The sequence below is a fragment of the Physella acuta genome, unplaced genomic scaffold (assembly GCF_028476545.2).
Source record: "Physella acuta isolate Inbredline_101_S28 unplaced genomic scaffold, ASM2847654v3 ptg000389l, whole genome shotgun sequence".
NCBI lineage: Eukaryota > Metazoa > Mollusca > Gastropoda > Physidae > Physella > Physella acuta.
Window position 1 is genome coordinate 103,281 of NW_026731908.1, and position 72,089 is coordinate 175,369.

The 72,089-nt window shown below is 34.0% G+C and overlaps 2 protein-coding genes across 2 annotated transcripts in view; both read left to right on the top strand.

Moving 5' to 3' along the window:
• The first annotated feature begins 29,173 nt into the window (after positions 1–29,173).
• LOC131942126 (ATP-binding cassette sub-family C member 4) lies at positions 29,174–57,705 on the top strand. Its single transcript, XM_059301855.1, has 30 exons — positions 29,174–29,194; positions 33,229–33,405; positions 33,646–33,756; positions 34,055–34,172; positions 34,526–34,744; positions 35,005–35,094; positions 35,202–35,365; positions 35,519–35,644; positions 37,585–37,837; positions 40,730–40,942; positions 41,280–41,333; positions 41,540–41,581; positions 41,797–42,083; positions 42,754–42,840; positions 43,072–43,168; positions 43,390–43,530; positions 43,933–44,091; positions 44,392–44,429; positions 44,738–45,033; positions 45,298–45,377; positions 45,568–45,718; positions 46,136–46,366; positions 46,658–46,758; positions 47,115–47,306; positions 47,964–48,209; positions 48,815–48,987; positions 49,729–49,834; positions 50,101–50,220; positions 50,585–50,752; positions 51,519–57,705. Exons 2-30 carry the CDS (start codon positions 33,338–33,340, stop codon positions 52,098–52,100), a joined length of 4,713 nt encoding a protein of 1,570 aa, XP_059157838.1. The 5' UTR covers positions 29,174–29,194; positions 33,229–33,337; the 3' UTR covers positions 52,101–57,705.
• Positions 57,706–71,757: 14,052 nt separating this feature from the next.
• The window catches only part of LOC131942127 (vesicular glutamate transporter 2-like), an 8,924-nt gene continuing 8,592 nt past the window's right edge, over positions 71,758–72,089 (top strand). Inside the window, exon 1 of the mRNA XM_059301856.1 lies at positions 71,758–71,948. Within this exon, the coding sequence (XP_059157839.1) occupies positions 71,769–71,948 (180 nt within the window). The 5' untranslated portion in view covers positions 71,758–71,768. The remainder of the gene's footprint in view (positions 71,949–72,089) is intronic.

The following is a 72,089-nucleotide window of genomic DNA, read 5'->3' on the forward strand; positions in this document are numbered from 1 at the left end:
GATATGACAGTCGTAACACATGATAATACATGATATGAAAGTCGTAACACATGTTGACACATGAAATGAAAGCCGTAACACATGTTAACACCAATGATATTAAAGCCGTAACACATGTTAACACATGATATGAAAGTCGAAACACACGTTAACACATGATGTGAGAGCCGTACCACATGTTAACACAAGATATGACAGCCGGAACACATGGTAACACATCATATGACAGTCGTAACTCATGTTAACACATGATATGAAAGCCTTAACAAATAATAACAAATTGTACGACAGCCGTAACACATGTTAACACATGATATGAAAGTCGTAACTCAAAATAACACATGATATGAAAGTCATATCTCATGTTAACACATAATATGAGAGCCGTAACACATGTTAACACATTCTATGACAGACTTAGCACATGTTAACACATCATATGACAGTCGTAACACATGATAACACATGATATAAAAGTTGTAACACATGTTTACACATGATATGAGAGCCGTTACACATGTCAACACATAATATGATAGCCGTAACACATAATAACACATTGTATGAGAGCCGTAACACATGTTAACACATCATATGACAGTCGCAACACATGTTAACACATGATATGAAAGCCGTAACACATGTTAACACATTCTATGACAGCCGTAATACATGTTAACACATTGTATGAGAGTCGTAACACATGTTAACACATCATATGACAGTCGAAACACATGTTAACACATCATTATGAGAGCCGTAACCCATGATAACACATTCTATGACAGCCGTAACACATGTTAACACATCATATGACAGTCGAAACACATGTTAACACATCATATGACAGTCGTAACACATGATAACACATGATAACACATGATATGAAAGTCGTAACATATGTTAACAAAAATATGAGAGCCGTAACACATGTTAACACATGATATGAAAGCCATAACACATGTTAACACCTTGTATGACAGCCGTAACACATGATAACACATGATATGAAAGTCGAAACACATGTTAACAAATTATATCACAGTCTTAACACATGTTAACTCGTCATATGACAGTCGTAACACATGATAACACATTATATGAAAGTCGTAACACATGTTAACACAAAATATGAGAGCCGTAACACATGTTAACACATTATATAACAGTCTTAACCCATGTCAACACATTGTATGACAGCCGTTACATATGTTAACACAACATATGACAGTCGTACAACATGTTAACACTTTATATGAAAGACGAAACACATGTTTACACATGATATGAGAGCCGCAACACATGTTAACACATGATATCACAGCCGGAACACATGTTAACACATAATATGACAGTCGCAACACATGATAACACATGAAATGAAAGCCGTCACAGATGTTAACACATTCCATGACAGCCGTAAAACATGTTAACACATGATATGAAAGTCGAAACACAAGTTAACACATGAAATGAAAGCCGTACACATGTTTACACATTGTAGGACAGCCGTAACACATGTTAACACATCATATGACAGCCGTAACACATGTTTACACATGAGATGAAAGCCGTAACTTATGTTAACACATCATATGGCAGCCGTGACACATGTTAACACATAATATAACATTCGTAACACATGTTAACCTATGATATGAAAGCCGTAACACATGTTAACACATTATATGACAGTCGAAACACATGTTGCCACATAATATGACAGTCGTAACACATGATAACACATGATACGAAAGTCGTAACACATGTTGACACAGGATATGAGAGCCGTAACACATGTTAACACATTATATGAAAGTCGTAACACATGTTAACACATATGATATAAAACCGTAACACATGTTAACACATGATATGAAAGTCGAAACACATGTTAACACATGATATGAGAGCCGTATCACATGTTAACACAAGATATGAGAGCCCGAACACATGTTAACACATCATATAACAGTCGTAACACATGTTAACACATGATATGAAAGCCTAAACAAATGATAACAAATTATACGACAGCCGTAACACATGTTAACACATGATATGACAGTCTGTACACATGTCAACACATCATATGACAGCCGTAACATATGTTTACACATCATATGACAGTCGAAACACATGTTAACACATCATATGACAGTCGTAACTCATGATAACACATGATATGAAAGTCGTAACACATGTTAACACATGATATGAGAGCAGTAACACATGTTAACACATAATATGAAAGCCGTAACACATGTTTACACATTGTATGACAGTCGTAACACATGTTAACTTATCATATGAAAGCCGTAACACATGATAATACATAATTTGAGAGTAGTAACACATGTTAACACATGATATGAAAGCCGTAACACATTTTTACACATGATATGAAAGTCGAAAGACATGTTAACCCAAGATATGACAGCCGTAACACATGTTAACACATGATATGACAGCCGTAACACATCTTAACACATGATATGACAGTCGTAACACATGAAAGCCGTTACGAATTGTTAACACATCATAAGTCAGCCGCAACACATGTTAACAAATGATATGACAGCCGTAACACATGTTAACACATGATATGAAAGTCGAAACACATTTCAACACATTGCATGACAGTCGTCACATATGTTAACACATCATATGACAGTCGTAACACATGTTAACACATGATATGAAAGCCGTAACACATTTTTACACATGATATCAAAGTCGAAACACATGTTAACACAAGATATGACAGCCGTAAAACATGATAACACATAATATGAGAGCCGTAACACATGTTAACACATGATATGAAAGCCGTAACACATTTTTACACATGATATAAAAGACGAAACACATGTTAACACATTGTATTACAGCCGTAACACATGTTAACACATGATATGTAAGCCTTAACACTTGTTAACACATGATATGACAGCCCGAACACATGTTAACACATCATATGACAGTCGCAACACATGTTAACACATGATATGAAAGCCGTAACACATGTTAACACATTCTATGACAGCCGCAACACATGTTAACACATTCTATGACAGCCGTAACACATGTTAACACATTCTATGACAGCCATAATACATGTTAACACATTGTATGAGAGTCGTAACACATGTTAACACATCATATGACAGTCGAAACACATGTTAACACATCATATGAGAGCCGTAACACATGATACCACATTCTATGACAGCCGTAACACATGTTAACACATCATATGACAGTCGAAACACATGTTAACACATCATATGACAGTCGTAACACATGATAACACATGATAACACATGATATGAAAGTCGTAACATATGTTAACAAAAATATGAGAGCCGTAACACATGTTAACACATGATATGAAAGCCGTAACACATGTTAACACCTTGTATGACAGCCGTAACACATGATAACACATGATATGAAAGTCGAAACACATGTTAACACATGATATGAGAGCCGTATCACATGTTAACACAAGATATGAGAGCCCGAACACATGTTAACACATCATATAACAGTCGTAACACATGTTAACACATGATATGAAAGCCTAAACAAATGATAACAAATTATACGACAGCCGTAACACATGTTAACACATGATATGACAGTCTGTACACATGTCAACACATCATATGACAGCCGTAACATATGTTTACACATCATATGACAGTCGAAACACATGTTAACACATCATATGACAGTCGTAACTCATGATAACACATGATATGAAAGTCGTAACACATGTTAACACATGATATGAGAGCAGTAACACATGTTAACACATGATATGACAGGCGGAACACATGTTAACATATTCTATGACAGCCTTAACACATGATAATACATCATATGGCAGTCGAAAAACATGTTAACACATCATATGACTGTCGTAACACATGATAACACATGATATGAAAGTCGTAACACAGGTTAATTCATTATATAAGAGCCGCAACACATGTTAACACATGATATGACAATCGTAACACATGATAACACATGATATGAAAGTCGTAACACATGTTAACACATGATATGAGAGCAGTAACACATGTTAACACATAATATGAAAGCCGTAACACATATTTACACATTGTATGACAGTCGTAACACATGTTAACTTATCATTATAACACAAAATAACACATGACATGAAAGTCATATTTCATGTTAACACATAATATGAGAGCCGTAACACATGTTAACACATGATATGAAAGCCGAAACACATGTTAACATATTCTATGACAGCCTTAACACATGTTAACACATCATATGACAGTCGTAACACATGATAACACATGATATGAGAGCCGTAACACTTGTTAACACATGATATGACAGCCGTAACACATGTTAACACATCATATGACAGTCGCAACACATGTTAACACATGATATGAAAGCCGTAACACATGTTAACACATTCTATGACAGCCGTAACACATGTTAACACATGATATGAAAGCCGTAACACATGTTAACACATCATATGACAGTCGTAACTCAAAATAACACATGATATGAAAGTCATATCTCATGTTAACACATAATATGAGAGCCGTAACACATGTTACCACATGATATGAAAGCCGTAACACATGTTAACATATTCTATGACAGCCTTAACACATGATAATACATCATATGGCAGTCGAAAAACATGTTAACACATCATATGACTGTCGTAACACATGATAACACATGATATGAAAGTCGTAACACAGGTTAATTCATTATATGAGAGCCGCAACACATGTTAACACATGATATGAAAGTCGAAACACATGTTAACAAATTATATCACAGTCTTAACACATGTTAACTCGTCATATGACAGTCGTAACACATGATAACACATTATATGAAAGTCGTAACACATGTTAACACAAAATATGAGAGCCGTAACACATGTTAACACATTATATAACAGTCTTAACACATGTCAACACATTGTATGACAGCCGTTACATATGTTAACACAACATATGACAGTCGTACAACATGTTAACACTTTATATGAAAGACGTAACACATGTTTACACATGATATGAGAGCCGCAACACATGTTAACACATGATATCACAGCCGGAACACATGTTAACACATAATATGACAGTCGCAACACATGATAACACATGAAATGAAAGCCGTCACAGATGTTAACACATTCCATGACAGCCGTAAAACATGTTAACACATGATATGAAAGTCGAAACACAAGTTAACACATGAAATGAAAGCCGTACACATGTTTACACATTGTAGGACAGCCGTAACACATGTTAACACATCATATGACAGCCGTAACACATGTTTACACATGAGATGAAAGCCGTAACTTATGTTAACACATCATATGGCAGCCGTGACACATGTTAACACATAATATAACATTCGTAACACATGTTAACCTATGATATGAAAGCCGTAACACATGTTAACACATTATATGACAGTCGAAACACATGTTGCCACATAATATGACAGTCGTAACACATGATAACACATGATACGAAAGTCGTAACACATGTTGACACAGGATATGAGAGCCGTAACACATGTTAACACATTATATGAAAGTCGTAACACATGTTAACACATATGATATAAAACCGTAACACATGTTAACACATGATATGAAAGTCGAAACACATGTTAACACAAGATATGAGAGCCCGAACACATGTTAACACATCATATAACAGTCGTAACACATGTTAACACATGATATGAAAGCCTAAACAAATGATAACAAATTATACGACAGCCGTAACACATGTTAACACATGATATGACAGTCTGTACACATGTCAACACATCATATGACAGCCGTAACATATGTTTACACATCATATGACAGTCGAAACACATGTTAACACATCATATGACAGTCGTAACTCATGATAACACATGATATGAAAGTCGTAACACATGTTAACACATGATATGAGAGCAGTAACACATGTTAACACATGATATGACAGGCGGAACACATGTTAACATATTCTATGACAGCCTTAACACATGATAATACATCATATGGCAGTCGAAAAACATGTTAACACATCATATGACTGTCGTAACACATGATAACACATGATATGAAAGTCGTAACACAGGTTAATTCATTATATGAGAGCCGCAACACATGTTAACACATGATATGACAATCGTAACACATGATAACACATGATATGAAAGTCGTAACACATGTTAACACATGATATGAGAGCAGTAACACATGTTAACACATAATATGAAAGCCGTAACACATATTTACACATTGTATGACAGTCGTAACACATGTTAACTTATCATTATAACACAAAATAACACATGACATGAAAGTCATATTTCATGTTAACACATAATATGAGAGCCGTAACACATGTTAACACATGATATGAAAGCCGAAACACATGTTAACATATTCTATGACAGCCTTAACACATGTTAACACATCATATGACAGTCGTAACACATGATAACACATGATATGAGAGCCGTAACACTTGTTAACACATGATATGACAGCCGTAACACATGTTAACACATCATATGACAGTCGCAACACATGTAAACACATGATATGAAAGCCGTAACACATGTTAACACATTCTATGACAGCCGTAACACATGTTAACACATGATATGAAAGCCGTAACACATGTTAACACATCATATGACAGTCGTAACTCAAAATAACACATGATATGAAAGTCATATCTCATGTTAACACATAATATGAGAGCCGTAACACATGTTACCACATGATATGAAAGCCGTAACACATGTTAACATATTCTATGACAGCCTTAACACATGATAATACATCATATGGCAGTCGAAAAACATGTTAACACATCATATGACTGTCGTAACACATGATAACACATGATATGAAAGTCGTAACACAGGTTAATTCATTATATGAGAGCCGCAACACATGTTAACACATGATATGACAATCGTAACACATGATAACACATGATATGAAAGTCGTAACACATGTTAACACATGATATGAGAGCAGTAACACATGTTAACACATAATATGAAAGCCGTAACACATATTTACACATTGTATGACAGTCGTAACACATGTTAACTTATCATATGAAAGCCGTAACACATGATAACACATAATATGAGAGCCGTAACACATGTTAACACATGATTTGAAAGCCGTAACACATTTTTACACATGATATGAAAGTCGAAAGACATGTTAACACATGATGTGACAGTCGAAACACATGTTAACACATCATATTACAGTCGTCACACATGATAACACATAACACGAGAGCCGTAACACATGTTAACACATGATATGAAAGTCGTAACACATTATTACACATGATATGAAAGTCGAAACATATGTTAACACAAGATATGACAGCCGTAACACATGATAACACATAATATGAGAGCCGTAACACAGGTTAACACATCATATGACTGTCGTAACACATGATAACACATGATATGAAAGTCGTAACACAGGTTAATTCATTATATGAGAGCCGCAACACATGTTAACACATGATATGACAATCGTAACACATGATAACACATTTTTTGAAAGTCGTAACACATGTTAACACATGATATGAGAGCAGTAACACATGTTAACACATAATATGAAAGCCGTAACACATATTTACACATTGTATGACAGTCGTAACACATGTTAACTTATCATTATAACACAAAATAACACATGACATGAAAGTCATATTTCATGTTAACACATAATATGAGAGCCGTAACACATGTTAACACATGATATGAAAGCCGAAACACATGTTAACATATTCTATGACAGCCTTAACACATGTTAACACATCATATGACAGTCGTAACACATGATAACACATGATATGAGAGCCGTAACACTTGTTAACACATGATATGACAGCCGTAACACATGTTAACACATCATATGACAGTCGCAACACATGTTAACACATGATATGAAAGCCGTAACACATGTTAACACATTCTATGACAGCCGTAACACATGTTAACACATGATATGAAAGCCGTAACACATGTTAACACATCATATGACAGTCGTAACTCAAAATAACACATGATATGAAAGTCATATCTCATGTTAACACATAATATGAGAGCCGTAACACATGTTACCACATGATATGAAAGCCGTAACACATGTTAACATATTCTATGACAGCCTTAACACATGATAATACATCATATGGCAGTCGAAAAACATGTTAACACATCATATGACTGTCGTAACACATGATAACACATGATATGAAAGTCGTAACACAGGTTAATTCATTATATGAGAGCCGCAACACATGTTAACACATGATATGACAATCGTAACACATGATAACACATGATATGAAAGTCGTAACACATGTTAACACATGATATGAGAGCAGTAACACATGTTAACACATAATATGAAAGCCGTAACACATATTTACACATTGTATGACAGTCGTAACACATGTTAACTTATCATATGAAAGCCGTAACACATGATAACACATAATATGAGAGCCGTAACACATGTTAACACATGATTTGAAAGCCGTAACACATTTTTACACATGATATGAAAGTCGAAAGACATGTTAACACATGATGTGACAGTCGAAACACATGTTAACACATCATATTACAGTCGTCACACATGATAACACATAACACGAGAGCCGTAACACATGTTAACACATGATATGAAAGTCGTAACACATTATTACACATGATATGAAAGTCGAAACATATGTTAACACAAGATATGACAGCCGTAACACATGATAACACATAATATGAGAGCCGTAACACAGGTTAACACTTGATATGAAAGCCGTAACACATTTTTACACATGATATGAAAGTCGAAACACATGTTAACACATTGTATTACAGCCGTAACACATTTTTACACATGATATGAAAGTCGAAACACATGTTAACCCATTGTATTAAGGCCGTAACACTTGTTAACACATGATATGACAGCCGGAACACATGTTAACACATCATATGACAGTCGCAACACATGTTAACACATGATATGAAAGCCGTAACACATGTTAACATATTCTATGACAGTCGTAACACATGATAACATATAATATAAAAGTTGTAACACATGTTAACACATGATATGAGAGCCGTTACACATGTAAACACATAATATGAGAGCCGTGACACATGTTAACACATGATATGAAAGCCGTAACACATGTTAACATATTCTATGACAGTCGTAACACAAAATAACACATCATATGACATATGTTAACACATGATATGAAAGCCGTAACACATGTTAACACATTCTATGACAGCCGTAACACATGTTAACACATGCTATGAGAGCCTTAACACATGTTAACACATCATATGACAGTCGTAACTCAAGATAACACATGATATGAAAGTCATATCTCATGTTAACACATAATATGAGAGACGTAACACATGTTAACACATGATATGACAGTCGGAACACATTTTAACACATCTTATGACAGTCGTAACACATGTTAACACATGATATGAAAGCCGTATCACATGTTAACACATTGTATGACAGCCGTAACACATGTGAACATATTGTATGACAATCGTAACACATGATAACACATGATATGAAAGTCTTAACACATGTTAACACATGACATGAGAGCCGTAACACATGTTAACACATGATATGAAAGCCGCAACACATGTTAACACATCATATGACAGTCGCAACACATGTTAACACATGACATGAAAGCCGTAACACATGTTAACACATTCTATGACAGCCGTAATACATGTTAACACATCATATGAAAGACGTAACACATGTTAACACATGATATGAAAGCCGTAACACATGTTAACACATTGTATGATAGCCGTAACACATGTTAACGCATCATATGACAGTCGAACCACATGTTAACACATCATATGAAAGACGTAACACATGTTAACACATGATATGAAAGCAGTAACACATGTATTAACATGTCTTACGGCTGACAAAATTGTGTTCACATCTGTTACGGCTATCATATCATGTGTTAACATGTGTTACGGCTGTTATATAATATGTTAGTATGTGATAAATCTGTCATATCATGTGTTAACATGTGTTACGGCTGTCTTACAATGTGTTAACTTGTTTTACGGCTGTCATATCATATGTTAACATGTGTTACGGCTGTCATTTGATGTCTTAACGTGTGCTACGACTTTCATATCATGTGTTTAAATGTGTTACGGCTGTCATACAATGTGTTAACATGTGTAACGGCTTTCATATCATGTGTTATCATGTGCTATGACTGTCATATGATGTGTTAACGTGTGTTACGGCTGTCATACAATGTGTTAACATGTTTTTCGGCTGTCAAATGATGTGTTAACATGTGTTACGGCTCTTATATCATGTATTAACATGAGTAAAGACGTTCATATCATGTGTTATCTTTTTAACGACTGTCCTATGATGTGTAATCATGTGAAACGGCTGTTGTACCATGTGTTAACATGTGTTAAGTATGATATAAAATATGTTAACATGTGTTTCGAATTTCATATAATCTGTTAACATGTGATGCGGCTTTCATACCACGTGTTAACATGTGTAACGACTGTCATATGATGTGTTAGCATGTGTTCCGGCTGTTATATCATGTATTAACATGTGTTACTGCTGTCATATCACGTATTAACATGTGGTACTACTGTCTTACAATGTGTTAACATGTGTTACGGCTTTCATAGCATGAGTTAACATGTGTTAAGGCTGTCATATTATGTGCTAACATGTGTTACGGCTCTCATATCATGTGTTAACATGAGATAAGACTTTCATATCATGTGTTATCTTGAGTTAGGACTGTCATATGATGTGTTAACATGTGTTACGGCTCTCATACAATGTGTTAAGACTTTTATATAATGTGTGAACATGCGTTTCGACTGTCATATGATGTGTTAACATGTGTTAAGACTGTCATATAATGTGTTAACATGTGTTACGGCTGTCATACAAGGTGTTAACATGTGTTACGGCTGATATATCATATGTAAACATGTGTAACGACTGTCATATGATGTGTTAACATGTGTTACGACTGATATATCATGTGTTAACATGTGTAACGGCTGTCATATGATGTGTAAACATGTGTTACCGCTCTCATATCATATGTTAACATGTGTTAAGACTGTCATATAATGTGCTAACATGTGTTTCGACCGTCATATCATATGTTAACATGTGTGACGGCTATCATACAATGTGTTAAAATGTGTTACGGCTCATATATTATGTGTTAACATGTGTGACGGCTGTCATATTGTGTTAACATGTGTTACGGCTGTCATATCATGAGTTAACATGTGTTACGCTTTCATGTAATGTGTCAAAATGTGTTACGGCTGTCATATCATGAGTTTACATGTGTTAAGGCTTTCATATGATGTGTTAACTTGTGTTACGGCTTTCAATTGATGTTTTAACAAGTGTTTCGACTGGGTATGATGTGTTAACATGTGTTACGGCTATTATATCATGTGTTAACAAGTGTTACGACTGTCATGTGATGTTTTAATATGTGTTACGAATGTCATATAATTTGTTTACATGTCTTGCGGCTGTCATAACATGTGTTTACATGTGTTACGACTGTCATACAATGTGTTAACATGTGTTACGGCTTTCATATCATGTGTTAACATATGTTACGGCTCTCATATCATGTATTAACATGAGTAAAGACTTTCATATCATGTGTTATCTTTTTTACGATTGTCATATGATATTATAACATGTGTTACGGCTCTTATATCATGTGTTAACATGAGTTATGACTTTCATATCATGTGTTATCTTGTTTCAAGACTGTAATATGATGTATTAACATGTGTAACGGCTATCGTACAGTGTGTTAACATGTGTTAAGTCTGTTACATAATGTGTTAACATTTGTTTCGAATTTCATATAATTTGTTAACATGTGATACGGCTTTCATATAATGTGTTAACATGTGTAACGACTGTCATATGATGTGTTAGCATGTTTTCCGGCTGTCATATCATGTGTTAACATATGTTACTGCTGTCATATCATGTTTTAACATGTGGTACGACTGTCATACGATGAGTTAACATGTGTTACGGCTTTCATAGCATGTGTTAACATGTGTTACGGCTGTCATATAATGTGCTAACATGTGTTACGGCTCTCATGTCATGTTTAACATGAGTTAAGACTTTCATATCATGTGTTATCTTGAGTTACGACTGTCATATGATAAGTTAACATGTGTTACGGATCTCATACAATGTGGTAAGACTGTCATATAATGTGTGAACATGCGTTTCGACTGTCATATGATGTGTTAACATGTGTTAAGACTGTCATATAATGTGTTAACATGTGTTACGGCTGTCATACAAGGTATTAACATGTGTTACGGCTAATTTATCATATGTTAAAATGTGTAACGACTGTCATATGATGTGTTAACATGTGTTACGGCTCATATATTATGTGTTAACATGTGTGACGGCTGTCATAATGTGTTAGCATGTGTTACGGCTGTCATATCATGAGTTAACATGTGTTACGCTTTCATGTAGTGTGTTAACATGTGTTACGGCTGTCATATCATGAGTTTACATGTGTTACGGCTTTCATATGATGTGTTAACTTGTGTTACGGCTTTCAATTGATGTTTTAACAAGTGTTTCGATTGGGTATGATGTGTTAACATGTGAATCGGCTATTATATCATGTGTTAACAAGTGTTACGACTGTCATGTGATGTTTTAATATGTGTTACGAATGTCATATAATTTGTTTACATGTCTTGCGGCTGTCATAACATGTGTTTACATGTGTTACGACTGTCATACAATGTGTTAACATGTGTTACGGCTTTCATATCATGTGTTAACATGTGTTACGGCTCTCATATCATGTATTAACATGAGTAAAGACTTTCGTATCATGTGTTATCTTTTTTACGACTGTCATATGATATTATAACATGTGTTACGGCTCTTATATCATGTGTTAACATGAGTTATGACTTTCATATCATGTGTTATCTTGTGTTAAGACTGTAATATGATGTATTAACATGTGTAACGGCTATCGTACCGTGTTTTAACATGTGCTAAATCTGTTACATAATGTGTTAATATTTGTTTCGAATTATACATAATCTGTTAACTTGTGATACGGCTTTCATATCATGTGTTAGCATGTGATACGGCTTTCATACCATGTGTTAACATGTGTTGCGTCTGTTATATGATGTGTTAGCATGTGTTCCGGCTGTCATATCATGTGTTAACATATGTTACTGCTGTCATATCATGTTTTAACATGTGGTACGACTGTCATACGATGAGTTAACATGTGTTACGGCTTTCATAGCATGTGTTAACATGTGTTACGGCTGTCATATAATGTGCTAACATGTGTTATGGCTCTCTTGTCTGTGTTAACATGAGTTAAGACTTTCATATCATGTGTTATCTTGAGTTACGACTGTCATATAATAAGTTAACATGTGTTACAGCTCTCATACAATGTGTTAAGACTGTCATATAATGTGTGAACATGCGTTTCGACTGTCATATGATGTGTTAACATGTGTTAAGGCTGTCATATAATGTGTTAACATGTGTTACGGCTGTCATACAAGGTGTTAACATGTGTTACGGCTGATGTATCATATGTTAAAATGTGTAACGACTGTCTTATGATGTGTTAACATGTGTTTCGACTGATATATCATGTGTTAACATGTGTAACGGCTCTCATTTGAGGTGTTAACATGTGTTACGGCTGTCATACAATATGTAAACATGTGTACCGACTGTCATACAATGTGTTAACATGTGTTACGGCTTTCATATCATGTGTTAACATGTGTTACGGCTCTTATATCATGTGTTAACATGAGTTATGACTTTCATATCATGTGTTATCTTGTTTTAAGACTGTCATATGATGTATTAACATGTGTAACGGCTGTCGTACCATGTGTTAACATGTGTTAAGTCTGTTATATAATGTGTAAACATGTGTTTCGAATTTCATATAATCCGTTAACATGTGATACGACTTTCATACCACGTGTTAACATGTGTAACGACTGTCATATGATGTGTTAGCATGTGTTCCGGCTTTCATAGCATGTGTTAACATGTGTTACGGCTGTCATATGATGTGCTAACATGTGTTACGGCTCTCATATCATGTGTTAACATGAGTTAAGACTTGCATATCATGTGTTATCTTGAGTTACGACTGTCATATGATGTGTTAACATGTGTTTCGACTGTCATATGACGTGTAAACATATGTTACGGCTGTCATATGATGTGTTGACATGTGTACAGACTGTCATATAATGTGTTTTCGACTTTCATATCATGTGTTAACATGTGTTACGGCTGTCGTACAATTTGTTATTATTTGTTTAGGCTTTCATATCATGTGTTATGACTGTTATATGATGTGTTAACATTTGTTACGGCTGTCATATTATGTGTTAACAAGTTTTACGACTGTCATATGATGGTTTAACATATTTTATGACTGTCATATGATGTGTTTACATGTTTAAAACTGTCATATCATGTTAACATGTGTTAGGGCTGTCATATAATATGTTTACCTATGTTAGGAATGTTGTATAATGTGCTATTATTCTCTAGGGCTGTCATATAATGTGTTATCATTAACTAAATTTTAACAGGTTACCCGATGTTCGTCTGAGTATGAGTGCATTTTAGTGTTGGTGTTCGTATGAGGATGAATGTAAGCAGTGGCGTCGCTAGGTCGGGCGCCACCCGATGCGGTACCTCATGGTGTCACCCCTCTCCCTTAAATTTATCTGTAGATTTTACAGTTGTTGTCACCCCCCCCCCCCCCCTTCCTACTGGTAAAAGCTTTGAAGTATTCTCATTAAGAGGATATGCGCGGCAAAAAATTTCTTCTTTTTTGTCATGATGGGTTTCTTGCACTTTTGGATACTTTGTCCATTTTTGTATTGAGAAAATAATAATTTTGAAGACCCTTTACACTTTTTATGACCCTATTAATTACTAAAAAATAATCAATTATTCTCATGACTTCCAAAATTGTTTTCAACTTTTTTTGCCTCGCGACTCCCCTGCGTGTAAGTGTGAGTGAAAATGTAGGTTTGAGTTCGTTAGTCTGAGTTTGAGAGTAAACGTAAGCGTAAGTGTAAGTGCTAGTGAACGTTTTTTCGTTTAGTGTTTAAGCTAAAGCAATACAAGGTCAAGTTATGCTTTTGGTTTTATGTAAGGTTTTGAAAACTACTCATCGAGGTCAAAACTGCGAAAACTTGGGTCAAAACGTATTTATTTAATCCTAGAAAGTTCACGGCGCTCCGAGATGATTGTTTTCATGTCATGTCAAGAGTGTGGAGAACTTGGGTCAAATCATATTCATCTAAGCCAAGACAGGTCACCGTGGTCCGAGATTGTTGTTGTTTGTTTTGAAAACTACTCATCTGGGTCAAGACTGTGGTTAACTTGGGTCAAATCCTATTCATCTAAGCCAAGACAGGTCACCGTGGTCCGAGATTGTTGTTGTTTGTTTTGAAAACTACTCATCTGGGTCAAGACTGTGGTTAACTTGGGTCAAATCCTATTCATCTAAGCCAAGACAGGTCACCGTGGTCCGAGATTGTTGTTGTTTGTTTTAAAAACTACTCATCTGGGTCAAGACTGTGGTTAACTTGGGTCAAATCCTATTCATTTAAGCCAAGACAGGTCACCGTGGTCTGAGATTGTTGTTGTTTGTTTTGAAAACTACTCATCTGGGTCAAGACTGTGGTTAACTTGGGTCAAATCCTATTCATTTAAGCCAAGACAGGTCACCGTGGTCCGAGATTGTTGTTGTTTGTTTTGAAAACTACTCATCTGGGTCAAGACTGTGGTTAACTTGGGTCAAATCCTATTCATTTAAGCCAAGACAGGTCACCGTGGTCCGAGATTGTTGTTGTTTGTTTTGAAAACTACTCATCTGGGTCAAGACTGTGGTTAACTTGGGTCAAATCATATTCATTTAAGCCAAGATATGTGACCGTGGTCCGAGCTTGTTGTCGGTTTCATGTCATGTATTAAAACAACTCACCAGGGTTAAAACAGTGGTACACTGGGGTCAAATCCTGGCCATTTAAGCTACGATAGGTCAAAGTGGCCGAAGATTGTTACAATTTGTCATCGTGTTCTTACATAATACAATTTCACTTGGAATAAACCGTACCAAAAGAGAACATATGGCTGGTTGTTAAGAATGTATTTTCTCAAAGTTTAATCAAAGCTTGAAGGGTGTGGAAGGGCCAAATTTGAGGTTTTGGAGAGTGTGCAATGGTGATTAGTCAAACTGTGGAAGTACGAGATGAGGGGAGCACTGAGGTGACACGTGTTGAAGGAAAGTGTGGAGAGGTGGTATAGTCAAGTGTGAGCTGGCTAAATAAAAGGTGTGACTGAGTGAGGGAAGAGTGTGGAAGGAAAACTTGGCACGAATTGTATCAAATGATAGTGTTAGCGTAAATGTTTGTTATCGTGTTAGTTTTAGTTTCAGTGCGAGTCTGAGTGCGAGTAAGAGTGCCAGTGTGTTAGTGTTTATGTTAATATTAGTGTCAGTAAATGTCAGTGTTAGTGTTCGTGTAAGCGTTAGTAAGAGATTATAATGGCATTTATAATGTTAATGAAAATGTGAGTGTGAGCATGTGAGTGTCAGTGTCAGTGTCAAGGTCGGTGTCGATGCCAGTTTTAGTATTAGTGTCAATTTCAATGTTAGTGTGAGTTTTTCAGTGTGAGTGAAAATGATAGTGTAAGTGAGAGTGTGAAGTGTTATTTTTTTAAAATACTATTTTGAGTGTAAGTGGTTGTGTATGAAGGATATGGTGTGGGTAATAAATGAGCTTGAATGTTCGTGTTCGCGTGCGAATGTAAATGCGAATGTGAAAGTGGATGTTAGTGTGAGCATGTTAGTGTTGGTGTGAGTGTGAGTATGGTCGTAAGTTTGAGCGTAAGAGTAAGTGTTAGTGCTAGTGTTAGTTTTAATGTGTTAGAGTGTGAGTGTAATTTTTAAATATGAGTGTAAAGTTTAGTTTGATTGTGAGTGTGAGTTTGAATGTGAATGCTAGTGTGAGTGTTAGTGATAGCTTTAGTGTTACTGTAAGTTCTAGTGTTAGTGTTTTGTTTTGATGTATTAATCCCTCTAATCCGCTTATTAGCAATTTGCATATGGGTGCCAGATTAATTTTAATTTTTTTTTCGTTTTAACCCAACATGAACGGATTAAAAGTTATTTTCCCTTATTTCCAATAGGTTTACGTGCACTTAATGCAAGGTCAAGTAATGTTGTTGGTTTGATGTCAGGTTTTGAAAACTACTCATCGAGGTCAAGACTGCGGAGAACTTGGGTCAAATCTTATTTATTGAATCCGAGAAAGGTCACAGCGGTCCAAGATTGTTGTTGTTGGTTTCACGGTCATTTATTCAAAACTACTCATTTGGGTCAAGACTGTGGTGAACTTGGGTGAAATCCTATTCATTTAAGCCGAGATAGGTCACCGCGTTCCGAGCTTGTTGTTGTCGGTTTCATGTCATGAATTAAAACAACTCACCGGGGTCAAAACTGTGGTAAACTAGGGTCAAATCCTGGTCATTTAAGCTACGATAGGTCAAAGTGGCCGAAGATTGTTACAATTTGTCATCGTGCTCTTACATAAATCAATTCACTTGGGCAAAGACTATTGTCAAAAAGTTGATTAGGTAAACTAAATCGTACAAAAAGACCACCTATGGATGGTTGGTAAGAATGTATTTTCTCAAAGTTTTGAAGAGTGACGTGTATGCAAAATGTTAAAGTACAAAGGGAGGTATTGGGGAGCACTGAGTTGACATGTGTTGGAGAAAAGTGTGTTAATGTTAGTGTTTGCCAGTGTTAGTTTTCTTGTTGGCGTGGTATTGGTATTTGTAATGTTTATGTAAGTGTAAGTGAGAGTGGTAATGTTAGTGTAAGTGTGAGGGTTAGGGTGAGGGTAAAATGAATATGAGCATGAGTTTGTTTCTGAAGGTTGAGATTGAGATTCGGGGTGAGTGTGATCAATAACGCCCCCATATCTTTATTCTCTAATAACAATAAACAATTGTTATTTGGCATGATTTAAACAATCATGATTTTATATAATTCTATTATTTGATTTAAGTTGTCTAATTTAAAAATAAGTAAATAAAAAATAAATAGTCATTCGATATATCTTTCTTTGAGCTACCTTAAAATATAATTTTAGCAGGTTTTACTTCGCCCAATGATAAAAACATTTTTGGCAACTTATCGATTGAAAAAAAATATATTACATTTGCAATTAAAAGAAAATAACTGTTAAAATATTTTATTAACTAGTTTTAAAAGAGTAAAGCCGCTTTCTTCCGAAGATTGACTGGAAAGACAGACAGCTGAATAATTTTAGTTATATTTTATTATATATATATATATATATATATATATATATATATATATATATAAATATATATATATATATATATATATATATATATATATATATATATATATATATATATATATATATATATATATATATATATATATATATATATATATATATATATATAAATATATAGGTATATACATACATATTTTTAAAAAAGCTTATTTAATAAATAAATTAGCTTTTTAAAGATATTTAAAAAATAACCAATCGACAAACTTTCTCCATCTTTGTAAAGTTATGTCCACTCTTAAGCATCTGAATTTTTTTTTTCTTTCAAAAATAAAACTCGTTAGAAAATACTATAATTTTCAGATGATTGAGATGAAATTTTAAAAATGACTTTCTTTTTTAGTTTTTTTTAGGTCCGCACCCCTGCCCCCTCCCCTTACGCCCCTGATGCGATAATATACCTTTCAAAAACAAATTTAGAAATAGAATCCCTTAGTGCAACTTCTCAATTTAAAAAAAAAATTACATTTGTGATTGAAAGGGAAATAACCGTTAAAATATTTTATTCACTGGCTTTAAAAGAGTTAAGCAGCTTTCTTTCGAAGATTGACTGGAAAGACAGACAGTTGTATAATTTTAGTTAAATATTATAGCTATATATATTTAAATATATATATATATATATATATATATATATATATATATATATATATATATATATATATATATATATGTAATCATGTGTTAACATGTGTTACGACTGTCATATGATGTGTTAACATGTGTTACGGCTGTCATATGATGTGTTAACATGTGTTACGGCTGTCATATGATGTGTTAACTTGTGCTAGGACTTTTATATCTTGTGTTAACATTTGTTTCGGCTTTTAAATAACGTCTTAACATGTATTACTGGTGTAATATCAAGTGTTAACATGTGTTAAGACTTTCATATCATGTGTTAGCATGTGTTATGACAGTCATATCAAGTTTTAATATGTATTACGACTTTCATATCATGTGTTAACATGTGTTAACTTGTGCTAGGACTTTTATATCATGTGTTAACAATTGTTACGGCTTTTAAATAACGTCTTAACATGTATTACTGGTGTATTATCATGTGTTAACATGTGTTATGGCATTCATATCATGCGTTATCATGTCTTACGGTTGTCATATCATGTGTTAACATCGGTTACGGCTGTCATATAATATGTTAACATGTGTTACGACTGTCATATAATGTGTTAACATGTGTTACGACTTGCATATCATGTGTTAACATGTGTTACGACTTGCATATCATGTGTTAACATGTGTTACGACTTGTCATATAATGCGTTAATTTGTGTAACGGCTCTCATATAATGTGTTAACATGTGTTTCGACTGTCATATGATGTGTTAACATGTGTTAAGACTGGCATACAATGTGTTAACATGTGTTTCGACTTTCATATAGTGTATTAACATGTGTTACGGCTTTCATACAATATGTTAACCTGTGTTTCGGCTTTCATATCATGTGTTAACATGTGGTACGACTGTTATATGATGTGTTAACTTATGTTTCGACTGTCATATGATGTGTTAACATGTGTTAGTACTGTCATATAATGTGTAACATGTGTTACGGCTTTCATATCAAGTGTTAACATGTGTTACGACTGTCATATAATGTATTAACATGTGTTACGACTGTCATATCATGTGTTAACATGTGTTTCGACTGTCATACAATGTGTTAACATGTGTTTCGACTTTCATATAATGTATTAACATGTGTTACGGCTGTCATATCATGTGTTAACTTGTGTTACGGCTGTCAAACAATGTAATAAAATGTGTTAAGGCTGTCATATCATATGTTAACATGTGTTACGACTGTCATATGGTGTGTTAACATGTGTTCCGGCTGTCATATCTTGTATTAACATGTGTTACGGCTTTCATATCATGTGTTAATATGTGTTTCGACTGTTGTATGATGTTTTAACATGGGTTAAGAATGTCATATAATGTGTTAACATGTGTTTCGCCTTTCATATCATGTGTTAACATGTATTTCGACTTTCATACAATGTGTTAACATGTGTAACCGCTTTCATATCATGTGTTAACATGTGTTACGACTGTAATATGATGTGTTAACATGTATTACGACTGTCATATGATGTGTTAACTTGTGTTTCGACTGTCATATGATGAGTTAACATGTGTTACGGCTTTCAATTGATATGTTAACATGTGGTACGACTTTCATATCCAGTGTTAACATGTGTTACGGCTGTCAAATAATGTGTTAATATGTGTTACGGCTGACATATCAAGTGTTAACATGTGTTACAGCTTACATATCATGTGTTATCATATGTTACGGCTTTCATATCATGTGTTAACATGTGTTACGTCTGTCACATGATGTGTTAACATGTGTTACGGCTTTCATATCATGTGTTAACATGTGTTACTACTGTCATATCATATGCTAACATGTGTTATGACTTATGTTAACATGTGTTACGGCTGTCATATTATGTGTTAACATGTGTTACAGCTTTCGTATCATATGTTAACAAGTGTTACGTCTGTCATATCACGTGTTAATATGTGTTAAGCTGCTAAAACAATCCCAAAGCCAACAATTAAACAATTCAGACTAACTAACAGTAGCAGAATAATTTGTCAACCAAACTTTCACCCTTTAGCTCATTACTATATAGGCATTCAGCTCAACAAATTTACAAAAATCAATAACACAACTCCACAATATTACATAGGCCAAAAAACAGTCCCTTTTACACAGAATGCTTACAAATATTAATAAACCGGGAGTGATCTCCTCTAAACTTTCTCGAATATTCTTATATAAAACAACAGAGGATGGGAACTCGGGATATAGACATGATTTTTAATCCATTTTAAATACTTAAACTTTTTAAAATAGAATAAAATCTCGTGGAAAAACAAATATTTACATGCGTTTTTTTGAGAAATTGGAAATAGCGTAAATTACTACTTCCGGTCAACGGAAATTACTAAAAATTTGATAGAAGGTAGAAAATTAGATCATTTACTTACATTTGAAATTTTATTTATCTATCTGAAAAATTCAGAGTAAAAAAGTACCACTTCCGTTTATCGGAAATCGCTCAAAAGTTGATAAGGATCTACGATTTTTGATAAAATACTTATATATGAAATTTCATCAACCTAGCTGTAACGGTACTCAAGTTATCGTGCTTACACACACACACACACATACACACACTTACAGAGACATACGGACAAGATTGCAAAACTATGTTTTTCCGACTCAGGGAGGTGTAATACGTCGAGATTTGCAAAAATCTCGATTTTTTTTTTTGCACGATTACAATACTTTCTCTATACTTCGTATATACGAGAAAGTAAAAAAACAACGAAAAACTTGTAAACGAAAAATCACAAAACATTTACAAAAAGTTAGTGCAAAAACTCTTAACCCCATTATACAACAGAATCCAATTATGTAGGAAATACGCTCTAACAGACACAAAAGACACCTTCAGGAACCTTCACCTCAAAACCATCACACCCAAAGCCAGGGAAATAACATACAGACTTATTTACAATTTAACACCCCTAGCAAAACAACAGAAACCCTATTGCCCACTATGCAGACAAAACACACAGAAACCGAAACGCACATCTATTTAGAATGCCCCACCAGACAAAACATGAAAAAGACGCTAGAAACCAAAATAACAAGAAAAGAGACCTTCAACATGGGTAAAGTTATTACGCTAAACAAAGAGACTGGACGGACCTAGAGCAAAAAGCAAGGACGGTAGCTATCTATAGACAGAATATTTGGAACAGTAGAATAAGAGCAAAACACGACAAGGTACCGTTCATGGGGCACGTACTAGACTTGATTTATTGTAGACGACTCGACAATGACAGCACTCAAACACATATACCATAATTAGCAACACCACAAAGTAAAGAACATATGACACTTCTTTAACCACCCGGCCCGCCCAATCCTAACCGACACATCCCTTTCATCACACCCTCCCCGCCACCCGCCCCTAAACCCCTGGATTCCCATATCATATTGCCCCCATAACTGCATCCCCTTCGTCCCCCATGACCCAACCCCTATGTTGAAATACCATGTTAAATACTGAGGATAATGTATTATCAAAATAAATTTCTAACAACATTAAATTTGATTCCCATCCCCACAACCCCCATGTCCCCACCGTGTTTCGCATCTGTTATTATTTGTCATTAAGGTTCCTTTTGTTGCTTATTTGTGTATTGTTTTATTTACACAGCGTACAAATAAAATTGTAAAGACATTATTTGACACTATTTTACTATTATTATATGTATGTACGGTACTTTGGTCCACAACGTACAAAATGACCCCAATGACCCCTCATCCTTTTATATGTATTCATTTTATTATCTGTAAATTAATACTTACAAGTGTTTTTTTAACTTTAATAATATAAAAAAAAATTGTAAAAAACATTCTCAACAAAACTGTAAAAACATATAAGCCTATCATAGTAAAAATACCTTTTTTGTATTTCTTTTATTCTAATTACCTTCATTTGAATTGTTGATCGACAAATCCTTTTTAGTAATGTTCACCATTTTGTTCATGTAATGATAATTTTTGTAAATATTTGAACTATGTGTATATGCTGATTTTGCTGATGTAATTATTTCTATTTGAAAATAAAAGTATTTAAAAAAATCAAAACAGACTAATGCACTCACACACATAGTATGTTGTTGTAATTTGTTTTAATTGAAAAAAAAAACAATGACATTTTTTTTCAATACCCGATCAGGCCTGAAATGAGTATCCTATGTTCCTATTTATTGTTTATATATATATATATATATATATATATATATATATATATATATATATATATATATATATATATATATATATATATATATATATATTGACATCTTCAATAGTCAGGTGAGTGTGTTTACTTTTATTTATTCAATTTTAGTCAAATTGTCTTTGTATTAGATGAATGTTTACACGAGGACTTGTGAGTACCGTCAAGGCACATGGTCATGTTTTTAGGATTTCTTGAAAATAAAAGATTTTCAATCTGGAGTAACATACTAATTATTTTGATAACCAATTATCAGAGTTTACTTTAAAAAGGATATTTATACATATTTAGAAGATGTTTAGCATATGCTTTAACTAACAAACATTGTAATTAAATTTTTTGTAAAAGAATAACAAGAATGAAGATAGCAGTTGCAGACTAGTTTACTAGGTTTAGTAAAGTTAACTTGTATGTGTAATGGATTGACGATAGAAGCATGCGGTTGTATATAAAACCTTTATTGGCCTCCAACTACATGATGATAACGAGAGAGGGCGGAAGTGACGAGAGACAAAGATATATATACATGTAAGGGACATCACTCAAGATAACAGTATAAATATAATACTAATACAAGAAGAGTGAGTTCCCTTGACTTCACAAGTCTCACTATATTACATCCCTTTACCCTTAGTAAACACAACACATCTCTCAATAGAACAATTTGCAGTATCCTAAAATCACCAATTATATTGTAACATGAACACTATGGTAGATTACATCCTTACAAACAATGCACAATATGTTACAACATAATTAAAATACAAAACAATGATGTCAAAGTCCTTTTGACCTTTAAAATCATAGGTCTAACTTATTTGGGACTTTGATTGTCCTGCTTGACCTTCTCAGTGGCTTTTGATTTGGTGACTCAAGATTCTGACCATCTGGATTCTCTATCTCAGGAGGTCTAGGATCAAAATCATTAATTCCAGAATTTACATTTTCTGACTCCAGACTACTTGGTTCACTCATATCAACAGAACTTGGTTGTGGAACAAACTGAGTTGGTGTGAACTGTTCAGATTTGGTGGGATTGACAGATTCGCACTTATTATCTGCACAAGTTATTTTTAACTGGTCTGCATGTCTACGGACAATAAGTCCATCATTTGTTTTTACTTTATAAGACACAGGTCCTGTACATTGAACAATTTGACCTGGTATCCATTTTTCCTTTCTCCCATAATTTCTTAGATACACATTCTCATTAACACCAAATTCTCTTTCAATGCATGTTTTGTCATGATTTAATGGAACTATTTTTGAATTGGCATCTGGAAGTATTATGCTGTTATTCAGATCCTTGACTGACATAGATTTCTTTGATTGATCAATTTTCTCAGGTAATCTGATAGTGCTTTCCTGGTAACCAAAAATACTGTTTAAAAGTACTATCCTGGACCATATCAATTTGCAACTGTGATCCAGTATTTGAAGTGGGTGTATTAAATGGCAAAAATCTTTTTTTCTTTTGATGTTACCCTTTTAGTTTCTGTAAGTGCTAATGATGTTAGCAAAGTTGTTTGATGATCACATTCCTTCTTACTAATGTATTTTCTTTAAAAGCATTTGAAATTGCCATATCACCATAATCATTTATTAAGTTACAAATACTTTGTTTAGGCAACTCTGACTGATAATGGACTGCATCTTCTCCATCTTTTAGACTTAATTCCATTTTTCTTACTTTATATGGCCTTAAGTCATCATTCACAGACTCTTCAGGCCAACCATTCTTACAGTACTCATATACTTTTATTAAGCACTCATCTTTTTGTGTTTCTCTTTTAATATCATTCACATTTATATTGGAGTTATCCATGATAGTGAAGAGAACAAATACATCTTCTGGTACATAGCTAAGGCTTTGGTTTTTTAAAGGTAATCTACTAAGACTATCTGCACTATTCTCAGATCCAGGTTTGTATTTCAATTCATAATTGTATGCCGTTAGTGTGATAGCCCATCTTTGAATTCTTGGTGAGGCATGCTCAGGTAGGGTTTTGTTTTCTCCAAATAAACCTAGCAATGGTTTATGATCTGTAAAGATTGTGAACTTCCTACCAAACAGAAACTTATGAAATTTCTTAACACCAAAAATGATGCCTAAGCCTTCCCTATCTAACTGAGAATAATTTTTCTCAGCCTGGTTCAAAGATCTACTGGCAAAAGCAATGGGTCTGTCACCCTTTTCATCCATGTGGGACAAGACTGCTCCTACACCATCTGGTGAAGCATCACATGTTAATATAAGTCTTTTCCCTGGGTCATAGTGAGTTAGTAAGGTGTCAGAAGACAAAGCTTCTTTTGCTGTATTAAAAGCAGCATCTTGTTGTTTACCCCAGTGCCAAGTTGCATTTTTCTGCAGCAGCTTGTACAGTGGTGATAGTTTACCAGACAGATTCCCTATGAACTTTGCATAGTAATTTATCAAGCCCAAAAAAGCTCTTAGTTGTTGGGTATTTTCAGGTTTGGGTGCTTCTTTAATGGCTTTTGTTTTCTCAGGTTGAGGTCTGATACCTTGCTTGCTTAATATATAACCAAGAAAACTAATTTCTGTCAGCATGAATTGACATTTATCTTTGTTTATCTTTAAACCTTTTTCACCAACTATTTTCAAGACTTTATCAAGTGTTTTAAGATGTTCAGTGTCATTCTTACCAGTTATGTACATATTGTCAAAGTAAACACAAACATTTGGAATATCCTTAAAAATACTGTCCATGACAGCTTGGAAAATTCCAGGGCTAGATGATATGCCAAAACATAGTCTTTCATATTGGTAGAGTCCTTTATGTGTGTTTATTGTCGTATAGACTTTTGAATCTGGATGCAGTTCTAGTTGAGTGTAAGCATGACTAAAGTCTAATTCAGTGAATTTGTCTCCTGCCAAATTCAAAGAAATTTCCTCAATGTTAGGAATAGGGTACCTATTTAGCTCTATTTGCTTATTCAGCGTAGCTTTATAGTCTCCACAAATTCTTACAGAACCATCCTTCTTTAACACTGGCACAATGGGCGTTGCCCAATCGGAATAGTCTACCTTCTTTATGATGCCATTAGATTCCAATCTACTTAGCTCATTTTCAATTTTATTCCTCATTGCATAAGGTGGAACTCTAGCTTTGCAGTATCTTGGATTTGTGTCTTTAATGCTTAACTTCACTGTTCTATCATTTAGTAATCCAGGATTACCAAAAACACATTTATTTTCAGATATAACTTTATCTATTGAAGTAAGACTAGATTCTCTTGCATTGTTCAATGAACATATACTCTCCCAATTTAACTTAAGATCACTTAACCAGTTCCTACCTAGTAATGGTGGTCCATTTCCTTCAACTACAAGAAGAGGAAGTTTAACACTTTGACCATTATAACTTACATGAACCATACACTCTCCTATTACCGGAACATTGTCACAAGTGTATGTTGTTAGACACTTGTGACATGGTTGTAGAGGCACTGATCCTCCTGTGACAGCGTCAAAGTCCTTCTTTGTGATGACTGTTAGAGATGCTCCAGTGTCAAGTTGGAAGCTGATGCTCTTACCGTTGATATAAACTGGTACATTGATGGGAGCATGACTTATTGATTTCACAGAGAACAGGTTGAAATCCGGCTGCGAATCAGTTTGAGTATTTTCACAGGTAGAGTGGTTCATTGGTTGGGTTAGGTAGTCTTGGTAAGAGTTAACATAGTGCTGCCTTTGGTTGCGGTACTGTCTTGACTGGCTAGATTTAGCAACAGACGAAGACTTTGCAAAGCAGGCCTTGACAATGTGACCTTGCTTACTGCACTTATAACAAGTTGCTAACTTGAACTTGCATCGATGAGATGCATGGGGACCGTTGCATCGATGACATTTTTGATCATTATTACTAGATTTAGATCTAGGATTTGAACGTGCAGGCTGTTTAGCATAAGTTGAAATGCTCTGATGGGGTTGATGTTTGTTGACTAACCTGCTGTTTACTGCATGGATCTCTGAAGGTGCTAGAGATCTCGCCGCCTCGGATGACTGCTGGAATGAAGTTGCTAGTTGTATTGCTTTTTCTAATGTTAGATCTGACTCGAGAAGCAACTTTCTTTGAATATCAGGGCTATTTACACCTGTCACAAACTTTTCACATAGTCTGTCAGGCAGCGTGTCTCCGAATTCACAGAATCTACTTAAATGACGTAAAGCAGCAACATATTCTGATATCGACTCGTTTGGTTGACGAGTCCTACCGTCAAATCTAGCTCTAGATAGAAACTTTGATGGGGCGGGCGCATGGTGGTCTGTTAGCAGTTTGCTCAGCTCGTTAAAGCTCTTGGTATCTGGACTAGCTGGTGCGCATAAGTCCTTTAGTAGCCTAAATTGTTGAGGCCCTATGACTGTTAACAAAACAGCTCTCTTTTTGGCTTCTATCGTCACGTCGTTAGCTTCAAGGTAAAAGCTTAACCTATCTAGATAATCATGAATGGTTTCATCATTCGAATCAAATTCTTTTATTTGGCCATACAGTGCCATTATTCTAGAAATACTTAGCCAATATGCTCTAGCAAACCTCTTTTTGAGTAAGTAGGTGCTCTTTCTAGTGGATTATTTATCCTCGTCGCCAGATGTAATGGATTGACGATAGAAGCATGTGGTTGTATATAAAACCTTTATTGGCCTCCAACTACATGATGATAACGAGAGAGGGCGGAAGTGACGAGAGACAAAGATATATATACATGTAAGGGACATCACTCAAGATAACAGTATAAATATAATACTAATACAAGAAGAGTGAGTTCCCTTGACTTCACAAGTCTCACTATATTACAGTATGGGTAAGTCCAGTTCTAGTAGTAAGCTTTGTTTGTTATATGTAGCCTATTGCAGAAAATTGTCTTGCCTACAATAACTAGAATGTACGGAATGTATACCCGTAGACTAGTAATAGTCCATACTTTAGCGTATAATATAGATCTTTTGGTACATTTTAATCAGGAGATATAAAACAGTTAGCCACTAAGCCTATTCTAAAAACGTGGAGCACAATTTTATGTATGAATTTTACACTGTAGAGTAGGCCTGTCATAACATTCCAGTAGGCTACAATCATATACTAGTAGAAGAGTACTACCAGTAATATTTTCAAAATATTTTTTTATGCGGCTCATTGTAACTTCTATGTGAAGCTTCCAGCAAAAGCAGGTTCAGTCCAGCGACTGTTACTACACAAGAAAGACCACAGACAAGAATGTGGCACAAAGGAATAAGGGAATAGGACATATCGGCACCTTTCTCTGTGTTTGGCACAATCAGAAGAAGGTATAAGTTGTGTTCCCATAGCAAATCCAGTCTAAAACAATACTCATAATACACTTTTGAGTTATGTTTATGTGTGAAATTTATAAAAAATGATTGTTATAATGATTGCAATGTTATTAGTTAATAAATTTTACAATTTATTCATGATTTGTAAATTTTTTATTTTTCTGGAAAAAAATGTTCTACATTTCTGACGGTACTTTAAGTACCAATATCTGTTTTGACCATTAAAAATTAACGACTTCGACTTATGTTTTAAGTGTGCCAAAAGCAATTTAGTAACACATTGTTTAAGACAAAATATCATTCAGAACTTAATTTCGCGAATAAAGGGTTAAATGAGCAATGCTCAAGACTCAAGTTAAGGAAGCGGAAGTAGTTGTCTTCAGAAAGGGTCAGGAAAGTGTCACGAAACGAAAGTATCGTAAATCATTAGGAACTTTCATATTTTGTTTTTATCGTTCAAAATTAAGACAGGCAGAGTTCATAGGCCTAACTATAGATTTTTTTAAAAATATTGCTTTTCTCTCGGCTAGATACCCATAATTTATATTTTAGTTAGACTAAACTAGATAGATTCTATCTAGATCTAGATCTAGATCTAGATCTTGAAGTTGATCTAGAAATAGAAATCTACACTTGTTGACTTAATCTTAAATCAGTAGTAGATCTAGAATCTAAATCTAATCTAGACGTAGACTAGCTAGACTTCACTAGAGACAATTATTATTGAAATCTACATTTTAGGCCAATTTAGACTTTAGGGGCCTAATTTAATTATAAATTTAAAAAATAATTAGACCTATAGGGCCTAATAATTAGTTAATTAGGCCTACTAAGCCTATATTAATTTAGCTAGGCCAATGCAAAAATTTAATTTCAGTAAAACAATATAATAGTTACATATTTGGATAGGGGCTGTCAATCTGATTACAGATCAGTTTGAATTTTCAAAATCTGACCATAAACAAAAAAGTTATGAATTTTTTAGTCATTAAAAAACAGCAGTTTTTTCAGACAACCGGTGTAGACCCTGAAAGAGGAAAAATACTGGGAGGGTATGGACCAAACTTTTAAGCGTTTTTCACTAAAAGTGGTATAAAAGCCAGAATACTTTATCAATTGATGTAATTTTAAGACATTTTATAGATTTTTGTATGCTGAATCCAATGATGCTATTTTAAAAAGTGCCCTTCGATTACTAAACCTACTAATCTCATAGATTATGTAATACCCCCCTTTCAATTTTTTTTTAAACATCAAATAATCAATGTGATAAGAAGTCATTCTTTAAATGTAATGCTGTTTTAATCTAAAATATGACATTTGTATATGCTCAAGCTAATGGTAGATTTAAAATGGTCCAACATTGTTACATAACTATCAAATGTTAAGGTTATGTAATCCCACCCTTTGCTCAAAATATACCATGAATTTGTTTTAAAATCACTTTTGCTCATTGTCAGTTAACTTCAAGTTAATAGCCTACTAGAAGAAAATATAACTAATCAAGTTTTTCAATACAAAGAAAAGAATGCTATAGTAAATTTGTGATTATGTAACTTCTTAAAAGATGTTATGTAATCTATGTTCAATACTATAGGCCTACTCTGTTCCAAAATTAAAGGCCTATCTCATTATAATTATATTTCTTGTTATTTTAAATATCTTAATCCTTGTTGCTATAGAATTAGTCTAATTACAAATGTGTTTGATCAGAATCAGAGTGTGCTTTATGGTTATTACGTAATATTATTACCCATATTAAAGTTAATCATTTTTACAATATCAATAAAATAAACTTTGGAGGAAAATATTTTTTTTTAAAACTTGCACAAGGTATAGTTAAGTTATAGATATATAACATAAATGTATATGCTTTATGCTAAATGTTTATGCTAGTAGTAAGTAGGTTTATGTATTTTGTAAGCCTACCAGTAGGCCTTTTACAATTAACAACTTTCTTAAGAAAAATGCACCTGTTTGAGTGCTGGACTGTGTAGATCTAGTAGATTCTAGAAATTGTGTAAGATTACCGTGTTTGGCTATACACAGACACATGTACCACCACCAGCTTTTGCCTAGATTTAGTTCAATCAGACATGTGGGTAACCAGGTCTTCTGACCAACGAATTTTATTGCCCTATTACATAAACTTAAACACGACCGCTGGATAGGCTAGTCGGCCAACCCAATGAACGTGTCAGATGAATATTATGTAATCTCAGAGACAAAAGTCTGGCAAGATTTCCTGATCTATGCCCGAGGGTTAGTAACATCAACTCCACAAAGTGAAGGGGGAGGGAGGTGGGGTATGAAACCACCGTGTACCGTACGGGTGTTATACAACATCAAAAGCGATGCTCGTCGGCTTGTTGCGTCACGGACTAGTGGGGGCGGGGTGAGGTTATGGGTGTTACATACGGTGTAGGATGGTCAGTGGCTACCCCCATCCACCCCACCCCATTTTGGTCGATTTGACAAGCTAGTAACTCCCACGTTGTTAGTGGTATTAACATTTGTAGAAAAGAGCCCCGGATATAATTTAATTTATTTTTAAAGCCATTTTTACGAAAATGTAATGTACACAATAATAAAACGTTACACGAATCACAAGCACATCACAGCATTGTTTGATCGGGCCGAAGCTATTCGGATTAATTTCTAAAGAAGATTAATTTTGACGATTAGTCCTCAGCCGTAAATACTAACAAAACTTTTGTTTGACGTTTCAATGGGTTAAGACAAAGTTATGCAACATGTCTGTGTGCTTATAAATATAAAGTAGCAATAGCCGTCGAGTCAAACACGGGAACACATGTATCTATCTTTAGACATTGTTTATAGTATCATCCAATCGGATCAAGCGCCTAGCGTCACGTGACCACACACTCGGCTGTGCCACACGATGTGTAGATCACCAATCAGTCGGACGGCGGCCGACGCGTTAATTTTTATTTTAAAATGTATGGACGGCTTTATTACGAGGTGTTATAATACATGTCATACATTAAAATAATCGGCGGGATTTCGGGAATACAGCTCAAGGTTCAAATGTAAAATATGTCAAATAATAGACCGGGAAACTTGGTTCAACTTTGCGGTCCGATATCTCCACAAGTATTTAACTTATTTTGACCACGAACCCTGAGCGTTATACGTCTACATTTAATGTATTCGTTTGCCAAATTTAACTGTTGTAGTACGTAAACTCGATACGTGTATACAAATTTCGTAACGCGTCATCAGGTTAAAGACGGCGATTCGAAGCATAGCAGGGCGGTTCAGTCAGACAGCGGTCGGCGCGTCGTGTTTATATTTTCGGTCCACTTCAAAGTCTATAGACGTCCTTATTATAGGGCCTTATAGGACATATCATACATATTAATAAACGTCGAGATTTCAGGAATACAGCTCAGGGTTCAAATAAAAAATCGATCCATAAATAGCTAAAATAACTTAGTTTAACTTTGCGGTCTGATATCTCCGAAAGTGTTTAACATATTTTAACCAAGAACCCTGAGCGTTATACGTGTACATTTAATCTATTCTTCTACCAAGTTTCACAGTTGTAGTACGAAAACTCACAGAGTCTATAGACTCCAAGTAACACCCCCCTTTTAAAAAGGTGAAAAAGCCTCCCCCCTAATCGGCACGTCGCCGCGGAGGGTAAAAAATGCGATTTAATCGGCGATTTCTTCAACGTCTGAAATAATACAGAAATCAAACTTATACAGTTTAAAAGGTTATTCAATTACGAACAGAATGATGTATAACATGTTAATATAAACACAATAAAAGCATGCAAAAAACAGAGTTAAACATGCAGGGGGTAGTGAAAAGCCAATTTGTCCGATTTTCTCGGCAGCGGCATTGGCCTAGCTAATTAATTACTAATAATTAGTTAGGCTAACAAAACAAAATATTAGGCAGGCCCTATAAAAATAATAAAATTAGGCCTAATCTAAATTTCTAGATGTGGTCACCAGAGCAGAGATCTTATCGATTCTTATCACTAGATCTAGATCTCGCTAAATCTAGAGTCTAATTCTAATTAGGCCCTAAGTAGGCCCTAATTAGTTTAGTTAGTAATTAATTAGATCTAGATCTGAAGAGGTTTAAAAAACAGACTCAGATTGTTTTGTTTTAGAATTTTCACCAAAATTATACCGGAGCCATGGCTGTGGTTTATCTAGATTAGAAATCTGGGCCTAAGAAACTTTTTTTTTTACACAAAGACTGTAGACTAAAGAATTATAGAATGTGTAGTCTTAGTCTGGCTTTGGCTTTGTCCATCTTCATAGCTAGTAAATAATACTAAATATAGGCCTAGTGCATAGCCATAGATCTAGAATTCTAGGGCAGGGAGTCAGTGTCCTTGAATGTGCCCAGAAAAACGCACTAAACATTGACTATTGATGAATGAAAATTTATATCTTTTGTGTTATCATAGGGGATTAATACGAAAAGAAAAAGCTTCATTAATACTATGATGAGAATGATAAATTAAATGGTAACAGGTAGCAGTTTACAATAGGCAGTGTAATCCAAAATAAACAGTCATGGCTGATCACTCACTGCGATCATGTCCATATGACCAGGCTAATATCTTTTCCAAAATCACCTTTTGGTATGTTGTTTTACTATTTTTTACATATATTCCTTTTATGTTACGCTAATAATACTAGCCTATAGGCCTACTTCTATTTTCATACTGATTTTTTTTGGCCTAAATATTTAAATTGTAAAAAAATCGGCCTAGGGGCCTAAATATAAATATATTTGCTGTTTCATTAAATGTTAATGATGCTCAGATTACTTGCAAGTAGACAGATTTTAAACATATATTTTTTGCACTTTATTTCTGCAGGTGGATGAATGCCCTCTTTAAAATGGGCTTTAAAAATGAGCTATCATCAATGAATATTTGTGAAGTATCCAAAGAAGATGAGTCGAGCCGCTTAGAGTCTAGGTTAGAAAGGTATGTAATATTGTAATCAAGTTGTGTTACATTACATGATTAAAAATAAAATGTTAATTTTCTAAATTTATGTTTCTCAACAAATAGCTACACTCCTGTTTAGCAGGACACACATAAATATATAAGATTAGGCTTGGAGTCTATGGTAAAAATGAAGGCTGAGATTAGATTTTTTTTTAATAAACAGTTGTTCTGCATAAATTGTATTATTGGGTTTATCAGCTAAATACTGAAACATGTCATTGCTAATAGTGCAAAAAATTTCATGCTTTACTCATACAACATAATTTTTTTTCAGATACTGGAAAGAAGAAGTCCAGAAATTTTCTGAAGGTGGGAAAGCAAGTCTGTTTCGGGCCATTCTTAAAGCATTTAAATGGCAATGGTTATTGCCTGGTGTCCTAGTTTTAATATTTGTAAGTACACTTAGCAATATGATTTTTAAAAGATCTATTTAAACTCATTAAATAACATCATTACTTAACCATGGTACACAGGTTTGTAATATGAAAACTTCAGTTCTTAGTGGGGTTTTTTAAACATTTTATTATAAACTAGATAGTAAATTATTTTTAATAGAGTGTTTTTTATAAAAAAAATTTAATCGTAAGAATTCTTTTTATTACTCTACTATTAATATATTGGTCAAAATTAGTATGTACTAGATGACCTGTATCATCTGTAAAATAATAGGCTTCAAAAATACACTTATCATCCTTAACAAGTTTATCTTACTCTATATTGAACTGAAGTGGTGTTTTTGTTTCAGGAATCTGTGAAGTTAGTGCAGCCTTATCTGATTGGTCTGCTGGTCACCTATTTCAACAGTGAAGTAGATGCTGTGTCAGAATCCACAGCCTATGGGGTTGGTGCTTGCCTAGGGATAAGTGCATTGATTCAAGTATGTGTGAATCCAACTTATTTTTTCATCATGCAACATGTCGCATTGCGAATGAAAGTTGCTGTTGGGGCGCTCATTTACAGAAAGGTATGATTTTAAAATTGAAGAATTGGATTTTGTTTTAATAAGGTGAAGGAGATAAAATGTCCTCATATTATTGTTACTGGTATTAAATTTTTTTTATTACACATTTATTTTGACAAGTTCTACATGAAAAATGTTAAGCATAGTAATGTTTATTCAATTTAATTATCTTTTTGTATATTTGTATACATTGAGTCTATGAAAATAAGATTATTAAGATAAAATAAAATTTATTAAAAATTATTTTGCAATGTTATATCCAGGTTTTATCATTAAGCACAGAAGCTTTTCATCAGACATCTTCTGGTCAAATAGTAAACCACCTATCCACTGACTTGGAAAAATTTAATTCAGTAAGCCACTGATTGTTTTTTTTTGTTATAAATTTATTGGAAAAATTTTATAGCAATTTTTTTTTTCCAAGATGGTTGCTAATGTGTTTGTTATACTATTTTGTCAGTCAATTGACCTGCTGCACTACTTGTGGGTATCTCCATTGTCTATAATTATCGTCATGTACCTCATGTACCAGCAAGTTGGGATTGTTTGTTTCTGGGGCTTGGCAGTTGTTGCTGTGATTGTCCCACTGCAAGCTGGTCTTTCATCTGTGTTTGGAAAAATAAGGTTCGGAAAAAAATATCTTAAAAATATATACATTATAAAAATAAACTGAATGATAATACATAAAAATACATCATTGAATTTTTTGTTAAATAGGAAATACAATTTTAATTAAAAACCACAACTAGAAAATAAGAGGCGAAACTATTTTTTCAGGCAAAAAATTGGTAGTTACTCTGATAAACGAATCCAGCTCATGTCAGAGATTATTATGGCAATGCGCATGATTAAAATGCAGTGTTGGGAACAGCCATTTCAAAACCTTGTATCCAAGATCAGAAGGTAAATATACTTATTTTAAAATAATTATTCTAGTTAAAAAGGCAGTTTTCTAAGTTTTTCAAACAGTTTTCATTTCCTAATAGAAATGAAGTAATGTTTTAGTTGCAAACTTTAAAATATGTGGAGCCTGTAGGGATAACTCTACAAGCTCTGTTTTTGTTTTGAATAAGTTTATTCCCAGAGCATGCCCTTTTTGAGATCTTGAATAACCTTCATTTGCCTGCAGCATCTGTAACTTGCTCCTAATTAAGTGTGTACATGACAAGGAATGTTCTCTCTTCTTGCAGAATTTTGCATTCCATTAGCACTTTGCATTTAACCCAACTTAAAAATCATACTGTTTGCTTAAAAATAACATTCGAATCACTTTTTTTATAATGTTCATTTTTATTGAAGTTTTATCTTGTGATAAATTTTATGAAATAATTTCATTTTGAAGGAAAAGTAGATGCAGTTTATCAAAACACAAAATATTCTTTAGTTAAATAATTTGAATTAATCATGACTTTTTAAAATAATGTGGTTGTTTATGGTTACAGTAGATTAATAAAAGCATTGTCACCATTTAATCTACTGCATGGTGAAGCAAGGAGTTTATTGGTTTTTTTTTTAATATTTTATTTCAATTTTTTTTAAAAAGTTGCTTATTTAAATTGAAACAGAGAACAGATGTCCTTCATCCAAACTGGGGCTATCCTCAATGGATTCTCACTGCCCATTGACCAGCTGTGTGGCAAAATAGTGTTGGGCTTAGTGCTAACCTTAGCCTGGATGGAAAGGCCATTTCTCCAGCCTTCCTCTTTCTTCATCATGTACTGTCTCTCCGAAGCTCTGAAGAGCTCATTTTTCTACATTAATTACTTTGCGGTAGTAAGGAATTTTCAACTGTCTGAATCCCTGATGAGGGTGCAGGTCTGTGGCGGCTTGATGTCTATGAAACTAATTTTTGTATTGGCATCGTTTGTCCATCTCAATGTTGTGTCTCTCTACAGATCTCAGTGTGGCTTTTTCAAGTTGCAAAAAGTATTTTCTTGTCACGTAAAATTATCAAGGCTGCAAAAAAATTTGTTTTTCTGCATATGCATTGTGCAGTCTGGTTGAGAGTTAGCATTTTCTTTGTAAATGATGGTAAAAGATATTCATCTTTTTAATGTTTGAATTCTTGTTTATCATTCTTTCTTTTGTATGTTTTTTTTTGTTTATTATCTGTTGTATTGCTTAGTTCAGCTTAAATTTAAAAATAGATATGGCAACAAAACTTAAGATAAACAGATTTTCCCTTTATTATAACATAATATATTAGAGGATGAAAAAAACTTTGAGATTGTTATCATAATAAAATCTTTGTAATAAAATATGTATTTTACCTTAAAACATAAGAAGTTTTATTAAATCTTATTGATTACATTCATATTCTACAGACGCTACACCATTTAATATTTGAATGTTTACTGATTTGAAAAGTTTTTTTTTCTTTAAATCTGTTGCAACAGAGATTATGTACAATAATTCTATACAGTTCACATGTATTTGTATATGACTGTGATAGTAAGCAACAAATCTGTGGGGACTATAGGAACATGTTATCTCATTTATTTTTCAGAGTTTTACATTATTCTGAAATTACAAAAATTTTCCTGTGCTTAAAAATTTAATTTATCCAAGTAAGACAATTCCAAATGACCACAAACATTATCTGCTAAGAGTAAGAATACATTATTTTAATGTAAATTTGCTTTTATTTTTATATAATGATATATGTGTGGTGTAAATAGCGATTTGGCCTTTTGTTGAAATCAAGCATGTATTTACATATTTAGATAACTGACCTTTTGTCTGAAGTATATATCAAAGGTGATGTAGTGTGCAGGTTTAAGTCAGTATTCATGTATGCAACTTTTTATTGTGTTGGGTTACCTTTATCGCATTTATCATTCAAGGCAGGAAATATATCTTTATCATGTTGGCGCCACACTGAAAACATTTACCCGGGGTTTCCAGGACATCTCTCCCCGCCTGATGATGATGGCCATTTTGGTAGCCGCTTATCACACCAGTGGTCAGTCAGTTACGCCCAGTATGGTCTTCACTATTGTTGGATGGCTGGAGGTTGTGCGTCTCACTGGGTTTTATTTTATTTACTTCTCCGTGGAAAATATCAGCCAGCTCTTCATGTCCATGTTCCGAGTCCAGGTGTGTTGGGTGGTGAAGTGACTCAAAGTACTTGTAACAAACAATTTTTAAACTTTTGTTTTCCACCCATTATTAGATTTTTTTAACCTCGTAGATTAATAAGATTGGTGCTTTATTCTTTGTAAAAAAAAAAGGAAATTGTAAATTTTTTTGGTGTATAAAAACAAATTGCTTGTTTGTTAAATATAGTTTTGGCTTTAAATTTGTTGATTTACATCCCTGTTGCAGATGCTTCTATGCATGCTAGCTTTCTAAACTTTGCTTCCAAGCCATCTTTTTATGTTTTAGAATTTTATTATGTTTGATTCTTTCTTTGTATTGGATAGTGTTATTACTGCTGCATAAACAATAGTACAAAGTAATTGTATAGTGTTGATAGAAACATCCATGGTTTGACTTAATATTGAAGAGATACACTATTAAAGTTGTAAGGGTGAGCCGTGGCCCCAGTTTTTAAGTTGCATCATGTTTTAGTCTAACTATGACATGTTGGATTCATTTTAATTCACATCAACTTTAAAATGTACTTAGGATATGTGAGTTTTACAGTTATTCAGTTACTCCAAATTTATTACACACCATGCATACTTCATGTCGGTTCTTTAACTGCTAAAATGATTTCATGCAATAGTCAGTTAACAAGTTGATGTTAATGGAAATTTATGGTTTTTTTTTTTTGCTTCTGGTGCCATATTGAAAGTAATTATACTAATGCAATTTAATTTTTTTAAAATAACTAATGAAATTTACCTCTTTTTTTAACCTTTCCCCTCCCACCTCCTCGTTTACTCCCACACTTTGATCCTTTCAAAACCATTTTGTAGGACAATATATCAAATAAATACGTTATTTTGTTTTGATGTCCCACTTATGTTCCTAAGAACACACATTTTGCTGAACATTGACTTAGCAGTACAAAATTTGGTGCCATATATCTTTTATTGCTAATAATGTTGATTGTTTAAATATTAATATTACTATAGTAGTTTTATTTTCAGTCATATAATTACCTTACCAGTAAGCATCCTATGTGAGAATTTTTGTTTTTAATTGGAAATTTATGTTCAACCTCTCATGTACAAGTGGATCTAAAGCTGGAATTGATAGTTGAAGCCCAGTGTCATTTTAGAACTTTTTTAAAAGAAATTTTTATCCTGAAGTCATCTTGTCATTTAAAAAAAAATCAAGTATTGTTTTTACACAACAGCTAAAATAACTTTGTCACTATGCTTAAAATAAAATTATCAACAGATCAGAGACTACTCACAAGCGTTTGTCTGGGGTAGTTCAGAGCTTAGAATCTGGTGTACAAATGACATCAGCCCGCCTAGCCCTGCTGGCTGTGGTGTTGGGTCTCTGGTACAACGGTACCAGCGGCTCCGCTGATGTCTTCACCACAGTCGCGTGGCTGTGCGTGCTGCAGGATTCTGCATTCAAATTCCCTGTGGCTGTTTTACGAGAGTTAGGGAACCTGCAGAGCTCATCTGAGCTTGTGCAGGTGAGGTCACACTTCTATCAACATAGAATTTCCTTTATCTCAGTATACTGTAACCACTTTATATGTAAACTATTTAAATTTCATGGGGTTGGTTTTTTATGTCTTTTTGACATTAATTAATTTTCATGTCTTGGCATATATACTCAAGTGTTTTCATTTGATTTTAAAATAATTTTGTTCTACTGTTTAACATTTTTCCAGCTTTGAGTATATCGTATACTAACCCAGCAGATTATAACCACAAGAGTTTCATAAATGAACAACTACTTAATTTGTTTAATTTTAATATAATTAATTAGTATATGTCAATTATTTTTCAAAACTGGAACATAACATCTCTTTTCTAACGCTTTTATGTAAGTTAAACATGTTATTGGGATGTATTTACCTTTTAAAATTATGAATTTTCTTTTTTTTAAAACTCCGCTTCACATAAAAAAGTATTCATCACAGTTTAAAAAGTAAATTATCACTAATGTTAATTTTGCACCACATTAAGGCTGCATTTAAAATGAATTTAATTGTATTTCTACAACACCGCTTAAAGATTTTTAAATGCAGTTAACTGCTTATCTGGAGTTTCATTATTTAATACCTCCACTAACATTCATAATCTTATTTTTATCTCTTTTATTATAATAAAGGAATTATTTAGTATTTGAAGGTTAAAACAATCATTCAAGTATATCAGTTTTAAAATAATGTTTACTATTGCCTTTACCAAAACATTGAAACTATCAGTGCTAAATGTATTTTGTTTACTTTATTTTAAAACTACATAGCAACCAGAAATATTGTCAGTTATTGATATCAGGTAAAATTCTGCACCTTGACTGACTTACCTAAATGACTTGATACTTGTGATGCAAACTTGATGCCCTATGTTAGCACAAAAGCCCATCCATTTCTCTAGCAAAAATAATACATTATACTTGTTTTAAATATATTTTGAAGCTTTAGTTGTTGCCCACACTTTGCATGCTTGTTCTGCTAAAAAGTTTCAAACTAAAGTTACCTGCATGCTACCTGTGATCTTTACCTGTTTGATAAAGTACATTAATAATCTAATCTGCATGGCTTTTTAAAAATGTATTTAATTTTTACTGTTACATAAGAATTAATAATACTATTTCATTAAACTACTTTCAAAATTTTTAAAAACTTAAAAGCTAATATTTTTTTTAAACCATGAAAGTGTAATTTTTCTTTTCATTATTTTTTAAAAACCATAATGTTTTTAAAATAATAATATCTTTATCATAGAATTATAGTTTCAACAATTTGTTTATTTTAATTTTTGAGATTGTATTACATTTTTACTGATTGGTTTTTTAATTGTAATATTTACTCAGCAGTTTCACATAAAAAATAATTTTCATGCTATCCAACTGTAGACCTTCCTTTTACTGGATGAGGAGAAGGAACAAATCAAAGACCTCAATCTCCACCGCTCCGTCAGCTATCGCAATGAACCACATTCTGATTGGGCTGTTGACATAGATCACATGACCGCCAGATGGCCAGTAGTGTACACAGAGGGCAAGAGGAGATTCCAGAAGAAAAGGGAGAGAACTAGTACAAGTTCCACCAAAAGCCTTTTGCATGAGGTAAGATAGGGGTGTTCTACTGTTTTGAAGAGTTGTAGAAAGTACTTCATTTAACTCTTTCTGGCAATGGAGACCTTCATTCAGAGTTAGCATTGCAATTTTTATCGATATTAGTTTCCCTAAACATTATGTTTCAAGTATCCATTATACAATATTTAGATAAAATTGTTTCCAGGTACTGCTGATATGCATTACTAAATCTCTATGCAAGGAGAATATTTACCCTGAGAAAGATATAGAATATACATTTTAGAAATAAAATGTTTCTTAAATAAACTTCTGAATTTCAAAAATGTATTTTTGAATGTTTATTGTTATGTTTGTTGCATTTTTACAGAGTGATGTGGATCATGCTTTTTCTTTGAAATATATTTCTTTGAGTATTAAAAAGGTATGTATTAATTTTAAAAACATTGACTTAGTAATAAAATACAAAAACTTAAATTAAAAGTTCAATAGATTTAGTAATTATATTTATAAATCTATATATAATATATAAATTATTTATACATATATAAAATGTTCAAACAAAATCTTTGAAATGCATGTAATGCTTTTATTGCTCATAGATTCTATATTGTATGAAATGTCTTTCAGGGTGAACTGTTAGCAGTGGTTGGTGTTGTTGGATCTGGCAAGGTAAACAACTCTAAATTCTGGTTAAAGAACAATCCCATAGTTAAAAATGTCATTTGGTAATGCATTTTTTATAAATAAATAAAGTTAAATGCAATTTTAGTGTTTAGTTACACTTTGTTTTTTTATCCAAAATTTACAAAATTAATAAAGTGATGCATTTAAAAGAAGCATTCATTTGAATTTAACTTTGCTAAGATTTTTTTTTCTTTTTAAAGTCTTCATTGCTTCTGGCCTTAATTGGTGAACTGCCATATGAAATAGGCCAGATTGCCATAAATGGGCGTGTCAGTTACTGCGGGCAGACCAACTGGGTGTTCAGTGGAACAGTGCGGGAGAACATACTGTTTGGGCACTCATTCAACCCTAAATACTACCAGCTTGTCATCAACGCTTGTGGTCTGACTAGAGACCTGGAGCTCTTGCCTAAAGGAGATCAGACTTTTGTAGGAGAGAGGGGGCTGCAGCTGAGTGGTGGCCAAAGGGCAAGATTATCCCTTGCCAGGTAAATTTTATGATTTTTTATACCAAATTAATGGGATGGTGTGCCCTAGAGATAGAGCTCTAGACTGCTGTCAAAAGTTAAATTCTGGCTCTGTTGGGTATCTAATTCACATTAATTAAAGTAAAAGTAGCTTGGTATAGTGCTGACCACACTTAGCCCTTCAAATCCAGAGGTCACAGAAACAGGTGAACTCTACTTCACTTGCCTCATGGGCTGTCAAGATTGAAAAGAGAATTTGTCTTTTTTTTTTACCAAACTACAGGCACTTTAGAAAGTACTCCTTTTTCTTTATTTTCAATTGTTATAGTAATCTACTCTATTATAACTATTAACTGTCACCATTTAATGCACCTTATGGCCTGTTGACTCCAATTTCAGCCTGCTTTTCTTTCTAGATTTGCTTCCTTTGTTCAACCTAGAACAGTGTCAAGGCAGTAGTTGTTTGATTCCAGAGTTTTTTCTCGCAGATGGCTGGCTGTTCCCTGCTAACAAATCTCATCTGCCCCGAGTTGAAACTCTTGTCTTTTGGATTAGCAACTGTGCCGTCTCACTCAAACACGCTATCCCCCCTATAAAGCACATTTCTTTAGTTTAGAATTTTAAAAATTGCTTCTGTTTATGGGATTATAGTCTCTGAATTTTTAAAAAAATTACTTGGCTTTATTCCCAGGTCAGTGTACCATAATGCTGATGTCTTTCTTTTTGATGATCCACTGAGTGCTGTTGATGCCAGTGTTGGTCAACATATCTTTCAAAGGTAGGAATTCAAATCACTGATTTTTTTATTTAATCTTGGAAACTTAATATTCCCTTAGTGTTAAAGTAATTCATTGGTATCACTTAACCAAATTTTGAAATTGCACCTCCAGTCACTAATTCTAATCAAACAGTGATACCATTTGAGAAAAACAAAATTTGATGCATATTTCATGAACTGGATTTTTTTTTAGCAAAGACATTTGAATTCTAAACTTTAAACTGTCACTAGGTGTATTCTTGACCTACTGAGGGAGAAAACTGTTGTTCTTGTGACCCACCAGTTACAGTACCTTAAGAAGGCAGATAGAATTGCTGTCATGCGTGAAGTGAGTAAAAATATAGCTCACATGTGAATGCTCATTATATTATCATTAAAAAATTCATACATTTTTGCTTACTTTTTTTTCCATCTGTTGCATGTATTTTAACAAGTGATTAAAATATATTAGTAGCCAAGATAAATAAAAGATTTTTCTGTTTTACCTAGAAAATTTGATTTTTTTCTCAGTTTGAAGAAATATATTACTTAATACCCCTACCATTTCAGGGATCCATTCATGACATTGGGACCTATGATGAGCTCAAGGCTCGTGGAATGGACATGAAAGCTCTGACCTCCTCAGATGAGCATCCTAAACATGCGACTGAGGCTGCCCTAGAGGCTGAGGAAGAGGCCAAGTTGTTGCTTGTAAGTACTGCAACATGTGCCACAGGTCACTGTAGCATGTGCATCAAATTGTTGTAACATGTTCCATAGCTTGCAACAACAATTATCGCAGGTGCCACACGTTGCTGTAACATGTGCCATCAGTTGCAGCTACAATTGTCACAGCTTTCTGTAGCGTGCCACAGACTGCTATGTGCCATTTGAATCTGGTTATGGTTTTACTTTTGTCTTCATAGCCTTGCACAACTTGCATAAACTCAACAATTCTTTTTTTTTAAAATATATTTACATAAATAAACATTACTATTTTTTCAAATAGCATTATTTTACAAGGATAGTTGATAATGATATTGGATCACAAGCCTAAACTTAACCTCAAAGGATATAAGTATTTATTATTCCTTGTGCTGTATCATCTCACAGTTGGAGAGTAAAACACTGCGGTTACCTGATGAGAACAAAGACACAGAAGAAGAGGTCCTGTCTGGCACTGTTGGCATCAAAGTCTACTGGAGCTACTTCTGTGCTGGATATGGCCCTGTCCTCCTACCTCTCCTGCTGCCACTCTGGTTTGCTGGGCCTGTAAGATGATCTTGTTTGTTTTATCTGTCAGCTAATGTGAACAGTTTTTGTGTGTATTGGAAGTTGTTTTTTAAGTTTTGACTTTCATGGTACTGTCATCTTTAGGTATGTTTGCTTAGTTTTCCTTTGATACAAATAATCAGTCTCTATTACCAAACTTCTGTTCTTTCTCCATACTAACCTGCTAGATACAATTTTTAAAGCAGAACATTGCAGACTGTGGAGGCCCTCATACCCTTTCTACACCATTACAATTACATCATATTTAAAAGGCTAACTAAAAAAATTAAATTATTTCAGGCTCTATTTTGTTTCTCTGACTGGATGCTAGCAGAATGGTAAGTTTCATGTGGTTTTATTCTCCTGAATTTCTTAGTAATATTTTTGTTCTAATATGTTTATTTAGATTGTTTTAAAAAGTTCTACTTTTTTGGTATTTTGAAAGTTTTTTTTACTTATTACATTTGCAATAAAATGTTAATATCAATACACATCTTCTTGTAGTATTCATTACAAATTATAATTTTTACTTTAAAATAGATCATGTTTAGTTAATTTTCAAATTTATCATTTTTAGATTTATGGTAACTTAATACTCTATTAGTCTTTGTTAAAGTTTTATTTTTCTAAATGTCCTGTATTACAGGGTAGGGACAACCAGCAAGAACCATAACCCACCAGGCCTTGAGTACAACAAATCTTTAGTAACCGTCCCATTAACTCTAGACCTGACATCATCCACCAAGTCCCCTCAAGGGGAGGGAGGGCTGCCAGTCACCATGACCTGGTACATCATTGGCCTGGTGACGAGCTGCGTGGCCTACATCCTGTACGCAGCTGTCTACCTGCAGATGACCGTGGTGGCCAGTCGCAGACTTCATGACAGAATGTTGAACAGAGTTATGAATTCTGTTTCAAGATTTTTCGACACACATTCTGTTGGTTAGTTTACAGTATAAGAACTTATCAATTACAACTTTTTTCATTGTTTAAAAAAATTATAGTTTTTTCTTTATTATTTCATTATTATTTCAAATAGTTTTTACTTTATTATTTCATTATTATTTCAAATAGTTTTTACTTTATTATTTCATTATTATTTTAAATAGGTTTTACTTTATTATTTCATTATTATTTCTATTATTTCATTTGAGAATTGTTTTGATGTAGTAAATAATACTTTTTACTTTGTTTTATTATTTTCAGGTCAGATTTTGAACAGGTTCTCAAGAGATTTAGGATTTGTTGATGATTCAGTTTCTATGCTTGGTTACCTTGTTTCTATGGTAATGTATTTTATTTTTAATTCAAAGTAAAGAAGATAGTTTAGTATACTTAATTGTTCTCAATATTTTTTTCTTTGCTCATTTAAAAATTAAATATATAAAGGACCAGCTAAGAGGACTTTGTTCTGATCAAGTGTTACAAATTTTATTGTTTAAAACAATTTTAGAACTCTTTTCTTCTTGATTTTAGAAAACGACACAGTTCCTTGGGTTTTTTATTGTGACAGTCATAGTCAATCCCTGGCTGACCATAGCAGTTGTTCCTGTAATGGTGTTAATTGTGCTGACCAGAATGTATGCACTTCGCACACTTCGACAAGTGAAACGGCTAGAGGCTAAGGGTAATTATTACTTTTCTAAACCTTTTCTTAGATTCGCAGATTAAATGCCACTATTTGTGACAGTCAGTAAAGCAAAGTACTATTTGCAACTGACGGTACAATGGAGCAGATTTTTTTTTCTACCATTAAACAGACTGCCAGGTAGAATAGTTAAGAACGAATTTGGGTATATTGATAATGCTGTTATCATTTCATCTCATAAACGGTTTTAAAACTATTTTATTGAAGATTTGTTTTTATCTCTACATCAGTTTTTTAAATAAAAATGTATTTACATTTTTTTGATTGGCCTATAATTTGATTTTAAGTTTTTTAGTATTTCAGCTCAACTTGTATTGAAAACATTGTATAAGAAGGCTACATATCACAAATTTTTATTCCAGTCTGTGCTCACATTATTCTGTCTTTTTGTTCCAGCCCGCAGTCCAGTCTACGCCCACGTCTCTGACACAATTCTTGGGTTGGAGACCATCAGAGCTCTGGGCAAGAAGGAACAGTTCCTGTCAGAGTTTGATGAGCACCAGAACAAGCACACCTCTGCCTGGTTTTTGCACCTCAGCTCCTACAGGTGGATGTCGGTGCGCACCATGATGACCGTGGTTGTCTACATGAATTTGATCATATTTGTCTCTCTGGCCCTGAAAGACTGTGAGTTAGTGTTTAATTATTAGTCACGTTTACTATGTCTTTTTTAACCATATATGTTTTTGGAGAAGGTTTGCTTTATTAAGTTGTTAAACAATAAACAGCAATAACAATTAAATTTTAGCTATGAATTTTTGTGTATGATATGCTTGATTTATTACTTCATAGATTTAGAGTTTAGGTTCTGTCTAATTACCAGGGGAGTTGAGTCCTCCTTTTGCATAACATGGAGATAAGAGTTACCTTATGAAACAGCTTGATAGAATGCTAATAATTCCTGTATTTCTTTTACAGCCCTCAATGGGAACTTGCTAGCCTTGTCATTGATCTACTGCATTGCCATGGCTGAGCCATTTGAGTGGTACATGAGGATCTCTGCAGATCTGGAAACTTACGTAAGTCCTTTTAAAAATGGGTTTATTTATTAACTTAGGTTCTTCTGATGGGTTTATTTTAATGTCTTTAAATAAGAAAAATATAGTTATAAATGCTAAAGTTTGTCATTTTGAAATGTTTTAAAAATATTTTTTGTTATGTCTTTTGTGAAATTATGTTTTATGCTTCCATAACCTAAGCAGTATTTTTTTTTAACAAGATAAAGTATTAAAGTAAACAAAAAAATACTTAATTTAGCATTTTGCTTTTATTGTACAATGCAATAGTTACTTATTGTGTTTATCATTGTTATGCATGTGTATCTGATGTTTCTACATTTAAGACTTGTCAAACTAATTATCTCTGTGTGTGACAGATGACATCAGTGGAGCGAGTACTGCAGTACAGTGAGTTGGACCAGGAGCCTCACAAGAACTCTGACAAGCCCCCGTCACCTGACTGGCCTGTCATTGGTGCCATCACCTTCACCAGTCTCTCACTCAAATACTCGCCTGACTCGCCTTATATCTTAAAAAAGATCGACTGCTACATCAAGGGAAAGGAAAAGGTATATTTTATTTATTATCTTGTTGAAAATTTATTTAGAACCTTTGATAATATATCTTGCAGTGTTGAGAAAAAAAAACTAAAAGTACCTTTAGAGGCCAGGCATTTCAAAATCTGTTTTTTTTTTGATAGCCATAATAGCTGAAGGATAAGCATTTTTTTAATAGCTGTAACATCTGAAGTATTAGCATTTTTTTACTAGCTTTAACATCTGAAGAATTAGCATTTTTTATAGGCTATTTTACTAGCTGTAACATCCGAAGTATTGACATTTTTACTAGCCTGCAGAATTAACTTGTCCAGGACAATCAATGTTCAGTTGTTTTTACTGCTCCCAATTGTTATAAGATAAACATGAAAGTTGGGTTGACTCTGAAAAAAGTGTTTATAATTTTAAAACTTAATTATCAGCCCAGCTTTCTAAGGTTTCAGAAATATTAGACCAATGTTGAAAATTTAGTTGAAGTGTTTATTAATGTTTTAATTTGCTACACAAGTAGTTTTTTTAAAAATTGCATGCACTACTTAACTTTTAGAACTTGTATCTGTATTTAAAATTTAGTTTTCTTTTGTTGTTTATGATGTGTTATCCAGAATGATTCAGTTAGTCCTTCCATTTTTTTTATATTTATGTCTGTAATATATACAACACATCCAGGTTGGCATAGTTGGGAGGACAGGTTCAGGTAAGAGCTCCTTAATTACCTCCCTGTTTAGACTGGCCCACCCCTCTGGAACCATCTACATAGACGGGGTGGATGCCAGCAAGCTGGGCCTGCATGAGCTGCGCAGCAAGATATCCGTCATCCCACAAGACCCAGTGCTGTTCAGTCAGACGCTGCGCTGGAACCTGGACCCACTGGAGGAGTTCAGTGATGAAAGGCTGTGGCATGCTCTAGAACAGGTGGGAAACTTGCTTGTTATATCTTAATTTGGTTTAAATATTTGGTGCTTTGTTGTTGGTTGGTTTGTTAGGCTGAAGGAATTTTTTAATACTGTTTAATGCAATTTGTAGTGCAGAGTAGTTTAAAAGCTATCATAAACATAGTAAAGAATTAATTTTTTTCTGTGTAACCTAAAATATTGAAATTGAACTTTAAAATTAAAAGATCGCTAGTTATGAAATAACTTTTTCTGCACAATCAAATGCTGGTTGAAGAAAAATAATTCTTATTTAGTACTGCAATAGATCTGAGAAAGGCTTAAGGGCTTAAAAATCATTCATTGGATATTTTAAAATATTTGGCTCTGAATTTTCTTAATAGTGGAGATCATCTTTTGATAACAATATAACTATCCTATATTTTAAAATAGCTCTGAGGGGTTGGGTAGTTAGCTCATGAATCATTTGGCTTTAGAACTAGTGTATACTTTAGTAAAAGTAGAATCTAAAGAAATAATTTGATATAACTAGTGTATAGATTAGTAAAAGTGGAATCTAAAGAAATAATTTTATAGAACTAGTGTATACATTAGTGAAAGTGTAATCTAAGGAAATAATGTACACAGGTCCAGCTGAAAAGGAAGGTGGAACAAATGCCAGGGAAGCTGTACACAGACCTACAGGAAGGTGGAGCCAACCTGAGTGTGGGCCAGAGACAGCTGATCTGCCTGGCTAGGGCTCTACTCAAGTACAACAAGATTCTTATCCTAGATGAGGCCACAGCCAATGTTGATCCTGAGTAGGTTGAGATATTTGTTTCAGTGTTCCCTCATACCATGTGTTGATGATTTTACCTTAACTGTGTTTAACTTAAATCTACAAACACTGCAGTACCTCTGTACCACCTCACACTTAACATCCTCTCACTCCAAGGTGGATTTTCTTCTAAAATATATCGAGCCACAATTCAGCTAATGGGAAGGTTTTTTCAGAATATGTGAAGGGCCTGTTAAATTTTGTAATATAAATAAATTCTACCCTATGGTTTTTCATAAGTGTGTTCTCAGAACCAAACCCCTAAATAATTGAGGTAGCAATTATCACTGTATGTACACTATTTAGTTGTATTTAAAACATTGTCATGGCCTAATGGGTTTATTTTTTAAAAAATTTGGCTATTTTTCATATTAAAAAATATTATTCTTTAAAACTACAATGTTTGATACTAATAGTGACTTCCTTTATGTTACCTTTTCAGTTTAAAATCATTTTTCATCTAGGAAGTATTTGACAATAATTTAAACAAAAAACAGTGTATGTAAAAGTTATTTTAATTGGGTGTTGAATTTATACAAAATTGCTACATAGCTCTTGTGGACAGTATAGTTGAGCAGGTAGAGTATACAACAGCTATCCTGAAGGTCATGAGTTCAATTTGGTTCAAAGTCTGTAGGACACCCATAAGTCCATTTAGTTCTATTTTGGTGTTTTTGACTTGTTGGCTTCAGTGCGTTATTTATTTTATAAATTGTTATTACAGAACTGATGATATAATCCAGAGGACAATCAGAGCCAAATTTAGAGACAGCACAGTTTTGACAATAGCTCATCGTCTGTATACAGTAATGGATTGTGACAGAATAATGGTTTGTTGTCACTGTTATATTGATTTGTGTGCACATTTTTATGGTCCCTATATTCACTTAGCACCAGTGACTTAAAGACTATATCATTTCTCCAAATCTAAACCCTTAGATTGATTTTTATTATAATAATTCAATACAACAAATCAAATGTTTGATAGTAAATCAATCAAGCCCTATATGATTTATAATATATACATATAACAATTTTGATAGTATTTTATTATGTTTTTATGTACAATTTTTTTTTACCTTATCCCCAACCACAGGTGCTAGAAGATGGTGAGTTAAAGGAGTTTGATTCACCGTACAATCTGTTACAAAAATCTGATGGCCATTTTTCCAGATTGGTTTTAAGCCTTGGGAAAAATCAAGCCAAACAGTTGCAGGTATTGCCAAAATTAATCTATGTTGTATTGGAAATAGATGCTAATAAATGTTGTTTTTTTTAAATTTCTTTGTTTGTACTTATGAAAAAAATGTAATTTTATTTCTTGACTCAACTGAAGGAAAAATCTTAAGTAATTTGGTTCATCATGGCAAGGAAAAAATCCCATTTAATTTTTTTTATCTCAAAAGCAACAAAAAAAAATTCCATTTTATTTGTTGCTCAAAAGCCAAAAAAAAAAATCCTATTTTCATTTTTGTCTTAAAGCAAAAAAAAAAAATAACTAGAATTTATTTAGTGACTCAAGAAAATGAAAAATGACATTATATTTGATGCCCACTCACATAATTGTTCTATGTGGCCAGGCGCTGGCCGAGTTGTCCCAGCACCAGAGAACTTCAGCCTGTCTACAGCTACAGAGGGCCATGCTGTTAGCCAATGAACAACTTGCTCAAAGCACTGAAGACCTCAGTGCTGGCCGTGCTGCCCTGAGATGGAACAGGTTCACACACAGCCAGGATTCCCTTGATAAAGTGAGCTCTATTTTATACTGTCATAAAATAGTTAAAACACTGTGACATTATATAGTCAGGATTCTCTTGATAAAGTGATCTCTCTTTTGTACGGTCATGAAATAGTTTTAAGAAACTAACATTATATAGCCAGGATTCTCTGAAGAAAGTGAGCTCTCTTTTATACTGTCATAAAATAGTTTAAAAAACTGTGACATTATATAGTCAGGATTCTCTTGATAAAGTGATCTCTGTTTAATAATACTGTCATAAAATAGTTAAAAAACTGACATTAACATAGCCAGGATACTCTGAATAAAGTGAGCTCTCTTTAATAAAGTTATAAAATAGTTTTAATAAACATTCTTTTTAAATTTATATTTCAACTTCTTGTATAAAAGCAATATCACATACAGTGTCATTTTTATTATTATTCTAAAACCATTAGCTTTATGCTATTTTAAAATTTTGTTTAAGTAAACAATCATACTTATTATGAAAGAAACATTTTAGATGTATTTTAAGCAATACAAGTAGAATATTATTTTTAACACCTATTAAAACTACATCTATAAAAAATCAAACTTATAAATGTTGTTTCCATTTTTTAACTATTCTGCCTTGAAATATTCTTTAAAATAATTTAAATTACATTATTTATTAAATCATACTGTTTTTTTAAATTTTACTTGTAAAGTAATTTTTAAAAATTGTTTCCATTTATAGTATTTATAAATCATACTTGTAATATTTAAGAACTTGTTAATTTTCCCTCATTATGACTCAGGCACAATTGGAAAGTATTGTTGAGAAAGATAAGAAATCCATCGCTCCCTCACAACGAATCATTAGACGCAGAAGCCCAGGCCGCACCAAAAGAACAATAGAGGAAGAAGAGGAGCTGATGAGCTACGACACGCCTCCAAAAACCCGTCAGGTCTTCGGCACAAAAAAACAAAATGATAAAAGAAACACAGACTCCTTCTCATCCCATTCTAAGGAGAGTTCCTGGGGACAGTCTGAGGAAACAGCCAGCACCACTTTGGATCAGTCCAAGAAAGATCTAACAGCCAGGCTGCAACAAGACAAGCAGAAATCTGGACCTGATCAGAAGGTACCTTTTGAGACAGATGTGGACTTTGAACCTGCTAGACGAAGGTCTGGTGGGAATACCCACAGCAGGCAGATGCAGGGGAGTCCCACATCGAAAACTGCCCCACAGAAGTTGTCAGACTCGCCTAAACCATTGGCCAACAAGGCTATTTCTTCACCCAAGTACAATAACTCTGCCACTTCCCCTCCATCCAGTAGAGTGATAACAGGTCCTTATGTCCCCTTAGCTAAGGATGAAAAGGAAGAATTTGTTTGAAACAGCTTGATATTACTTGTAGGTAAGAAATTTTTACTCAGATCCTGTTACTGTTTTGAAAAATGTTATCTTCTTAAACGATCATCAGTTCAATATTAATCAAGCCACAGTAGATTTTTATTCCTGACTGTTTTTTTACAACTATTTACACAACTTCAGTTTACAAAACTTATTTTAAGATCACCGAGAATTATGTTGCGGTTAATGTATTACAGCAGTTTGCTGCTAATGCAAAATGGGAGTGGTTTTTAGAGGATTTTTATGTAAATGAAGATGGCTTTTAGAGTATTTTGTTGGACCTGAGATGGTTTTTTTAGAGAATTTTAAAAAAAAAATTATGATGGCTTTTATGGAATGAGCTAGCTTGTTTTTATTTGACTCATTCTTTTTAGAAGTGACTTGCAGATTTTATGAAAGAGATTTTTAAATGTTTAAAAGGCTGAATATATTTTTGTGAAACTTTACAAACTACTCATGCCATAGCTAAGTTTTAAACTATTTCACTCTATGACAATAATGTTTTAACTTTTGAAACATGTTACTGTGTAACAAGGTGAATACATTGAGTCCTGTGCACAAAAATCGCACCAGGCTGAGAGAGTAGAAATGTTTGACTGTGTTTTCTCCTAGACTGTTGCCTCACTAATTCTTGCCAAAGTGGTGGACATGCATGCTAAACATGTCCCTCACCACATCACCTGTCTATTTGTTTTGTTCTATCTACTTCATTAACCGGACATTCTTTCACACTGTGTGATGCCTTGCATCCTTCACAATTCTCTGATGGTGCTCTCTCTTTTCTTTTCTTTTTTTTGAAGTTAGAAAGTACTGTGATAAATATTCATAATAGCTGTAAAAACAAAAAGGTTTCTTTTTAAAGTCATGGTGGTTTGTAATTTTAAAAAGTCGCTGTTCAAGCTACATGTTTAGTTGATATTAGTTGATTCTACAAGTGAATGCCTTCAAAGTGTTTTAACGAGATGTTTAACAAACAAATTTTTATATGGATACTTATACCCATTGCATTTACAAGTTCTCTCTTTCTCTGTATGTTATGTGCTTATATATCAGTATTTGTTCTTACACCTCATCGTATTATCCCAGCATAGCCTTAAGCAAGAACTCTTCTTGCAATGAAGATTAAAATAATTGTATTTTTTTCAATGAAATCTTTGGAGAATCATTACCTCAGGTTTTTTTTTAATATATAAATTATTTAATGTATTCTGTATGTAATTTAAAAAAAAATTATTGATTATGAATTGAGAGAACTAATAAGGTGGGGAGGGGCAGGGTGCATTGTTTGTTATACCTCTATGCATTTAACAGTGAGAAGTACCAACATGGTGCAAATATAATAATAGCAGCTTTTAAAGCAGTTATTATTCTCTTCAACATTGCGTCCAATTACAATGACAAAAACAGGCGTTTCAAAAACTACATATGATAATAATGGCTAATGTTGATAAAACTATTTAATACTTGGTACATGATTTCATGTTGGTATGTAGTTGTACTGATGTCTTTGTTATATCTTACCAGTGTTATTTTATCAGTGCTAAACATGTATTTTTTTTTAATAAAAAATTCAGCTGTATTGTATTTGTAGAATGGAAATGCTCAAAAAATTTTTTAGCTGAATATTTACTTAAGGAGATAGAGGGTGGTATTAGGCTAAAGTTGAGTTGATTTATTATTTCTTAAATCAACACATTTAAAAAAAATCTTTTTACCAAATGTACATATTTATAAAGATTTATTACTATACACTATAAAATTATATATATATATATTTACATATGACATGTGAGAAATATTTAATCATGTATTCGAGTAAAGCGTGTAATCTCCTTTAAATGTGGGGGGTCAGCTGTAGTAATCTATAGATATCGGTATTAAGTCCCAAGATATCTTTATCCTATGTCAACTCTACCAAATCTTAGGCCAACTCTCACAAATCTTAGGCCAACTCTACCAAATCTTAGGCCAACTCTATCAAATCTTAGGCCAACTCTACCAAATCTTAGGCCAACTCTACCAAATCTTAGGCCAACTCTACCAAATCTTAGGCCAACTCTACCAAATCTTAGGCCAACTCTATCAAATCTTAGGCCAACTCTACCAAATCTTAGGCCAACTCTACCAAATCTTACACCAACTCTACCAAATTTTAGGCATACTACAAAATTCTAGGCCAACTGTACAAAGTCCTAGGCCAGTTGCACAAAATGCTAGATTATCCATACTAACCCTTAGACCAACTGTACTAAATCTTAGACCAACTGTACTAAATCTTAGACCAACTGTACTAAATCTTAGACCAACTGTACTAAATCTTAGACCAACTGTACTAAATCCTAGGCCAATTGAACTAAATTCTAAACCCGCTGAACTACCCCACATCTTTGGCCAACAGCATCACCCAGCACACTTTAAAAATTGTATTAAAATTCTTGAAGACAGGCATTATTATTGATATTACTTTTTTAACTTTGCATGTACATAATCTATTTTACCTTTGTATTTTTGTGCTGTCAGCAATTGTATACTCTAGTCATGTTGTATCATATCCATTAATGGTTATGCATATGCTGTTTACCATGCTAGTAGTTCAACATATAACCATCCTGTTATTTTGTTTCACACCATTCCAGATTCATTTTTTTATTTTATGTTTTATTTTCAGCTTAGAGCTTTGAAGTATTTATGGTATTTTATTGCGTTAATTGTATTAAGTATTTTATCTTTTATATATTTTTTATTCTTATTTAGCCATCTGCTTTGATGTGTTGATAATTTTATAAACTTTTTGCAAGTGTAAAACTTTGACAATTGAACGACATTTTAGAATATTAATGAATCAATTAGCCTACAGTAATAATTTAGTTATGAGTTCGTCAAAAAGTGTTTTATCTTCAATGAATACAATTGTATAAATCTGAAATGGATTCCCCATAAATAAGTTTGGTTGTGACTCATATTGTTTAGATGAAATAAGCCATTGTGCTATAGTGAATACCTTAACTATCAACCATATATTTATTTTCACTAATCAAAAACATCTAACATGCTTAAATTCACTGGTATTTACTTATAGCTTTTATGCTGCTATTTATTCAAAACCAAAAATCAGTTGTAAGAAAGAATCAAAATTTGTAACACCTGGAGGGGATAGGACAGTGTCAGAATTTGGTTTTTCCTATCCTAATATATATTTGTTTCTAACATTTGAATGTTAGTATTTTATTAATGTAAATCATGTTATCTTCTCTAGTATTTTAGTATTAGATATAATTAGATAGTAGATTGAAAAAGTGTTGGATGAAATAATATTAGGTAAAATTAGATATTAGATGGAAAAAATGTTAGATGAAATGAGAAATTAGATGTAATGGGATATTGTATTCAGTTGGTATTAGACCAAATGATACCATCAATTTCCTCTAAGATGGAATAAGATTAAAAAAGCTGTTAACAATTAAGTGTGATATACACCCTGCCTAATTGTTCTGGCTAGTTTCAATGTTAATAGAATATTTTTTGTTTTACAAAAAAAATTATTGAAGATGTTATAGACCAAATTTTTTAATTTTTTAATGAGTATCTCCACAACTTATATGTGCTTTCTTCTCCCTGATGCTTACATTGCTTTTATACCATTTGCTGTTTATGTTGAATAAATTGTTGATAGAAGGTTTACAAATTAGAACAATTTTTTTTTATCCTGCCCCATAGTTTAAGGTCCACTTATGGGTATCTTGAGTTATTTAGACTTTGATCAAACTTTTATGTAGATTTTACTCCAACTAAGACAGCTTTTTAATAAACTGTCAGTTTAACTGTAGTCTTATTTTTATATATTTTTAAAATAATGTTGGGTTATATTTTTAAAATGAGTACAAATAGAATAAAATATATCATGTTTTTAATGGGTGGGTATTATAAACATGGGAAGTAACTCACACATAGAATAAACAATACATAATATATGGAACCTGTTTTGTGTAAAATTCATTGAAATTAGTTCTGCTTCAATAAGGCATGTATGTATTCTAAAGTGATTGATCATGTTTTTTTAGTTTTTACAGCAAGTCATTTTGATAAAGTTCTGTTTCAGTTTTCTTTTTTTTTTTCACTGGCATACTTTTTTTCTTCTGTGAACTGCTTTTTAAAAAAAATATTGTGTTTAACTTATTTTAATCTTTTTTTTTTTAAAGTTCTATGTGGCATTCTAAACAAGCTAAATATAGGCTAAACCTATTTCTGTTTGTTACTGAGTGTGGTAGTATTTTTTATTTATTTTTAATGAGCTTCAGAAAATGATCCAGAATATAATTTTTAAACTTAAATAAGATGTATCTTTGTTTAATTTTATATTGCTTTTATAAACCATATTCCCTTATTACCTAAAAAATCTCATCAAAATCTTACAGTCCAAAGAATTTAAATGCTTTATTAAAATTATTTTAAAATTGAAACTTGATTGATCGTTGAATGACGTCATTAGAGTTTTTTGTTAGGTTTACCTTGTATGATTGTACAACAAGTAAGGACCTTGTTAACTATTCCAGCTGATAGAAGCTTATACCAGCTACTATGTTGTGTAGCATTGTTAGGTTTACCTTATATGATTGTACAACAAGTAAGGACCTTGTTAACTATTCCAGCTGATAGAAGCTTATACCAGCTACTATGTTGTGTAGCATTGTTAGGTTTACCTTATATGATTGTACAACAAGTAAGGACCTTGTTAACTATTCCAGCTGATGAAAGCTTATACCAGCTACTATGTTGTGTAACGTTTATCCAACATTCCACTTATGCTTGACTCAAAATGTTTCAACATTCCAGTTTACTGTAAACTCATTTATTTAGTAGATGTTTAAATCTTCATTTCTCACATTTTTTTTATTTAGTAGATGTTTAAATCTTTAATTTCTCACTTTTAAATACATCTCTTCCACATTTATTTTGTAGATGTTCAAACATTCATTTCTCCCTCTTTGACTTTGGAAGTGTTCAAATCATAATTTTTCCCTTTTATTTATATATTAGATGTTCAAATCTTCATTTCTATATTTTTAATTAGCAGATGCTCAAATCTTCATTTCTCCCTATTTTATGAAGCAGAAGATGTCCTTGATGTCAATAGTCTATTTCTCCCTGTCCTGTTTTATCCCAGTCTAATTTGTCAATGTGCTCTCATTGTTTTTTCATCAAAAATTTATTTCTACCTTTAAAATTGTTTTGTGTATTGTTGATATAAAACAAGTGACCAAAAATATGTGGACAGTTTTTATGATGTTTGGGCTAGTTTAAAATATTTCAGTTCATCAACCAGCAGTCTAAAAACAAATTGGGTTTATTAACCAGCAGTTTAAAATATTTCAGTTAATCAACCAGCTTTCTAAACAGTTATTGAGTTCATCAGTTTAACTAATGTGTGAATGGATCTAATGTGACACTCTTATTATTAAAAAAAAGACAAATTTCTAATTAATATATTTTTATGTTGTTTTAAATACTGCAAGTTTTTTCTTTTTCGGTTAAATCTTTGATCACCCACAGCATAATAGTTTGGTCTTTGTGAAATGTATAAATAAAATTCTTATTGTAATCTACACATTTATCTTGTTTACTGTTATTAATTGAAGTTCCATTTTGAAAAAAAAAAGCATTTTTAAATCGGTCTAATTTTGTAAAACAAATTCCACTCGGATGTATAGCGGTGCGATTATGGTATGTAGTAACTGTCCAGTACGCGTCTGAGTATTGTTATATAAGTGTGGGGTTCGTGTGGTCGGATATGTTGGACGTCTCTGAGTCCACCCAGCTCTTATGGGTATCAGAGTTACTTCCAAGCATTTCTTCGGGGGGGGGGGGGAATACTTTACCAGTTTCCACCCCCCCCCCCCTCAATAGTTTCAAGTGCCCCCCCCCCCCACCCCGGAGAAAAAAGTCTGAAAGAAACACTGATGGGTACCTGACTCATTGGAATAGATCAACCCTTCTGCATCTGCCATAAGTGTTTGTGTCACGAACAGGGAAAGATGATGATAGCCTACCTCTAAGTAACCATATTTTATTAAAATTTAAAAAAATGATGATTCAAAATCTGGTAGCAAACTAGAATTATGTAACCAAATTAAGCCTAATGTGTGATGTGTAGTTGGCTCAGTCGAGAGCTCTAATAATGGTCGAGCGAGAGAGGGGAGGGTGAGATGAGGGGATGTTAACATCTTAAGGAAGGTGTGGGCAGATGATGTACAACAAGTGTCATATGAAGAGAGATTTAGGTCACTCGTGTCACGTGGTGGCTGGTAGATGGGCTGTTGGTCGACCGTCTTTAACCGGCGGCTATGTGACGTAAGACAAGAAATTTGCGACATAATTAGGTCAGTGTTGTTACGTCAGTTGAGTTGTGTGCTGTTGTTTTGGCTGGTACTAATACGAAATTTTCAGATGATCAGAAGCAGGAGAAGATTGGTAGGATACCTTGGATGAGGGGAGGGAGGGCTAACTGTGAGATTATGAGGGGAAGAGGGAAGATAGGACAGTTGAGATATCTTGTATTAGGGGAGGGAGGGGACGATAGGTAAGATAGCTTGTATGAGGGGATAGGAGAGAACGATATGTGAGATACCTTGGATGAGGGGAGGGGACGATAGGTGAGATAGCTTGTATGAGTGGGTGGGGGGGGGAGGAGAACGATGTGTGAGATAGCGTGGATGAGGGGAGGGAACGATAGGTGAGATAGCTTGTATGAGGGGATGGGACGATAGGTGAGATAGCTTGGATGAGGGGAGGGGACGAACACAGGTAGAGATGTTGAGGAGACCGAGGCTGCACTTTTGTGTGCCTTCACGTCAACTAGCATCACGCCTAAACCAAATGGTTCTACACCCTTTGCGTGAAGACGAGACGTCCCTATCAGTATATTTGTTGTATTTGTTCGTAGACACCATAAACAAATTTGTATTAATTAAGCAGACAATCAACTGTTGTTTAACCACCAACAACAAGCTGAGTTATTTATAGACCTGGTGTAATGGACATCCCAGCCATGGCTTGTTTCATTTCCCAAGAAAATAAAAAGGCTCAAGTGACGAATACCGGATGTCAACGAGCCCACTGTGCACCCTTGTTAAGAAAGTTAATTACTTAATTTATAAAAGCAAAAATTAAATCTGAATCTTTTCAGAAATGGTTTATCCGTTTAGGTTCCCACTTGACCTTTGACCAGCAAGAGAGATCGGTTAGAGATTATATCTGTGTATCCGTCCACCGCAACAATGATAATCGGATCCGGTTTAGAAAAAGAACCGATCCTGTATCCTTGCACTCGGATAATTTTCAGGAAAATAACGACACTCAAAAACTGTTTTTTTTTCTCCTGTAGACAAGTATCCGTAAATCTTGCTCACAAACAAAACTTAATGCAGACGTTAAATTCAACTCAGCCAATTCCACTGTATAAAAATTAAATGTTTGAGTCTTGAGTGTTTAAGAAGTTATGACGCCTGGGGGATCATAAAATACGTGATATAGGTCTAAATAATACAGTGAATTTAGGGGTCATCCATACATGAAGTCACGCTTATTTTTGGCGATCGATTTATACCCCCCCCCCCCCCTTTCACTGTTACACATCGTCACAAAAAGCCAGACCCCGCCCCCTAACAGGATGTCACACCTCAGCATCAGTGGCGTAGCCAGGATCGTCTCATGGGGGGGGTTCAAATTTGTTCCAGCATTTTATATATATATATATATATATATATATATATATATATATATATATATATATATATATATATATATATATATATATATATATATATATATATATATATATATATATATATATGTGTGTGTGTGTGTGTGTGTGTGTGTACATATGCATGTGTAAGTGCGTGCGTGTAAAGTATTGGTGGCTGGTGACAATAGAAACTCGTGGGTGCCACCGACTAACTTATCTTAGTATTAGCTATTGTTTTGTAACAAGTAACACATGTACACTATCGTAAAAAATTTATAAAAATCAAATTTCCATCATTTTCAGCAGTTTTCTCCAACTAAAAATTTCCTTGTCGGCCGCAAAATATTAGAGATTCTATTATGGGCGCTAATCTTAAACGATTTTCTTGAATTTGTTGACTTATGATGAATTTAAGGAGATTTTAATAAGTTAATTTTTTTTCTCCATCACCGATTTACGATTTTGGGAAAGTAAAATTGCTCTTTTATGATACTCACATTGCTGGTGCTCATTAAACTTGTCTGTTGCCTTTTTCCAGTTTGAAAATGAAATTTTTGATAGCTTATCCATAGGCTGACTACCTACACCACGATAATTCAAACTAATCAAAACACAATATTTGCAAAATGCGCCATCAAGTAATTTGGAATAAGTCAATCAGTTCCACCTAAGTAGCCACAAATATTGAAACTTTAAATTTCTTTGTCCGCTTGCTGGAAATTTTAAAAGTTCATCAGGACGCCAGATGTTTTCTAATAAATACAACCGTGTATCGTCTGTTATAACTCCTTTGATAAAATTGCCGATATCATTTGCGTAAGAAACAGTCGAAGGTGCTGAATTTATGGAAATTTCTTGATGTAATGTACTTTGAAAAGCAATAGTACCATCTTCATTTTTATCATTTTCAGTTTTACTTTTCTTTGTAAAGAAATCAGTTAATAAAGTAGTTTTTAATTTCCTTTTTCCTTCCGCCATCATTAAAATGAATTTAAATTGCTTGAAGTAGTTAAAAGATACACATTAAAACACGACTATACGAAGAAGAAAGCAAATTATTATTGGTCTTCTATTCTGTCTAAATTGACTACTGTAGGTGCCTGGCTTTACATCTATATTTAACCAAATACGCAGTTTTTTTTTATATAGCCTACCAACACAAAGTTTTGTGTCAACAATTGTGGGTCAAGCCCACGCCTTCCTGCCAGATGTGCATCCGGTAGTATTTTATAATTGATACGTACCAATATTCATCCCACCCTCACCCCCTTTTACACCCCTTAACTGATAACCTTGTTCAGCTTTCCCTTCGCCTATTGCGACCCTGAGTGTTTGTTGTTTAAGCACTGAATGATAGCGACACAAGTCCATCGTCGTCAATAGCTGTAACTTAACGTAAAGGATTGTCATTTTGAAGGTTCTACCCCCCCCCTCCCCTCACCCCTGCCTACTCCTCCCTCTGCCATCTTTATCATTTTCAGTTTACTTATCTTTTTAAAAATTAAGTGAAATGAATTTCAAATGGTTTGAAGTAGTAAAAACATACACATTATAGAACCTCAATGCGAATAATAATCAATTCCTTTGTTTGTTTTTCATTTCTAGACGCTTTCTGATTGCACTACAATCATATTAGACAACAAAGGCCTACCCACGTAGCCCACCCCTCCCTTTCGACACTCCTTAACTGATCTAACCTTGGCCAACTTTCCCTTGGCCTACTGCGTTCCAGATTATTATACTTTACTTTAGCGCGATAATAAAATTCATAACTAAATTCTACAGGCAATTCTCATCACAATGATATACATTGTTGTTCTAGAGGCTGCCAGGCTTAAGTGTTTAGTGTTTAAGCCCTAAATAATATTGACACAAGTCAATAGCTATAGCTTAACGTAAAAAAGTAGTCATTTTGGGGGTCCATGGGGGGGGTTATAACCCCCCCCTAACCCCCCCCCCCCCTGCCTACGCCACTGCTCAGCATACAACCCACCCCTCCAAAATTGCAGTTTAATTGTTTTTAAAACATTAATTTCTTTCTAAAATATTGACTGAGCTCGGTCAACATAGAGTACATCAATCAATTTCGAATACAGTTTACAAAAACAGCTTTCTAAAACGTAAAATAACGGCTAAAATTCAGCTATTAAGATTTTCTTTTTAAAAAAATGAAACAGTGTGACGTCACACTTTCTGAATCCCCCCCCTCCTAACACATCGTCAATAAATTTGGTATTATATAAACATGTTACTACAAGATTAAATCAAATACCAGGTACTTTGATGAACTGCTTTTCGCAAAATAAAAAATCGTATATTAAAAGTAATGTCGGAGTATTGACGTCACGAAAACCATAAAATTGGTTGTAATATAGCACCAGGCAAGAATAAATACCACATCCACTATGTCCCACTCTATTAGAGAACGTGATGCCACATCCACTATGCTCCACTCTATGCATGAATGTAATACCAGCCCATAAAGATCCACTACATTATTATATGCGACAGCTCGCTCGCAACACTTTCAACGCTTTCTCTTAAAAATAATTGTGAGAAATTATAAAACTTCGGAGGGAGGGGGTAGAGGTAGACGTGCTTCAGGGGTGGGTACTTCCCACCCCCTCCGAAGAGATGCCTAAAAGAACAAGTGCATAGAACATATAGGCTTTTATATCGGCCTACTTAGCCTAAATGTTTACGAAATAATTTTGAAAACTACCCCCCCCCCTGCTCCCGTTCACATGCACACCGTAACAAAATCCAGATCACAAATACATTAACATTACATGTCAAGCACACACACACACACACACACACACACACATATATATATATATATATATATATATATATATATATATATATATATATATATGCTTATATATATATACACACACATTGAAACATTTAGAATAGTTTAAGACAGTTTAGGATATATAAAATAATTAAAACAAGATTACCTGTACTTTAGATAGACCTAAAGCTCGGAATCTTTTTTCTTTTAATTAATCGTATCTATTTTCAAATATATATATGTGCTAATACATATGAAAGGAGCCTCATTAGAATCTATATTTATGTTCATTGATTTGAATTGTAAAAAAATCTACATTAAAAATGTTTATCCACATTTCTCACAGGATTTCTCGGTAGCAAATATTATTTTCCCAACGAAAATAGCCAAATGAGGCCTAGGTGTCGCATTTATCCGAGCCTTGCTTTAGGCTTTAGGACATCACAAACAAAATACCGCCAACACGTGGGGATTTTTTAAACACCCAAAAACAAGTGACTCATTCGATCTTGACCTAAATGCCTAAATCTGAACTCCGGAAATTCATTGTGTTAGTATCCTGGTTTCGGAAAATCCCGCCGCATGCTATGAAAACTGCACTTCGCATTGAGATAGGCCTAAAGGGTTGGCAAATACTAATAGCCTAAAATGTCGCATGCGAATTTCAATAAGTTTGAACTTAAAAAGGATTGAGTGGGGGAAAGGTTGCTTAACATTCAGATTAACAGCATTACCACGATATCAATGTGTTGGTTACAGGGGCGCAGCGAGGGGGGGGGGGGGGTGCGGACCGCACCGGGTGACACCATTTAGGGGGTGACACCAAGGCAAAAAAAATTCAAAATATATAGAGAAAAACTTGAGGGGGGGGGGGGAGTGCAAATCGAAAGTTTGAAAGTTTTTCCCCGGGAAGGGTCGCTACGCCTCTGGGGGGGGGGGGGGTGACACCATTAAGTGCCGCACCGGGTGACACCCGACCTCGCTACGCCACTGGTTGGTTAAAAAGCTAATAGCCGACACACAAAAATGTATCCTGTAGTAACGCTACAGGCAACTGCTGACCCTAGTTGTTATGTAGAAGCAGTGGCGTCGCTAGGTCGGGTGTCACCCGGTGCGGTATCTAATGGTGTCACCCTCCCCCCCCCCCCCCCCCCGAAAACTCGAAAAAATATCTAAATATAGGCTTATATACATATATATATATATATATATATATATATATATATATATATATATATATATATATATATATATATATATATATATATATATATATGCCACATATATTAGTAAGTCTGTGTATCATCATCATCATTTCCTGTTCGTGCCCAAGACACATAGGGCAGATGAAGTAAAGTTCATATATTTCAGAGACCTCGGCATATGAAGAGATTCGAGCTCGTGCTCTTTACCGCTAGTCCACGTCGTCCCTAAGTCTGTGTATATGCATGTGTATAGGTATTTAAATATATTTTTTTCTGAATGTATTTAATATAGTTTTTTTTTTTAAATTTACGCATTTTGGGCTGAAAATGAGTAACATAGCAATTAATAACTTTTTAATAACGTTTGAATCCATTAGAAGCTCTTTACCTCGCATGGGTATACTAAATCAAATTATTATAACTTAACATATTGAATTGAAAAATTATACAACATTAAATTATCAAACATATTAAAGGCGTGAATTGTTGTTTTAAAACGTTCAGCTGACGAAAAGGGTCTACATGTGCCAATGTGGCAAGCCTACAAGTTCTATTTTCCTGTTGCTCGCTGTTTATTACTTTTCCATTATTCATTATTGTCTTTCAAGTTTATTTAACTTAATTTATTTACAATGGATTAATACATTTCAAAAGTTGTGTTATTTTGTAACACGCACTTTTAAATAGTCATTGAAAAACAAAATGTTTTCATTTACCTCATTACATTTTGAAAAATATTTATGACAAAGACAAATATCCGTGAAAAAGGTATACATTTATTTTAGCCACATATCACATAACTTTTACTAGGAATAGAAAAAATAACCCTTTAAACATATCACACGTCAGAGATAACAAATCAACTACTTAAGCATTGATTGAAACAGTATAGCAGGGGTGGTAATAGACGTTGCATTACACACGTTGCGGATACTGGCACTTAGCAGTTTCTTAGCCCCCCCCCCCCCCCGAAGAAAGTCTACCGCTCCCCTCCCCTCCCCCGACCGAAATGGAATTGAATTTATATAGAAAATATATACTTTTACCAGTGCCCCCCCCCCCCCTGAAATTTTAATTCCCCCCCCCCCCCCCCGAAATGTCAAATGCTCCCTCCCCCCCCCCCCCCGGAGAAAAAAGTTTGGATGAAACACTGGCACTTAGTTACTGTAATGTCGGGTTATCCACGTCTCCTATCACTCACCGAATCAGCGGTTGCTTTTACCGTTAGACCAACGTCCCATTGAGCCTCAGCAGGGTATGTGGGTCGCCAGTTTGAGAACCTGTGTGCTTACGTGACAACTTTCGCCTTGCGTTTAGATTTCTAGGAAAACCAAAATAACACACACAGCGAAGGGATACAAAACACACACAAACAAATACTAACATAAACGTACAATCACACACACACACGCACACACACACCCTCCTACCAAGAACACCCCCTTTACCATCACCAACCTCTCCCACCATAATATAATAAAACATAGTGTTTTCCATAACATAAACATATTGTCTATAAAGAGTATGGGCTTCATCGAAATGTGTTAAAAACACATCCATGAGTTTTCTTTTCCGACCCCCCACCCTTGTTTTTTTTCTCTGTCAACTTTGCAGTTGGTGTCAGTCAACAACGCCCCCCCCCCCCCCCCCACACACACACACCCGCGGTGAAAGCTTGTAAGTGTTCACATTAAGTACTAATGATGTTTCTCTATAGTCGGCTGTTGATACAGTTGGATGTGACATTGTTTTCTGTAGAGTTTGCGTGTCTACGTCATGGTGTCACCCCTTTCCCCCCACCCATCCCTACCCTCTTGTCTGGATCGTCATTGTGTACTTGTTAAATACATTTAACTTTAATCAACCACTTATTGAACTGGTAAAAAAACATATTTATTCTAAACATATTGCAATTTTTTTTCTTGGTGTCACCCCCCTAAATTGTGTCACCCGGTGCGGTCGACACCCCTCGCCCCCGCCTCGCGATGCCTCTGAGTACTGTAAATACTTGTTATAAGCCAAGAAAATTCCCCCACCCTCGTTTATTTACCCCCCCCCCAACCCGTTCGCTCTAATATTCCATTAAGCATTCCACCCGGAACAATTACTCCCCTTGTCAATTACCTCTTGCCATTTGCCATTTAATGTTCATTACCCCTTTTTCTAATAAACATATACACATTATCGTTAAGAGAAGACAAAAGTGTCATCCTATTGAATGCCTACAAACGGCCGACAGAAAATGAAATAGTATTTCGTACTAGCTCTAAAAATTATTTTGCAAAAAAGGAACCGAAAGAGAGTAGAATAACTTTATAGCACTCAGAAAATGTTTTAATCCTAACCCGAGCATAACCATAGTCCTAGCCGCTTGCCATAACAATAACACTACAGTTAGGGTTTCTTTATAGTGGATGGGGCAATCGAAAAGGGATTTTTTTTTTTTTTTTTTTTTGTGTGCCTGTAAAATAACATCTGACTTGAAAGTTGTATTATTTCACTATTTTATCGTTTCCAACTCAACTAACAGCGAATGTTGTATATCCGGATGTCCTAAAGTCTCCAGCGAAAATAACGATGACCCGAATATACAAAAACGAGGCGTTAAAAATTTAGGTCACTTCACAATTTGAGTCGGGATTCCCTTCGCGAACCGGATCTATGCTAGTTTGGGAAAATGTTCATAAAGTTCGTTAGGTCCCTCGCTGGTTCATAGCGTCGCAATCGGTCGACACGAGTAGGGGCAGCATTGTACATCTTAGGTTTTCAGTCGTATGTTAGATCTACATTATAGGCGGTTTTTTGTTACTATTTTATGATTAAGTTGTTATTTTAGACTTAGGCTTGTTGAAATAAAATAAGCTTGCTAGTAACAGACACTTGGATAAAACCGTATGTTAGATCTACATTAGAGGCGTTTTTTTTGTTATTATTTTATGATTAAGTTGTTATTTTAGACTTAGGCTTGTTAAAATAAAATTAGCTTGCGTGTAACAGAAACTTGGATAAAACCGTATGTTAGATCTACATTATAGGCAGTTTTTAGTATTATTTTATGATTAAGTTGTTATTTTAGACTTAGGCTTATTGAAATAAATAAGCGTGCTAGTAACAAAGACTTGGATAAAACCGTATGTTAGTTGTATCATTTAAGGTAAGGGAACTATTTACTGTGGTGCTGTTCATTTGATCACATGTCCATTGATGTGTATGAAATAATTTGATTACACTAATTGTGATTAACTAACATGTTATTATATGTTTTTATGCAAGGCCATAGCGTGTATATTTTTAGGCCTCTACTCGTTATGTACAGTGTTTCTGTTTCTTCCAGACTTTTTTTCTGGGGGGGTGGGGGGGGGGGGGGCACTTGAATTTTCGGGGGGGGGGGGGGGGGTGGACTAACATTTCCGGAGGGCGGAGATGCTAGTCCCCCCCCCCCCCCCCCGAAGAGATGCCTGGAAGAAACTGATTATGTATCACATATGTATTAGTGTATGTATTTTTTTACTTTCTCGTACATACGAAGTATAGAGAAAGTATTGTAATCGTGCAAAAAAAAAAATCGAGATTTTTACAAATCTCGACGTTTTACACCTCACTGATACGGAAAAACATAATTTTGCAATCTTGTCCGTATGTCTGTGTGTGTGTGTGTGTCTGTGTGTCTGTGTGTCCGTGTGTAAACACGATTACTTGAGTACCGTTACAGCTAGGTTGATGAAATTTCATATATAAGTATTTTATCAAAATCGTAGATCCGTATCAACTTTTGAGCGATTTTCGATAACCGGAAGTGGTACTTTTACTACTTTGAATTTTTCAAAAGCCTATAACTTGAGTACTATTTCAGATAGATACATGAAATTTCACATGTAAGTAAAAGATCTAATTCTCTACCTTCTGTTAAATTTTGAGTAATTTCCGTTGACTGGAAGTAGTAATTTACGCTACTTTCGATTTCTCAAAAAACTAATGTAAATTTTAGAAGTACTAATAATATTGCGCACTATTATGCGCTTTTTTATTTGGCGTTCACTTGGTGTGCAATTAATCTGTCTACGAGATTTTATTCTATTTTTAAAACTTTAAGTATTTTAAATGGATTAAAAATCATGTCTATAGCCCGAGTTCCCATCCCCTGTTATTTTGTATAAGAATATTCGAGAAAGTTCAGGGGAGATCACTCCCGGTTTATTTGATTTTCGAACTTTATTTTGAGATAGTTAAATGTATTAAATTTAAAAGCTATTACGTTTTAACCCATCACTAGAAGTTCATAAAAAAGAATAAAAAGACATGCTTTAAAACGTTACTAAAATTGAAGAGCCAAGTACTAAAAGTCTTAAATCACATTTTTGTGAAAATCAAACCAAGCAATGATCGTTATTCCTGTAGTTTAACTTTATCTTATATACAAATAGTAATACTGAAGAATTTATTTAAGTGGCTCGTTCGAACAAACAAAAAGTATAAAAACGATATGTTTTATAGCAAATTTAAATCTTTGAACTCATTTATCTCAAAATGTTGTTTTTTTTACTTAAGTACTTTTAGCAGTAAGGTCTTCTATTATTAACTTTAAATGTTTCTTTTTCCACTAAACTGCCGAAATAGTTATATTTCTTGGTAAAAAAAAACAAGTTTAGAGAGGTCCAATTAAAAGTAAAATAATACTTTTTTGGGCAATTAGTCGATTTAATAGTCCGTGGGCCAAAAGGTCTTAGACTATCATTCATTTGGAAATTATTTCAGCAAATCGGCTTTCAAAAACATGGTTTCTGAAAAAAATTAACCTTTAGGAAAGTTGTTTTCGGGTAATCTTCGCAGAGCCAGTACCGCTGTAGTGTAATATCTATGCCTACACTTTTAATAGACCTACGCGCTGGTACACTCGGTTTATCAATACATTACACAGCGCGGGATGTTACATAGCAGATGCCCTTGTAGATAGTTCGTACACCGTTACCGGTAGCCTGGAAGAAACTCTGCCCTAAACCAAGACTTAAATCTAAAACTAAGTTTTCTCCCTAGCCGTATCTCTGCACACGTTAAAATATAATTATCTATTTTACCGGCGATAAGAATATGGGGGTACGGCTAATCGAAATGAACCCAGAAGAAAAGCTATACTTTGTACGGAGTGAGACGTTAAACCCGTATGCCCGTAACAAACACTAAACACTAAGCTCTTTTTAAAAATATGTAGATATTTGCTTGTAGAAAACTTTCGTTCTAATTTGTATACCTGCATTTTTTTTATCACAAATAATTAAAACAAACTAAATAGGAGAAGAAATAAAAAGTAATTTAAAATATTAACTTTGAGTTACAGAGAAATTCATTATCATAAACATGGGTTATTGCCCTCTACTAATATATATTTTTACTTTCTCGTATATACGAAGTATAGAGAAAGTCTTGTAATCGTGCAAAAAAAAAAATCGAGATTTTTGCAAATCTCGACGTTTTACATCTCACTGATACGGAAAAACATAATTTTGCAATCTTGTCCGTATGTCTGTGTGTCTGTGTGTGTGTGTGTGTGTGTGTGTGTGTGTATCCGTGTGTAAACACGATAACTTGAGTACCGTTACAGCTAGGTTGATGAAATTTCATATACAAGTATTTTATCAAAATCGTAGATCCGTATCAACTTTTGAGCGATTTCGGATAACCGGAAGTGGTACTTTTTCTACTTTGAATTTTTCAAAAGCCTATAACTTGAGTACTATTTCAGATAGATAAATGAAATTTGATATGTAAGTAAAAGATCTAATTCTCTACCTTCTGTCAAATTTTGAGAATTTTTCGTTGACCGGAAGTACTTATTTACGCTACTTCCGATTTCTCAAAAAACTAATGTAAATTTTAAAAGTACTAATAATATTGCGCACTATTATGCGCTTTTTTATTCGCGTTCACTTGGTGTGCAATTAATTTGTCTACGAGATTTTATTCTATTTTTAAAACTTTAAGTATTTAAAATGGATTAAAAATCATGTCTATAGCCCGAGTTCCCATCCCCTGTTATTACTTTCTCGTATATACGAAGTATAGAGAAAGTCTTGTAATCGTGCAAAAAAAAAAAATCGAGATTTTTGCAAATCTCGACGTTTTACATCTCACTGATACGGAAAAACATAATTTTGCAATCTTGTCCGTATGTCTGTGTGTCTGTGTGTGTGTGTGTGTGTGTGTGTGTGTGTGTGTCCGTGTGTAAACACGATAACTTGAGTACCGTTACAGCTAGGTTGATGAAATTTCATATACAAGTATTTTATCAAAATCGTAGATCCGTATCAACTTTTGAGCGATTTCGGATAACCGGAAGTGGTACTTTTTCTACTTTGAATTTTTCAAAAGCCTATAACTTGAGTACTATTTCAGATAGATAAATGAAATTTGATATGTAAGTAAAAGATCTAATTCTCTACCTTCTGTCAAATTTTGAGAATTTTTCGTTGACCGGAAGTACTTATTTACGCTACTTCCGATTTCTCAAAAAACTAATGTAAATTTTAAAAGTACTAATAATATTGCGCACTATTATGCGCTTTTTTATTCGCGTTCACTTGGTGTGCAATTAATTTGTCTACGAGATTTTATTCTATTTTTAAAACTTTAAGTATTTAAAATGGATTAAAAATCATGTCTATAGCCCGAGTTCCCATCCCCTGTTATTTTATATAAGAATAATCGAGAAAGTTTAGGGGAGATCACTCCCGGTTTATTTTTACCTTAGCTGGTCTACATTAAAAATGCGTACAGGGATTATGTGACCAGGATGGGTGGGTTTTTTTTTCCCTGGGAAACTCACCAGGATATAAAAACAAAAAACACATTAACTGTAGGCCCTATATACGTACTTAAGTAAGTCACATTGTAGAATTCCCGATTTCTATTTATAAACCATTGAGACAGTTTCTCTAGGTCAGATTAATCTGACATTACATTGGTGTGGGAGGAATGAAAGGAGACAGGTTTTTTTTTTTTCAATGCGTCTTTGTGTAACCGAAATGGGTGGGGGTGGGGGGAGGGGGGGGGTAGACGTCTGGGTGAATTAGAAAAGTATCTTGTTTAATTAAATTATTGTCTTGTATCAAAGACTTCGGAGCGTTTATCTGAATCGGTCAAAGTCGGATGTGACGAACTCTACTGTTTTAAAAAAAAAAACCAGAATTTGTCGATTAACCAGACCCACATATTTGTAAAGCTCGACTACAGTGATACTTTTACCTTTCATCTAAGCTAAGCCAAAAACTAAATCTGATCTAAATCTGATCCTCCCCTAATCCTAATCAGAGTTTCTTCCAGTCATCTCTTCGGGGGGGGGGGGGGGGGGGGGCCAAGCCCCCCCGAAATTTTTTTACCGCCCCCCCCCCCCCCCCCGAATGGAATGAAATTTATATAGAAAATATATACTTTTAACAGTGTCCCTAACATTACATTTAATCTCAGTTTAAATCTTTCGTTGCAGCTGATGTTTTATTTTCAGCTATCACAACATAAATTTACTTTTAAAAATTACATTTATTAAAAAAATACTAATAAAAGCCCTCATTTTGTATATTTTCATTAGCTATTATTGTTGGAAATAGATTGTTTGATTTATTTTAATACAAATTATGTAATATCTTTTAAACATTTCAGTTTTGCTGTAAGAAGCGAAAAAGCCCCTCGCTACCTCAAATATTAGTCTATAGCGTGAGACATTGCAAAATTTTTTTCCTAAGTGTGAGCTGACATACATCCCCCTACTCACCCCACCTCTGTGAGTGTCGTGTGAGCAACCTCAAATCCCCATCTTCCTGTAAATCCCAACAGTGAGCCGCCACCCCCCTCAACTCACCTGTCTGACCATCCTGCGAGCCACCTTCCCCCCCCCCCCCATCCATTGAGCAACCATGGCTGTGACCTGCTGCACCTGCATGCCTCACCGCTACTTCATCGTCATGCTCTGCTTCTTCGGCATGCTCATCAGCGTTGGTTACCGCAGCAACTTCGCTCTCGTCATCACGCACATCAACGCCTTCGCCTCGCCCAACGACACGGGTTCTTCTACAGATGGCTCGCTGTTTCCTAATGTAAGTTGTTGGAATAGTTGTGTCCTAATGTAAGTTGTTGGAATAGTTGTTTCCTAATGTAAGTTGTTGTAATAGTTGTTTCCTAATGTAAGTTGTTGTAATAGTTGTTTCATAATGTAAGTTGTTGGAATAGTTGTTTCC

Bases quoted from the DNA above. Each gene is read 5' to 3' on its own strand.
- LOC131942126 (XM_059301855.1), top strand. From the start codon at position 33,338: ATGGCTGATCACTCACTGCGATCATGTCCATATGACCAGGCTAATATC. The intron at 43,169-43,389 runs GTGAGTAAAAAT...CTACCATTTCAG, and splicing joins GAATTGCTGTCATGCGTGAA to GGATCCATTCATGACATTGG. The intron at 46,759-47,114 runs GTAAGTCCTTTT...TGTGTGTGACAG, and splicing joins CTGCAGATCTGGAAACTTAC to ATGACATCAGTGGAGCGAGT.